The 72,089-nt window shown below is 37.3% G+C and overlaps 1 protein-coding gene across 1 annotated transcript; it reads left to right on the forward strand.

Annotated features, from left to right (window-relative positions):
• Window positions 1-3,993: 3,993 nt before the first annotated feature.
• LOC109104203 (adenylate cyclase type 1-like) lies at window positions 3,994-50,218 on the forward strand. Its single transcript, XM_042746732.1, has 20 exons — window positions 3,994-5,187; window positions 10,137-10,286; window positions 18,797-18,915; window positions 20,843-20,954; window positions 23,424-23,551; window positions 25,631-25,789; window positions 25,892-26,033; window positions 27,251-27,406; window positions 29,141-29,335; window positions 33,000-33,097; window positions 33,265-33,349; window positions 36,117-36,206; window positions 36,416-36,669; window positions 36,925-37,051; window positions 38,649-38,765; window positions 40,460-40,606; window positions 40,732-40,830; window positions 42,972-43,086; window positions 47,140-47,264; window positions 47,345-50,218. The coding sequence occupies exons 1-20, from the start codon at window positions 4,570-4,572 to the stop codon at window positions 47,651-47,653; spliced, it is 3,345 nt and encodes a 1,114-aa protein (XP_042602666.1). The 5' UTR covers window positions 3,994-4,569; the 3' UTR covers window positions 47,654-50,218.
• Window positions 50,219-72,089: the final 21,871 nt, after the last annotated feature.

Genomic DNA, 72,089 nt, shown 5'->3' on the forward strand with positions numbered 1-72,089 from the left:
TGGTGCGTGTAAAGCTGTCTGTTCTCATTTCTCTGCTGTCTCTCTTACTCCGAGACGCGCGCACACACAAACACGTGCGGCAGAACTCCTTTGGAAGCAGACGTTCTGAGGTGTTCATCTGATTGACTGCTATTCTTAGAGTCTCTCTACTCACAAAGGGCCTGGCAGAGAGGAATACACACAGATGAAAAGGAAAAATGTGTTAGCATACGTGTGTGTGAGCGCATGTAGATGTTAAAAATGCAGGGCCGCTGCCACCACTAGGTAGCTGTGCTCAAAGAGAGCATGTTCGGGAGAAATTGAGAGAGGGAGCAGGTGAGAGGTAGATCAATAAAAAGCTAATCTGTGAAAACAGGATGGTGTAGAAGCAGGGGACCTCTCTCCCGCTTCTCTTTTTTTGCTGCGTCTTTCCCCACCCCCTTGCTTATCTGTCCATTTTTAGCTCCTGCTGCGTCTAAGACTGGCACGGTGACATGAGCATTAGCTGAGTCTTACTCTCTCGTACAAGAGGGGCGAAGTGGTGTAACATCACCAACAAAGGTTTCGCAAATATGCAGTGTCTTTTGTCTAGTCAGGGACAATAAATATGACAAATGTGATGGAGAAAATTTCATATGGCCATGGAAACCATGGCCCTGAAACATCTGTTCTGCAAAACGGGTAATTGTTGTCTAATATAAAATGTCATCTATCATATGTTCTATTTTATGGACTGTCTCTTTGCGGTAATTCCTTAGTTAATTGTTCAAATGCAATCTGCATTCAATCAAGCCACATTGAGAGCAGTGTTCAAAAGTCATATTTTTTTGCCTTTTGACAAGAGCACATCTTAATTTTACAAAATTAGCATATCACATGATAAAAATTGCAAATTGAAATAGGATATTCAAAATTTTTATTAATTTAAACATGTATCAATAAAAACTACTGTTCTGATAACCTGAAATAACATTACATTACTAAAGTACAACTAAAAATTACAAAAGCTTGGAGCTAAGATATTTTAATGTTTTATTTTTTTTTAAAGATTTAAAAAATATATTTTTTTATGCTTGCCAAGGCTGCATTTATTTGATTAAAAATACAGGTTAAACAGTAATATTGTTAAATATTCTTAAAATTTTAAATGTTTTATATTTTAATATATTTTAAAATATAATTTATTCCTGTAAAAGCTGAATTTTCAGCAGTCATTACTCTGGTCTTCAGTGTCGCATGATCCTTCAGAAATCATTCCAATAGAATATTCCGGATTTTTGGATAAATAGAAAGTTCAAAACAACTTTTATTTGAAATAGAAATGTTTTGTAACATTATTAATGTTTTTACTTTCATGTTTGAGCAATTTAATGCATGCATCTGAATAAAAAAAACAGCAACTTTGAACTGTGAACTGTGTTTGAGTACACTACATTGCAACAGTAAAGCAACAACATTGTGAAACCTAATTCTGTTTTAGATACATGCAAAAGATTTTACAGTGTCTGACACAGTCGCACAGGCCCCAGAATAATTTCAATTGTAAGGTTGAACCCCTTATGTAAAACCATGTTTTTGGACCCCCCTCAAGACAATGTTTCTGATTATCCCCCATGTCAACAAACTTGGACTGATGAGTAAATCAATGGATAAAAAACAGAAAGAGCCAAATGTGACTGACCTGTTGCCCCCCAAAAATAGCTATTTTATCATATGCATGTTTTATGATAATTTCATTGTACGTTAGAGAGTACTTTGAAAATTTAAATGCTGGTTCCTTCTGTTGGTTCACTTTAATTACACTATTCACATTTAGTTGGAAATATTTTTCATCAGATAAATATGTGTGAGACATGGACAGAGAATCAATAAATCTTTCAAAAAATCAATCACTCAAACAAAGTAAAGCAAAAAGCGAACAAAAAATACACAAGCGTAAAAGGTGCAATATAGTGAACAAAATAAATCAGTCACAAGTACAGATCAATATATAGATTCCATTAAATTAACAAGTTTAAAAGTAGCAGGTAAAAATAAACTGAAAGATAGTTTTTGCAACAGTAAATGAAAGCAGTCTAAAATAGATTAGATGAACAAATCAGCGATACCTGATAAGCTGAAAAGGCACAGTAGGGGTTTAGATTTAATTCATAATGTTGACAGAATTTTCATGAGGATAAACGCTTGGACAACTCTAGCAGCCATCAAGGGCATCTGCTGCATGCTGTGCGATCAAAAGCAGGCCATACAAGCAAGATACTCCAAAAATACACATGAACTGAAAGCGCTTTTGAGTAAGTGACTAAAATAACTTCTAACCGCCCCGTCAGTCTGCAAGTCAATGCCAATGAAGGAGGCCTCATGTCATAAATTGTAAGTGTACTTCACTTGCAAGTCTCTCGAAAGCTTGATTTGATGTCAGCCTTTAATTATCGCATTTATGAGATTCATGGATCCCTCAGAGGTGCTAACGGTTATGTATTGTGATAGTTATGACAGTTACCGCTCTGTTGAGTGCCAGCTCGGCTTATGTGAAATGTATTTACTGAGCATAAACAGCTTCTTCACAATAAATCTGGAGAGCAGCCAGATGGATATAAAGTTACAGATCATACTCACTATAGCACAAGCTGCAGTCGTGTTTAATCAAGTGCTCATAAATAATACAAGCATGCTCCCTTGCCACACAACCCACACACAATTCAGTATTTTAACGCATCTAACCTCCTCTTTGGTGTCAGGGTTTGATTGAATGATGTCTTTTTGATGCCTACTGATCCTGAGCTACTAAAACAAGATGATTCTGGGTTATTTGTCTGCTTCAGGGGATTCTGATGATTTGGGACACATTTAAGGGCCCTGAATAGACAGCGGAACCACTGACTTTTTGCATGATTTAACTTGGCCTTTTGGAAATCTTATACAAAGTAAACCACATTCCTGTGATTTTAAAATTGTGAAACTTTTCTCCAGTTTTAACCACAAGACCACTATTTAAGCTGTGATCTTATGTGTTTATGGGCCATAATCGGTATCAGTATATATTTGTGCATTTAAACACACAAATACTGTATGTATGTATGTACAGTATGTGTGTGTGTGTGTGTGTGTGTGTGTGTGTGTGTGTGTGTATATGTATATATATATATATATATATATATATATATATATATATACATATATATATATACAATTGTTAAATTCTAAAATAAACAAAAATACAAAAGTTTTGACAAAAAACAATGACAGAGAGAGTGAATGTGAATGAAGTGCAAATTTGCCAAAAATATTTGTTGAGAAAACTCTATGAAAGTTCAAATGTTATTTCACATCAAATGTAACAAATTTATAGAATGAACTTGGAGTTGGGTTTGTCCTGAGAAGCGAGAAATGGAACATCCACACCAACGGGAGACAACGTTATTATTATTTTAACAGTGCACACTTTAAATTGGGATGTATTTCGATTGGCTGTCAATGTGTTAACCTTCCATCAGCCTGAAAAAATCTCTCTGAAAGTGTTTCCATCACTTTTCGGTATTGTTATTAGCTGTGGCGTGAATGCGCAATTTTCTTAGACTGAAATTTGTTGTTTTTTTGTGTGACCAATCCTAGCAATAAGATAAATGAAACGAACTAAATGGCAATAACTTTATGTTTATGTGTTTTGAAAGTTGTCAGGGGCCCTAACAGCGCCCAGAGTCTGCTTCTATTCTGGGTTTAGGGTCCGAGGGGACTCGAGCGCTCTCTTGACGGGCCATTTAACAGCAGCCAAGTGAACACAAGAAGCTCATCATGAATGGAGGAGCGGGCACACCTCCTCAACCCCATTGTCCCAACGTAAAAATCCACTTAGGCACCCGGCGGTAATCAATTTAGCTGCAGATGCGCGAGAATAAAAGATGAATGCGATCTGTAATCCGCAACACCTGCTCCGCCGCCGGATCGGTAACGGCACTCCAAACAAAGGCTCGAGCTTGAATTAAAGTGCTTAATTAAAAGGCCACTGATCAGTGCGCTATTTATAGGCGCACGGCGAAGAGACTCTCCTGGGTTATTTCGGCTTTAGCGAGTCGAAAGGAAAACATCGTTCGCTCGTTTCATAAACACGGAGGCTGCCCTACTGCTCGCCGTTTTCCCATTTTAGACGAGCCCTGTCAGAGCTGCGATGCTGTCTTGTCTTATCTTTTTTGAGGACTGGGAGACGTGCCTGGGTTCTCAATCTCGCGCTGACATTGCGCATGCGTGATCGGCCGCGGCGCCGAGATGCAGCTGTGGGATGCGGAGAGGGGAGTCCCGACTCTGCGCGGTCGATGTTAACCTCTTTCAGGGGCCGAGCAAACGCAGCGGGTGGTCTGTTCCCCGGAGACCGCCCTGAGGAGGGAGGAGAGAGAGCGAGGAAGAGAAAAGAGGAGGCGCTCGTTACAACAGTCACCAACCTGTGGATGGTGGCGGCGTGTGCTGCGGATTAGAGACAGTCTCGCGCTGGGGTCGGTGCGCGCGAGCTCGTCTTGAGGCGCGACGGTTCCCGCCAGGACCGCGACCACAAGTGCCAGACATGCGCTGCTTGTGAAGAAGAGCTCTGGCTGTATGAATGGCCCCGCTATGGACGAAGTTCCGTTTCCCAGAGTCCGCACGCGGCGGAGGAAAAGTCGCTGCCTGGCCGGCGCGTGCGAGCGCGAGTTTGATTGCAAGGAGCTCGAGACTCTCTTCCAGAAGTACAACCTGAAGCTCGAGCAGACCGCGACGCTCAAAGCGCTGGCCATCCTCATCCTCGCCGCGTCCGCGCTGGCGCTCGTGGAGCTGCTCTCCGCCGGCTCGCGCTTCACCGTGTCCAAGGGCTCGCACCCGGTCCACTGCGTCATCTTCACCTCACTCTTCATCGTCACCAACGTCAAATATCTGCAGGTCACGCAGCTGCAGCAGATCGCGCGACTCGCGCTGCTTTTCAGCTTCACGTTCGCGTTGCTCTGTTGCCCATTTCCTCTCGTGCTGGGTCACGGGACGCAGGGCGCGCAGGGGCCTGACGCACCGAGCGCAACACCTGAGCAAGGGGTCTGGCAGCTGATGCTCGTTACTTTCGTTGCCTACTCTCTGCTACCGGTCAGGACGCTCTTGGCGGTTTTGTTCGGCATCCTTGTGGCTGCGTCGCATTTCATCGTGACGGCGACATCGCTAACGGCGCGTAGACCTCGCGTGTGGACACCGGTAAGTTGTGTCATTGCACGTTCCATCCCTAAAAAAAAAAATATTTATTGCTTTTGGCACGTCATATAAGGTGATGCACTAGCGATTAGCGCGCTCGGTGGAGCATGAGGGCTGTGGGCGCACGCACTGCACGTGCACACAGGTGGCGTGAAGAGCGCGCAAAGGCCAGTCTGACTTCAGCACTACTGAGGATGGACAGCTCCTAGAGAGAGCGGTCAGTCAGAAACCTATCAGAGCTTATTTTATGAAAAATAAACCACACAAATCAAACAGAAAGTCAGTTAGTGGTTAATTCAAAAATAGGTGTACGTTTACAATTAAATCATTGTAGTTTAGCCAACATAATTCTGAATTGTGTACATTTTAAAAGCCCATTTTAAATCAATTCCAACATTAATTTACCCCCCCACACACACAAAAAAATGAAATAAAAATAAATTTAATTTTATTGCTTCTGTGCCAAAATTAGCGTAATAAAACTATAAACTAAAATGTGTTCATCATCAGCTTTAGCTGTCAGAATTTTACTGTGAGATGACATGCAATTTTATTTTCTGTCCTGACACAAAAAATGACTCTAATACCAAATAGTGGAATAACCTTTGAATTATTTATTTATCTATTAATTACATGCTTGGCCAGTTGGAGATTTATGAAAATGTGTACAAAATTATATTCAGAATTAATAGATAGCTTCAGTGATAAAGCTGTAAATTGTTTTCATTTAAAGTTTTCCTCTAACTGGGACTATATATAAATTTTCCCCTTAAATTCATTTTCTTCCAGCCAGTGTAATAGTAATACAATTAAGAAGAATCACATGTGCAAGAGTTTTATACAGTTCAGTATGTTCCAGACAAAAATTGGTCAGGAACAGCATGCATGAGTGTAGCTACAGAGATTTACCTTTACCACAAAATTATTAACAAGCCATTGTAATACTTCTAAACATTTTAAATGTTGTTTCACATTTAACATTTAATATACTATTTGGGGTTTAACTTCTTCATGCAGACCTTTCAGACAGATCTTTCTAGGTCATTTTCATAGCTCAAAAAATACCCCACATTTAAGCATCAGGCTGATACTTAAAGAGAAAATTCACAAAAAAATATAAATAAATACACATCTGTCATCATCCATCCATACTGTATGTCATTCCAAAACATTGCTTTTTTTTCTTCTATGGAAGATAAAATACATTCTGGAAAATGTCTGTACAATGGAAGTCAGTGGTAACAAAATATTTGATTATCTACATTCTTTAAAATACTGTATCTTCTTTTGTGTTCCACAGAACAAATAAAGTGCACATGTTTAAAATAACATGAGAGAGTAAATAATGACAGAACCTCAATTTTTGAAAGCTGTTTATGTTTGCTATGTGTTTTTGCTGAAGTCAAATTGATTCAAAACAGAAACAACATTACAGAAAAAGATACAGTCACAGAGGGATAAGGCTCCACTAACAAAAGTGAGTTTTGATTAGGTTAGAGAAACATAATTAAAGAAATTAACATGAAAATAAGAGGCTAATTTCAATATCACTACTGTTATTGTTATACATACATCAGTGGTGTTTCTGAGATATTAAACAGCGTAAATTTAAACAGAACAAGAAAGATCAAATGAAAGGAGTGAGGCTGTAAACAGAGCAAGATATTAATCTTAATATGGAGAGTATTTGTATGCACTGACCTTTCATTTAATCTGTCAGACTGACAAAATGACACATTTCAGTTCAGCTTATAACCTCTACTCTTCTGATTTACCGAATGCTGTGACAGTTTCACAAGTCTCACTACATCTTTGCTGGATGCTAAATGATGTTTGTGACAAATGCTCACACAGGAATTGCAGCTTCCATCATCAAAAACCAAACCTGTGAGAACAGGGACTAGATTTGGTAACCTACTAACTTGTACTAAGCCTTGGTTTCATCGAAAAGACTGGTAGAGTGCCTAAAATCCAATCAAAATGCTCCAAAGAGGATCAACATAAACTCATTAAAAACACCTGATCTAAAAATATCAGCACACCACTTCACATTAAAACAACAGCATCGCACAGCACACAGCATATACAGTATTTCATTATTGCTCTCCAAACTTCAAGAGCACTTCACATCTAGACACAAGTGTCACCGTTCACATGCTGAGTTAATGAGGTTTTTTTTCACAACCTCTCACTCAGACTGTCACAATGTAACCTTGATGGACATCAAGCATTAAAATACAGGACGGTCAGCCGTCTATAAGCCAATAACATGACTTTAAATCCTTGATTAGTGATAACCAATCAATAGCTAAAACCAATTATTAAACCCGCCACTATGGAAGATTGTTTCTACCACTGGATAAAAAATAAATAAATAAAATGATATTCTTTCTAGACTTTTTAGCTCACAGTTCTGTTTTTTCTGGATAAAAAATAAATAAATTCTGAGGAGAATTGTGAGATATAAACTTAGAATTGCAAGATATAAATGCAGAATTGCAAGATATAAACAAAATTGTCAGATATAAACAGAATTGTGAGATATAGGCTCTAAACTCAGAATTGTAAGGTATAATAAACAGAATTGTGAGAAATAAACTCAGAATTTCAAGATATAAATGCAGAATTGTGAGATATAAACTTAGAATTGCAAGAAATAAAAACAGAAAGGTGAGATATAAACTCAGAATTGCAAGATATAAATGCAGAATTGTGAGATATAAACTCAATTGCAAGATATAAACTGTGAGATATAATCTCAGAATTGCAAGATATAAATAAAATTGTGATTTATAATCTCAGAATTGCACGATATAAATGCAGAAATGTGAAATATAAACTCAGAATTGTGAGATAAAAACTTTGAATTGCAAGATATAATTGCAGAAATACAAGGTATAAACTCAGAATTCTCAATTTTAAGAAAAAAATTCTGCATTTTAAGATATAAATTCGCAATTGTCAGGATTATGAGATAAAATATTTGCAATTACCTTTTTTTAAACCAACAACAGCACTGAGGGTACGTTTACACTAGTGCGTTTTCTTTTTAAAACATACATTTTGCTACGGTTACGCCTGTCGTTTACACTACTCTGGTGTTTTCGAACCTCGAAAACGGAGATTTTTTAAGAAACGCTGCAGACACTGTTTTAGTTTGAGAACTTTGGGGTTGTGTTTCACTGTAAACTGACCAAAACTGAGAATTTTGAAAACCAATGGCATGGTTACCGACATTCACTTTGCATATCCTTGACGACCGTGTAAACAATAACATCATGCTCATTGTTTTACTGGCACGAATGGTCATGTGACATGTGTTTTCGGTTGTGTAGTGTGGACGGAGACAGTTTCTGAAAAGAAGTCAAAACGCCAGTGTAGACGAGGATCTTTTTCATTTTAAAACGCTGTTTTGAAACAAAACACTAGTGGAAACAGGGCCTGAATTACGAAATGTAAGCTCAGAATTCTGAGGGGAAAAAAAGAAAGTAAGTTTAAATTCTGAGTTTATATTTTTCATATTTCATCTCATATTTCTTATTTCTTTTTTGCTTATTAGACTTGTTAGCTAATTTGTAAACCTCATAACCTTGCTAAGGACTTGTAATAATGTCACTGCTTTGTGCTTTTTAGCAAATGGCCTTCATTTTCATTTACAAAGGGCCTTTCCCTTTGAAGTGTTATAAGCTGTTTGAGAATAGATAAGATCCCTAAAGTTGCAAAGACTAAAGGCTCAAACCCAAAGAGATATTCTTTATAAAAGTTAAGACTCGTCCACGCCCTCCTAAAACTGCTCGTTCTAACACACCCCTACATTTATACATCACTGTTTGGGAAGATTTGCATAACACCGCCCAAATGTTCATGCAAAGAAAGAAGGCATAACTTTTATTCTTGCTGTAGTATTGTTGTAGCCGCCGCCATGTCATGGAGATGCTGTGTATTTCGTTGTGAAAGCGAAACTACTTTGTTTTGCCTTCCAAAAGAGGACACAACTAAATCAGTGGTTAAGTTGTATTTATAACACTGTTCCAGAACAGTTCAAACTAATTATTCAGATATGTGCAGCACATTTTACTGAGGACAAGGTCTGTTTCCTGGGAGAGTAGCCTAAAATACCAGTGTTCTGATAAATAATGCTGACTCACAGCCTGTAAGTACGTTTTCATATTTAAAGGATTTGCATTCGGCTAATCACAACGCACTGGATAGCTGGCCAATCAGAGCACACCTTGCTTTTCAGAACAATGAGCTTTGTAAAAATCGGTTCAGAAAGGCGGGGCATAGAGGAGAAACAATAATGTACAGTATGTGGAAAATAATTAGTTTTTCAACCTTAAACCGCATAAACACATTTTATTACACCAAATACACCAAATAATGTTATTTTTAGCAATGTCATATGAGCCCTTTAAAAGAATGCATAGACCAATTGAAGGGATTCTAGGTGATCTAATTTTCTGTTGCTCTATGAATGAACAATACAAAGCCTTTAATAAGCACCCGTTTGAAGTGATGTGTCTCAAAAGCCAGGCAATTGCTGATTCTTTTGGTCACAGAAGCTAATCTGTAGAGATTCTCAGGCTATCTAGCGTGGGGGGTTTGTGTCCGTCTCCGCACTCGAGTTTATCATCTCAGGATAGATTGAAAAAAAAGAACCTGCTGCCCTCGTTCTCGGCGTCTGTTTCTGTCTCTCCTTCAAGCTAGTTTCGCTCTTTGCCCCCATTTTTCACACACACACACACACACACACACACACACACACACACACACACACACACACACACACACACACACACACACACACACACTTACCAGTACGCCACTCCTAATCACTTAAAGTTCATATTCAGTTGCTGAATGTTGTTTAAATGTCAGAATCCTTCAGCATGGTCAGATAAACAGAGATGGTCACACAAACCCTGTTATTTTTTCTCTCTCTGTGTTCGTAGCTGGTAGCAAATGCAGTGTTGCTGGTCAGCGTGAATCTGTCGGGTGTGTTTGTGCGAGTCCTTACTGAGCGTGCCCAGAGGAAGGCCTTCCTACAAGCCAGAAACTGCATCCAACAGCGCCTGCAACTAGAGGATGAGAATGAGAAACAGGTCAGACTTTCACGACACATGCGCTGACATACACGCAAACGAACAGCTGCATGTTTTCAATGAAATGATCAGCTGTTTTATTTTCTCCCACAAGTTAAAGTTGCAGGTTTGACAGGTAATTTACCTTGCAAGATTGCTTTCATTCCCCACCCCCACTACTACACGCACACACAGATGCATGTATGTTAAGACACACAAAACAGTTGTGAGATCGGATCTAAGGTCAGGTGCTTGACTTAGTTGGTATTCAGGCTGTATGCAACTTTAATGCCATTACAGCCCACCAAAAGCCCCTCAGAACAAGCTCTCAACGCTACTGAGTGTGAGTAATGGCTTAGCATTTTTATTTGGCTTACTAGCTGCAAATGTAAACTTCTAAGTCAACGTGAAATCATTATATATCCTTTTTAGTTTCTCACTGTATGCTTTATTGTGTATAATTTAACAGTACATGTTTTTGCAAAAGAAAAATACAGCTTGATTCAAAGTTGAATTAGAATTTAAGTTGGAATGACAGGAACTGGAATTCAATGAATTGCAATTAAACATTTAATGGCTTTCTAGAAATCATGTATTTATTTAAAGGAGGCATATGCGTGCGTCTTTACAGAAGCAGCAGAGAGCTGTTTCAGAAATGTGTGTGGTGTGGTTGGAATAAACACAAGCATTGACTAGAGTGACCGCAGTCAGCTTCAGTTGCTGTATCAGAGCCACACTGCACCGCAGACGTGTGTAGTGTAAATTGTCTAAGCATTAATGGTAGGGAAAGCCCCTTATACTGGAGAGCGGCCACGTATGAAGTGTTTATTGGAGGTCATAGTACATTGAAGAATGATCATATGACTTTTTACATACACCATGTGACCTGTAAATGCGAGAAAAAAAATGTTTCCAATGCAGTTTTGCGAATTATTCCTTTTTCACATTGCTTGAAAAACCACCTCATGCGAGCGTAAAAACTTTTTTGTGATATATGGTCGTTTTTTGCGAAATTGACACTTTACCATTAGGTGTATTTTCAGTTTGCAATTTCAGTTTGCACAATTTGAAGGGTAATGGAAATGCTCCAACTGATACAAAAAAAAAAAAAAAGAATAAATGTTTTTGAACTCTCTAGCAACTGTTTTCAATGTTTCTTGAGCAGTAATTCAGCATACTAGAATGATTTCTGAAGGATCATATGACACTGCCTTACATAAAAGAAAAACATGCATTTTGAAATACTGTATATTAGAAAATATTTATTTAAAATTGTAATAATATTTTACAATATTACTGTTTTTACTATGTTTTTATTAAAATAAATGCAGCTTTGTTGAGCATATGAGACCATTAAAAAAAATCTTACCGACCCCAAACATTTTAATGCTAGAGTATAAAAAAAAAAAATGAACAACTTTCAAACAAGGCTGTCATGATACGTTGCCAGAAGAAACGAAGGAGCCATGGATAAACGAAACTGTCATTTATAAAATCCAACACACAGGGTACATCTACACTAGGAAGTGAAGGAAGACACATGTACACAAGTGGTAGACCCGACAAAGGAGGAACGCACAGACTGGAACTAAATACATGACTTAACCAGGCAACTGGGAGGAACACAGGTGAGAAGAATGACTAATTAACCCTTTGAGCGGTACGGTATCACATATGGGATTTTTATTTCTGTGCCCCTGGGAGTATGGTCACACATATGGGATTTCGAACGTTCGGTGACGTGACATAACTGCCAAATTTAAACTGTGCTTTCGCGCTTTAGCTGGCACTGAGCCAGAGAGAGCACTGCGATTGTCATATTATCACAACTATGCAGTGTTCTTAACCACATAATGCATATTACAAAATACACATAAGTACTAGTAAAAAAATACATTTAGAGTTTGAAAAAACACACATGTGTCTATAGAAGCAACAATAACAATCCATTCAAATTTAATTTGCTGATTTATTTTATTCATATCAGATACACATAGTGTAAGTAATTATAAAGTTCCTTCTATTCTTCACCCAGTTCACCAGCCACTTATTACTTGTATTTCGTGAGAAATTGATGAATTCATGTGCTGTAAATCCGACTGACAGGACTCTCTGAACTGTAACGCGAACAAACATGGCGGCGCCCAACTCACATTACAGATGAAAAACAAAATCATTTAGAAAGGTTTTTAAACGACAAAACACTCATTTACAAATATTTGTTATCGGAATATCAGATTGTTCATGACATGGTATGCAAGTTTGTGAATATTTTAAATAAAAAAGGAAAAACTAAATAAAAGCGATCCATTTGTCCTACTGTGTTATTGTGGCCACGGTGTGTCACATGACAAGCCTGATGTGTTTCCATGGAAACAGTACGGGGAAACGTTCTAAAATAACAGTCGCCTGGAAAAAACTCACTCTGGTGGGACTGCTAGAATATTTTAAACTCACCACTGAAAAGGTTAAGAGACAACGAGGACAGGAACAGGAACGTCCAAATAATGGCACATGAGGAATAAACACATCAAAGACAGTCCAATCCTGACATTTCGCCCCCCTCCCAGAAGGCACGTCCTTGTGCTGTAGAACCAACAGAGGCAGGGACGGGTGGGAACTGGGAGGAGGCTCAGGAGGAGGAGGGACACATGGGAGGGGGCCGGCAGACAGAGTTGATGATAGAGGGAGGCGCCAAGGAGGAAACAGGAGGAGCCAGGGCAGATCAGATGGAGGAATGAGCAAGGGAGATGACAGCAGGGACTTGGAGCATGTGGCGCCAGGTGGGACCCAGGCCACAGTCATAATGGGGATGCACGGTGGAGCAGACGGAGGGAGGAGCCGACGGAGGAGGAATGGCTGACGACTCCAGGGGGCCAACCGACTGTGGCGGAACAGGTGGCGGAGGTGCCCGAGGCGAGACGGAGAGCCGATGAGCCAGGGCGGTGGGGAGGATCCGGAGTGCCGAGGCGGAGTGTATGGCTCCAGCGACTGAGGTGGAGGCAGGGATCCAGAAGGCTGTGGTAGAGCCGGAGCAACAGAGGATCGAGGAGGAGCCAAAGGGATGGTGGAGCCTGACAGAGCCGTAGGGATGAGGCGCAGCCAGAGGAGTGGAGTCCCAAGGTGACGGATGGTCTACGACGGAAGAAGGCAGAGCCGGAGGGATGAGAGAGCCCAGTGGAGCCAGTGGACTGATGGGCCACGGCGGAGAGGAGGGAGCTAGGAGCCATGGTGGAGACATTTGTGAGCCTCCGGGCTTAACTTGGGACCAAGAGCCATCTCAGGGCTGGACGTGGGAACAGGAGCTTTCTCTGGGCTAGACAGGGGAACAGGAGGAACAGAGTTCACCAACGGAGGAGGAAGGAAAGGGAGCAGGTCGGTAAACAAGTCAATTAATTTTTCCTCCGCTTTGTATTCTCCCAAATCCCTTTTCAGCTCTCCCTCAGCCAAGGTGCAGGGGGCGGAGCTCCTCTCCACGCTCTTTCTGTCCACGGCTTTCTCCCTCATGGTGGGCATTGTAGCCAGCTCTCACACCTGGTCTGATGATCCGTGAGGCTCTTGCTCCGTGGCGATCCTCAGCTCTGTTGCACTCCTATGTGATGTCTCATCGGTTGCGATGGGCTCTGGCTCTCCGTCAGCGGTGGGCTCGGACTTGAGCTCCACGCAGTGGGGAGATGGTGGGTTGGGCTCTGAGTCTGGCTCATCGGTTGCGATGGGCTCTGGCTCTCCGTCAGCGGTGGGTTGTTTGGGGGATAGGTGGGTGAGATTTGCACTAATGGGAGGGTTATTTGCAGGCAAGGTAGAATTAACTGTTTTGGGTCGGGTCTTGGCATAAATAAACTTTACTTATTAAATCCAATTACACATGGTAAATCCACACTTGGTCAGACTGGTGACTAAATACGAGTGGCAATTAACAGGACACAGTGTTAATTCAGAGACAAGACAGGGGTGAGTAAATTCCTATTAGTTCTTGCTATCTCAGTTAAAAATTAAATTTTTTTATTTATTATTTCTGAATGATGCAGAACATTGTTTTTCACAATCTACAACAAACCAGTTTGATTCGATTCCCACCCTACATTTAATTTTTTGGATATTTGTTTGACAGTAAGATAAGTTGCGAATGAAATTTATGTTGATTTTAAAGCCAAACAGATGTTTTCTTCCTTTCCTTTCCTTTCCTTTCCTTTCCTTTCCTTTCCTTTCCTTTCCTTTCCTTTCCTTTCCTTTCCTTTCCTTTCCTTTCCTTAATTTATAAAACTGGTTAAAAATACTGGTATTTGTTTTTCTGGCAGCATAAATTTTAGGGCAGTATAACAAACAGTTAAGCCAAAGCCTGAATATATTAAACAACTTCCATCCCTCTGTCTACCTCTACTGTATAAGCCCAATCCTGAATGAAATAGGACTTTCTATACTTAGAGCAAACTCTTTGCCATATCTGTTGGTGTATTTGCGGGATGGACATTTATGAAAAAAAAATGCACACACAGCAGATTGTGGTGCACTTATTCAAAGATTCTTTTGCAGCAGCAACCTACCGGCACAAGCCAGATCCACCATCCCACATTATTTCTCAGTAAGACTGCTTCATTTTTTGCTGTCATTGTGGATTACATCAATGATAAAGAATGTGAATCAAATAGCAACATTAGCATAACTTATCTCCCTTCGCCGAGCTCTGGGTAGATTGCAGTGGATAATTACTGCATGATTTATAAATGAAGTGGAGAGGGGCATAAGATGGAAAGATGCAAAACACACTCATACAAACTAAAGTGGAGAGGACACTTTCCCCTTGTTCCTTAGCGACTGAAAATTGGTTATAATTGTTTGTACATGACTCATCCACCTCCTACCCAACAAACTCCCTGAATAGAAGGTAACACCACCCACTCTATACATCACACCAAGCTGTACCGCACAACTCTCTCTCTGACACACAAACTCTCACACACACGTGTGCACCTGCTGCAGAGATATGGACTGGTCTGTCATCTTTCCATTTGGACATACAGATGATCTGTCATTTATGTGCACTAAAGTGCACATTCAGCAAGAATGGCTCTTGTACTGATATCAAAAGTTTGAGAGTTTCTTGCAAAGATGAATTAAATCACAAGGAGGGAGAATATTTGCGCAAAATTTTTTTTGATTAAATGCGTGTCTCATTATTAGTTCATCCTCCTCTCCTGTCTGCCCCTCATTATCTACCCTATTTAAGTTCTAGCTTGTGCCATTCTCCCTTGCTGGTATTGAATGTTCGTCTTGTGCTACATGTGTTCCTGTCAGCCCTGTGTATCCCGTGTTGGAAGGATTAAAGACTGTGTTTACTGCGAAATCTCCTGCGTCTCCTCAATCCTCATTCCACGCTCCTCAGCGTAGTACAATCGTGACAGAATACCATACCGACAACAGTTTAAATTGCGTGTTTCCCCTCCGTTCAGCCATGGCTGGAGTTTCCCTTGACTCCGCTTCCAGCCTCTGAAGCCTGGACTCTGCCTCAGCTCGTTGACCCGTCGGCTCCACCATGGCTCCTAGATCCCTCCTGTCCGCCATGGCCTGGCACTCCACTAGCTCCGCCAGGCTCCCTTGTTCCTCCGGCTCCGCCTTGGTCTGGCATCGACCATTCTGCGCCTCGGGACTTCACTCCTCTGGCTTTGCCTCGTCCTTTCATCCCTTCATCAGGCTCCTTCATCCCCTTGGCTCCACCTCTGTACTCTGTCGCTTTGGCTCCACCATGGGCTCCCAGACCCACACCCTTGTGTCGGTTGCTGGCACCATCGGCTCTGCCTAGGATCTCCAGATCCTCCCCGTCACCCTTGCTCACCGTCTCTGCCTCCGCCTCGGGCTCCTCCACCACCTACTTCTCCTCCATGGCTCCTTCCTCCGTTGGCTCCACCCTAGGTCGACATTATGGCTGTGGCCTGGGTCCAGCTGGGCTCCTCCTGCTCTAAGTCCCTCCTGTCTCCTCCCTGGATCCTCCCTCCTTCGTCACCTCGATGGACTCTGTCTGCTGGCCCCTTCCCTTGTGTCCGTCCTCCTCCGGAACCTCCTCCTTAGTCCCCCCTTCCCCCCACCCCATTGTTCTATGGTGCGAGGACACACCTTCCGGGTGGGGGGGTATGTCAGGATTCTGGACTGTCTGTGTTGTGTTTTTGTGACCTGTGTGTTTGATTGTTCATTGTTTTCAGGTGTGTCTCATTATTAGTTCATCCTCCTCTCCTGTCTGCCCCTCATTATCGGCCCTATTTAAGTTCTATCCTGTGCCATTCTCCCTTGTCTACATGTTTTCCTGTCAGCCCTTTGTATCCCGTGTTGGAAGGATTAAAGACTGTGCCATTCTCCCTTGTCTACATGTTTTCCTGTCAGCCCTGTGTATCCCGCGTTTACTGTCTTCTGCATTTCCTTATTCCTCGTTCCACGCTCCCCAGTGTAGTACAATCGTGACAATGATTTGGTCAGCAAAGAAAAAACATCTAATGTATATGAAACAGACGCTAATGATTTTAAGCTTAAAAATTTTTAGACAATTATAGTCATGCTGCTACAAACTCTCAACCCAACTCTCAGTTCAACTTTTGAGTGCAGGCAATTGACAAAGCAACCTGTTGGGTTTCTAACACAGGTGGCATGGCTCGCTGGGATTTGCTCATCGAGAAGGCATGTATCACCTGTTTTTAGTAACGCATGGTTTGGCAATGAACTATATGCGTTTCCACGGAAACTTACCTTTGCCATGCCAACCAACTCCAACGCTTAGAACTGTGATCTCTCACAGAGATTGGCCACTTTACAGTTATCAGTGAGTTCATTAGATAAAATGCATACAGATAACAGAAGTGGCTGGTTTTAAACTAACAGTAACCATAATACAATTGCCATCACAATCATTTGACTGAGGTTTTTATGGAGCTGTTCAGTCGTGACGTCAATTTGAAGACCAACCAGAAGCCCACGGCTTCCCTTGGAAATTTCCATGTCTGTGGTGAACATTACTTAAAGAGACTTTCACATTTGTTATGTAACATAAATTACATATTTGCATGTTTACATAAACAACAGTTTTCTGATTTGTCTTATAATATATAAGAGAGAGTTGATTTGTTGGTAATTTTTGTTCACTGCAGAATTCTCCTAATCCCATTTGTGTTATTTCATAGTTTGGCAACTCTTTAATATAGGGACCAATTCTCACTATTAACTGCTTATTAGCATGCATATTATTAACATATTGCCTGTTTATTAGTACTTATAAAACACATATTCTGCATGACCATATTCTACATCCCTAATCCTACCCAATACCTAAATTTAACAACTACCTTACTAACTATTAATAAGCAGAAAATTAGGAGTTTATTAAGGCAAAAATCATAGTTAATAGTTTGTTAATAGCAAGAATAGGACCTTATAATAAATTGTGAACCATATTTTTTAACGACTTTATATTGTTTTAAATTATGTGGAAATAATCATGTTAAAGAATGAGTAAATTAATTCTGCAGAGTTCTAGAATAATTTATTATTTTAATCATTAGTTTAATTTAACTCTTTTCCATCATTGACATATTGTGGGAAGCTATTAGACATCTTCTGAAAGAGTACTGAATCTCCGGATCAAAACACAGATGAAGAAGAAGCAGAAACATGTGATTACATATGTAAGCAAATGCATATGTAAAATAACGTATGCGCAAAAAACTGCCCAGCATTACCAATTGAAATGTTGACCCAGTAAGTGGTGTAGCTTTGGGGGTGTTTCTGGAAGTGATCTACTCCATCTATGCTTTGATGTTTGTTCTGAATCCCTTTCGGACTTAGTCTGAAAAATTCTAATTTCTTTTTTTAATGAATCTTACCCACAACTTACCAAATGCATTAAAGGGATAATTTTTCACCCAAAAATGAAAATTCTGTCATTAACTCACACTCATACTGTTCCAAACCCGTAAGACCAAGATATTTTGATTAAATCTGAGATCTTTCTGACTCTAAATAGACAGCAACACAACTGCCCAGGCCCAGAAAGCTCCATGTGACATCGAAGACTTCCCACAAGAGAAATCATTAAATAAAGTTATTTTTGATTTCTTTGCACACAAAAAGTATTCTCGTAGCTTCATAAGATTAAGGTTGAACCACTAATGTCACGTGGACTATTTTAACGATGTCCTAACTACCTTTTTGGGCCTTAAGCATGGTAGTTGTGTTGCTGTCTATGGAGGGTCAGAAAGCTCTCGGATTTCAACGTAAATATCTTAACTTGTGTTCCGAAGATGAACGAAGTGTCTTATGGGTTTGGAACGAGCGTTTTGGAACTTTTTTTTTTGTTTCTGTTGACATTGGTTGTTCAGATATTAATACAGCAAAATATTATGGGAGCCATGAAAATTTTGTGAAAATGATCAAAAATGTTGGTGGTGGCTGGCAACATTTTTAAAAATGCTGGCGGGGAAAGAGTTAAACTTGACTGAAGATATTCAGAAACTTGCTGTTTATCCTAAAATGTAATGGAAACATTACAGGAACGCCTTCTCATGAGCCTGCTGCCCAGAAATGTTGCCATGGAGATGAAGGAGGACTTCCTGAAGCCACCAGAAAGAATCTTCCATAAGATATACATCCAACGACATGAGAACGTCAGGTACAGAAAGAACGAGAGAGAGTGTGTTTCAACAATCAAGCCATTCATGTTAAAAACCCACACTTATTCCATGAATGAAAGATGAGAGCACTACACATAGTTTTCTTTCAGACTAGACAGAAAGTGTCAATTCCATTGTACTTAAATTGTGATTGCGAATACTGAATCAGTGAGTCAATAAGAGTCAACAACTCTCCTCTCACGCGCAGTCGTCTAAGTTCCTGAGTCTGGCTGCCAACCAAAGCTCGCACAGCATGTACAGCGCCCACAGCGCTAGTGCTATCAACTCAAGAGCTGCTCAATTAACCCACACTGCCCACACATGTGGAGAGACGGAGAGCGAGAGATGGAACAAGGCAGTGCTGGGGGGCAAATTCACACAATAGCACATACACACATATACACACATATGCCATCTCAAAGACCCGTTCCAGCCAAGAGATTGGTGAGCGAAAGATGATGCATGCAAGTAACTTTTTTCATGACTAACTGACTGTCTAAAAGATGAGGTTAATGCAGGCCCAGCTCCAGATCAAAGATGAAGAGTGGGCTTTATCTCTGAGCGCTATAAAAGCTATATGTTTGTACTGTCATTCATATCTTGCTGCCATGTTTGCTTAGTTTTGAGATATAGGTTTTATTGAGCTCATAACCTGAGCCAGAAATGCCATTTAACTAAAGACTCTGGAGCCATTCATGTATTACTGTAGTTTTGAATTTAGATTTAGCTTTTTAGATTAGCTTTAGCCTTCAATTTAGCTGATATTAGTGATTGTTGGTTTTAGTTTTTTAGAGTTTAGTTTTATATTTAGATGTTACTTAAATCACAGCATTGCATTTTTATGTAAATTTGAAAAAATTTAAATCTTTATATTCAGTAATACATAATCTAAGACTAAAACAAAAAATAATTTGTGATCATTTAAAATTTATTTAACTGAAGTCAGCATAAAATGAGAATGCACTATATTTTCAAAATTTATGTAATCAATCTGTCTTTTATTTTTTATTTTTGACCTTGTAATTTTTAATCAAAATGTCATAATTTAATCTTCTGGTGAAACAATACTTCTCTCTGGTGGCATACACACACACACACACACACACACACACACACACACACACACACACACACACACACACACACACACACACACACACACACACACAAAAATAAAAAAATAAAAAAATAAAAAAATAAATGAATAGTGTAGACACTATTTTCACCCAGAAACTGCAAGTAAATTGCATAAATAACTACAAGGAAATGACAAATAACACACTCAAGTAAACAAAATTTTAAAAGACTGAAATAGTATTTTCTTCTAAAGACTCTTCCAATAATCTTTGTTTTATTTTACAGTTTAGAATTTTTTTTTTTACAGTATATACCATCTTCTATAATTACTTGTCCGCTTAAACTCCACACTTTTCTTAAAGTCGACTGGAAACTCGCATTCAGATCTGCCTTCATTTAATCAACCAACTCGTCACCCTCTGTACTTTTTTTAAAGAATCTGTTTCACTCAAAGAATCAAGTTCCCCACAATACAGTTATACAAGATCTGTCACTATTTCTGTGTCATTGCATTTTTATTTAGTTTTTGTTAACAATAATAACACTACCATCATGATAATTGAATAATACAATGCTGAGTGGTAAATACACTAACCAGTCAAACCTTGACCCCTCAGTTGGGTCAAACTCACAACTGAGTGAGCTATGTACCCCGTGGACTGAATCTGAACGACTGTAATGTTTTCATGTAAAAGAAAGACCCTATATACTGTATGCTTATTCACAAGCATGTTTCTGATAAAACAGTTTTTTGTGAGTCGTCCACATGCCCTTAAAGAACAGTGTAGGTGTAACACTGTAAGCTCTCGTGTGAATCACCATAATCTGTTGTCCTCTTGTTCTGTGCAGCATCCTGTTTGCAGACATTGTGGGCTTTACCAGTCTAGCTTCACAGTGCACAGCCCAGGAACTGGTCAAACTTCTGAACGAGCTCTTCGGCAAGTTTGATGAACTTGCTACAGTAAGTAATTTTATTGACATATGTGTGGAGAGAATCTTAAAATAGTGGGCATATGTGGTAACTTATATGATTGCTCACAGTCTGACTGCAATATGCAAATCAGCATTGTAATTATAATCCCCATTAGTGGCCACAGCTTCTCATAGAGAGCACTGCAAGAGAGAGGAAGTGCTTGAGTTGGAAAGAGTATTTTGCTATAGCATCATAAAAATCACAGTGGACTCAAGACCTCTGGATGGTGGAATCTAGACATGTGTTTTGATGAAATATTGTTATTAATTTACATTCAATACTTTTAATGTGTGATGTTACAAAAGATTTCTATTTCATAGTTAAATGCTCATCTTTTAAACTTTCTGTTCATCACAGAATCCTAATTTTTTTTTTTTAAATCCACATGAATATTAAGCACCACAACTGTTTTCTACATTGATAATAATACATTTCTTGAGCAGCAAATCAGCATAAAGTATTAGAATGATTTATGAAGGATCATGTGATGTGAGAATAAAGTCTGAAGAATTACCGCAAATTTCTGGACTGTAGTATATAATGTAAAGTGATTTAGTAGAAATTACTCTACACCAATCCAGAGTGTGCAGTTGCTCAGATTAGAATTCCTCAAAAACAATTTAACAACTACAAAACAGAACATTATACACACACGCATACATTATATAATATATACATACATACAGTCCCTCATTCATTTAATTGTCCGCCACATAAAAATCATAGGTTTGATCGCTTAGAAAAATGTTAGCACACCTTATCCTGAACAAACAGCTTTATTTGAAGTGATATCTTGTGTCTTTAATGTTCACAGAACAAACTGTGCAAGAGAGGTTATTTACAGAAGTTTAATAAAAGCTTAAGGGTTTGTTCTGATCCTTAACAATAGTAACAGATACTTGTCTTAGCAAACACTAGTAAATATTTCAGCAGCCCCTGACAGTCAATGCTAAATTGCTGTCCTGACAGCTATGATTGTGTTTACACTTTTCAAAGGTGCTGTCTGAGATCCTACATGAGTGTCTTTGATGTTGAATAACTGCAAATTACAACTGCAGCTTTTACTAGAGGCTTTTGCATTATTTTGATCTTTGTCATGCATTGTAATGATCAATCATCCAATAAGTAATACTGTGGTTTCTTGTGTGTTAGAAAGAGATTAAAGCAGTTTAGCTTCACATTTTCGCCTTCGTAATTTTCCTTTCTTCTATCAATTTCATGGCTCACTTTGTCTTTCTGTATCCCCAAATCAGCAAGTGTAAATCACTGGCTAAATACAGTCTTTTCCAGAGAAAAGTAAAGCTTTTTGTGTAATGCAGCTCTCTGTCACAAAAAGCTAAAACTTTTTTCAAGTTTGACATTAGTTTGAAATTCAGATAACAGTTGGAAATGACTGGCACAGATGGTGTGTGTGTGTGTGTGTGTGTGTGTGCTGTGACAGGGGGTTTCCCACAGTCTCCTCCTGCCCTGTGGTGCCAGATGGTGCATTTCTAATGAAATAGAGCAATCGATCTGAAGAGTTTCTTCTTTTCTATCTTTCTGTTTGTCTTGCTCTCTTTAGTCTAAAGTGTTTTATTGTTCTGTTTAATCAATCTGGAGGGTCTAATCCTGATGATATATTTGCAAAAGGTTATGTATCAGCATCTAGGTACTTAACTATATTTTAGGGAAGAAATGTGTAAATCTGAAAAAGTGTCTCTTTGGGTACCTTTGGTCACATGATCCTAAAGAGATCAGTCTAACATGCTGATTCGGTGCTCAAGAAGCATTTCTTATTATTATCAATATTGAATAAATTTGTGCTGCTTTGATATTTGTGTGGATTATTATTTTTTTCAGGATTCTTTGATGAATGGAACATTTAAAATAACTGCTTTAGATCTTTTGTAACATTATAAATGTCTTCACTGTCACTTTTGATTAATTTAATGCATTCTTGATGAATAAAAGTATTTCATTTAAAAAAATAAAATCTTACTGAGCACAAACATTTTTTATTTTACAAGTGTAGAAAATTTAGTTTGGTTTTAATATTAAGTTGTTGTTTTTTTTTCCCTTAAAAGAGAACACATTGAAAATTCACTATAAACCGATTTATCAATACATAATTTTGCTATAGGCATTTTGTGACTTGGAATGCAAGTTCAAAATAAAGTGACAAGCACAAAAACATAGAAGTGTATAAAATATTTCTTCATTTTGATAGATAAGTAAACTCTCATCTGCTCATTTATTAACTGTCAAAATAGGGAAAATCCTAATATTTGTTTTAGCAGTACTATAATCATTCTTTCATTGACTCATAAATTGAGTACATATGTAAGAAATAAGATTCTGTATAACCTGGAGAATAAGTGACATTAATCATCAAACTTACTTTCAACTAGACATCCAATTTATTGACTTTGTGTGTCTCTTAAAAAACTCCCATCATGCTTCTATGCGTCTGATTGGCAGGAAAACCATTGCAGGAGGATTAAGATCTTAGGAGACTGTTATTACTGTGTGTCCGGCCTCACCCAGCCCAAAGCGGACCACGCTCACTGCTGTGTGGAGATGGGTCTGGACATGATCGACACCATCACGTGAGTGTTTGTGGCCAAATCTCATTTTGTTTTAACAGCAGTCATTGTTTTAACAGTAGCAGCAGCACCAGCTATACGATCATCTGACAGACTGTATTTAAAAGCTATAGTGATTTTATTTGTGTGTGAGAGACCTGCTCCACTATATTCATTTCTCTACTCTGAATTTTAAGGTGGCTTTCACTGCTGCAGTCTCTTATCACCTCACACAGGTGTTAGAATATGCACACACACACACACACGCACGCATGCATATGCGGACCAGAACTCACACCTCTCACACAGAAAGACCTCTCTCTCTCTCTCTCTCTCTCTCTCTCTCTCTCACACACACACACACTTTCCGTCTCACATTAGTGTAGATCTCCTGCTTTGTGCTGGTAGCAAACAGAGAAGAAATTCCTCCTGCCAAAGCTCTCTCTCTCTTCAATCATCAGATCCGGCATTATAGTGAGGGATGAGGAGAGAATAAAGAGCTTTTGAAAAAGAGGCAAAAAACCTGACTATAGTTTTCTAGATGGGAAAATATAGTGTTCAGGCTTCCCACAGGTTCTTACCAATGAATTTTTCTAGGACCTTTCTTATTTTTGTGATTGTTTTCTAGATGGGAAAATATAGTGTTCAGGCTTCCCACAGGTTCTTACCAATGAATTTTTAATACATTTAAGATCTATTTGCTATAGAACTTATTGTATATGATTCATCCATGCACATGTTTCATTATTTATTTATTTATTTTATTTTTGACCTTAATTTTTTTTTTTATTTTATTTTTGATCTTATTTTTTTTTATCTTATTGTTAATGATAATGTTTTTTTATTGTTTTAGTTTTATTTTTAGTTATAATAACCCTCATCCAAATTGATGAATAAAACCAAGTCAAAGCCATTTTTTTTTTTCACTCAAATTTATGCCATAGTATAGTGAATGATTTACAATGGTTTGTGAACAGGATTAACCAATTAATAATAATAATAATAATAATTGTAATGGTATTATTATTATTATTAATAATAATAAAACAATCTTAAAAAAAACTTAAACTTAAAAAAGGGAACAGTTTGTTCACAGCTTGGACATCACTATAGTTTACAAGCAAATTTTATTTTCAAGTAAAATTTAGATATTGTACAGCAGATTATAACTATAATTATAACCATAGACTGTAAAAAACATGGACGTAGTGTCCGTGACGTCACCCGTAGGATTCCAAAGAGCGTTTTTGAAGCCTAAAGTAGGCGGCGCCGACCATCGCCATCTTGGCAGCGCGTCACCGTGCATCACTCTCGGATAATCAAAAATGGGCGAAAATGCGGGAGCTGGTTGCTGAAACCACGCCCACCTATCTCGACGGTGGTGACAGCAGCGGCAATCCACCTGTCACTCAAGTGGCCACTCCCTTAATTATGCAGAACTTTAAGGCTTAATTTAGGGCAAAATTAGTTATGTAGACCAAAATAATTTTTTGAACCAGTCTGTAAACGTTTTTTTTTTTTTTTTTTTTTCTGCTGTAAAGTTGGGCATTTTAACACTGGGAGTCTATGGGATTGCCTCCCTCTAGCGGCCAGTTGATGAATTACAGTTTAAGTCACTTCTGTGTTGGCCTCAGGAGAGAGAGTGCGAGGTTGCTGCTTGATTATGACTGACATTTTAAGGACCTTTCCAGTTCCCAGGTTTGGAATTACAATTTCCTGATATTTGCACATTTTCTTTTAAGTCAGTTAATTTACTTAAACGTTTATTTATTTATTTATTTAGCACTCAAATAAATTGTACTTTGGATGAATGTTTGAAATTATGTGCACTCACATGGAATAAAGGTTCCAGACAAAGGTTATCAGTGGCTTATAAAAAGCTCTATTGGTTGCCAGCATTTTGAGATCACCTAAATTTGTGAAAAAATATATTACCTAAATTAGTAAATTAGTGTCAAATGTTTGGAGAACCCCTTTCTACTAACCAAATCTGAACTTTTTAAATGCTTCATCCACACCAGTAGGTGTCAGTATAAAGATCACTCATATATATCATCGGAAATGGAAAGTTGACCTTTTTTGTGAATATATGTATATAATCAGGTCTGTTGTGGAAGCGACTGAGGTGGACCTGAACATGCGTGTGGGTTTGCACACGGGCCGTGTGCTCTGCGGGGTTCTGGGGCTCCGCAAGTGGCAGTATGACGTCTGGTCCAATGATGTGACACTGGCCAACATGATGGAGGCAGGAGGATTGCCTGGGTCAGTAACAAACCACATTTAAAAACATCTTCAGATTTTATGCCATTTCTTCCTATATGAGCAGAAAGGTGAGAGTGTGATTGTTTGCCCCTCACCCAACAGGAAGGTTCATATCACCAGGGCAACGCTGGAATGTCTGAATGGAGATTACGAGGTGGAGCCGGGATTTGGCCACGAGAGACATGCTTTCCTTAGCAAACATGCCATCGAGACGTTCTTCATCGTGCCCTCACACAGACGCAAGGTACAAACACATCATCATCACACCATACACAACATGAAACCACACTATAGTAAAGCCTTTCACTTCTGGAATGTGGTGTTTTTATTTTTAATTAAATTAAACTGTAAATAGAGTGTGAAAAGTGGGCATATCTTAGGCAGTAATATTACTGGGTAGTATTATGTTTCTCTTCCTACATGACTTTGGCAGTAAAGATTTGGTAATTTTACTGGTTGAGAAAATGACTGCATTTGGTTAACAATTATTGACAACAAAAAACAGAGCCATTTACCTTATTTTGGCTTTTTTAAAGCATGTCTGAAACCAGATTGATGAGCAGCTGTCTTTCCTTTGTTGACATTTTTCCTTTTGAAATAGGAAGTGGGACATTTAAATAGACTATATTTACATTGCAGCCATGAACTATTTGCTACTTGTTATTGCTATTTTTATAGCAATTGTATTCATTCTTAAAGAGGTTCTCAGCGTGCAACAGGGCCGACATTTGTTGTGAACTTTGAAATTTGTATTCATCAAACAATCCTGAAAAAAATATATCATAGTTTTTACAAAAATATTAAGCAGCACAACTATATTCCACACTGATGGTAATAATAATTGTAAACAGACCTTGAATAGCAAATCAGCATATTAGAATGATTTCTGAAGGATCATGTGACACTGAAGACTGAAATAATGATGCTTCAGCGTTGATATCACAGAAATAAACTGCATTTTTAAATATATTAAAATAGAGAAACATTTATTTAAAATTGTAATAATATTTTAAAAATTAGGGTTGTGATGCTTTTTTTATCAAATAAATGAAAAGAGACACAAATAACAATCTTACCAACCTCAAATGTTTAAATGCTTGTTTATACACAAGTCTCTCTAAGGTCTGATAACCTTAACACCCATAAGATGTCTATTTCTGTTAAAGGTTTGAGTTTCTGTCTTAACTGTATCTTCCAGATCTGAGAGATGATGAGTGCAATGCAATAAAATGATCCACACATGCACAATCAAACGCCGTACAAACATCCTGGTACATCCGGTGTTCTTTACAAATGGATTAGAAGTGTCTTCTTTATGTCACTTTTTTAAGTCACTATTTCTTCTTCTTTTTTTCTTCCAGCCAGCAGTTACCACAGCCATTTTCTCACATTCAGTTAATCTCTTCTCTTTCCTCATTCCACATTTCTTCCCACCCCCTCTTTTTTTCTCTCTCTCTGCAGATTTTTCCTGGGCTGATCCTATCAGACATAAAGCCAGCGAAAAGGATGAAGTTTAAAACAGTCTGTTACCTGCTGGTGCAGCTCATGCACTGCAGAAAGATGTTCAAGGCTGAGATCCCTTTCTCCAACGTCATGACCTGTGAGGATGATGACAAGGTGCGTGATTATTAACAAGGAGGACCAGTGTAGGCAGTGGCCTGCGAATTTTTTCACATCAAGTAAACATAGTTGACGAAATTAAATAGCTTTCAAGTTGGTTAAAATTGTTTTAACATCCGGAATATCAGGAATACACTACACAACCTTTACCCAAATTTTTTGCCTTGATTTGCAGTCTGGACAAGCCAGCCTGCAGAATTTGGACAGTTGGAATTGACAGATTTCACAGAAATTGCATAGTGTATGATAGTCACAGACTCAGGATATTAAACATGTTTGATATTTTGAGACAATTTTAGAACACATTGGTTTCATTTGTCATGTGTCTCTCAGCAACAAGGCGTACGTTTCTGTGTGAGTTTATTATGTTCAGAACAACAGAAGTGTATGATGCCTTGTGTTTTAAATTCTTTTTAAGTCATGTAATGTATTCCAGCCTTACAGTTGTAACATCAGATATTATTTCAAAGAGTTAACTATTAAAAAAAAGAAAATAAGACAGATATCTGAACCAAACATCTACCCACTGACCCACAAAATCCCTGCATCGACACCAGCAAAATGAATGAAAATAATAGTTTAGTCATACAAATGACTGTGATTGGCTGAACTCATTCTGTATTTACTTATACAGTATAACAAAACGCTAATGAATATTAAGAAATATTTTTATTTAAGTGTATATTAAATCTGGCTATGAAAGTCATTGGGTTTTATTTTGTCCAAACATAAACAGATTTAAGCATAAAACCACTCCTGTTACAGTTTAAGATTACTGAGTTTATGATTTAAAATAAATTGTGGTCTGATGTTCAATTAAAGTTGCATATGAGAACAGTCTGCCCTAATGTAGTCAAGTGTATCTGCACAACAACTAAATTGACAAAGGTTTGGCTCATGAGTATTGATAACTCTATTAATATTTATGAGGTAAGACATCACCATGTCATGATGTCACAACCAGTCATTGAAAAGTTCCATTACTGCTGATATATTGTGATTGCTGTTTTTTTTTTAATTATCCTACAGTTATTAATCCAAGATCCCCAAATCACCCAAAGTCACCTTTCACACCCACACAAATCACATTCACTGTGTTAATCCAGTGCACTCTCTCTAATGCCACTCCTTCAGATGAGTGGATGATTGCACACAGATCTAATCACTACTGCAGATTTACTGTTCTCATCATGTCTGAACTCTCTCTCTCTGTGTGTGGGTGTGTGTGTGTGTGTGTGTGTGTTTTGACTTGTATCAGTGCATAATTAAAGATCTTATCACCATTGCATGTGTGAGAAAATATGCTGAGATGTGTTGAACACCCATCTGTCACCATGTACTGTTGATGTGTGTGTAGATGAGTTTAAAAGTACATGTGAGTATGTTTTTCTTTCTTTTAACCTAATTGTAATGACCATGTACTTGAAATGATCATAACCTAATTGTAATGATCTTATGTCATTGTAAACCTGTATACACACAAATAAAGTCATTTTGTAATGTTAACGCTGTCAAACTCAAAAAAGCACCATAAAAGAGGTCCATATGACTCCTGGCAATATATTTGAAATCTTTTGAAGTCATAACATAGCTTTGCATTTAGAACAAACCAAAATTTATGACACTGCAGTATTTACTGAAAATCTTCATTTCAGTTGAACTTGGAAGTTATTTGTATCTAAACTTGAATTTTCAAATTTGGAATCTGAGATACTGTAATTGTGTTTCCAGAGACGAGCTCTGCGAACAGCTTCTGAGAAGCTGCGCAGTCGGACGTCATTTTCAGCAGGCATGGTGCAGAACTCTCCTGGGACCAGAGTGAACCGTTACATCGGCCGTCTGATAGAAGCACGACAGACAGAGTCAGAGACGACAGACCTCAACTTCATTACCCTCACATACAGGAGCAGAGAGAGAGAGCAGAGAGTGAGTACACACAGATGCATGATGGGTAAACATGTAAGTGAGAGCAGGACTAGTTGTCACATGGGGACAGTTGTCACAGAGAGGGTTTGAACCTTTTAAAATAGAATGAATTCTTGCTAAAGCTGCTGGGTAAATGAATAATCACCATAAAACCACAAAGTCATACATTTCACCCCTTAAATTTTAATGTATTTTTTTTAAAATAAATGTCTGTTTTTAAATGTTATACATATACATTTATTGAAATTATTTTTAACTGAAATGTTTGTTGGCCCAAAACAAAGGTTTGATAAAGTTTCATTTTACATTATTGCTGTGCCATGAATTTTTTTTTCTGTTTTTATTTATATATTTTACTGTTTAAATACAGCTAAAAAGTCAACAATACAGTGTTTAATGGCAAGTTGAACTGTGACAACTTAACCCATATAGTGTGACATCATGCCCTGCTATTGGTCAACTGTATCAAAATGAACAGTTTTAAAAGCCAAGACTTTACAGGAAGCTACCACTGAAAATTCTGTCTTCTTTTATGTGTTTTAAAGAAGTCTCTCATGCACTGCGTTTATTTGATAAAAATACAATAAAAACTGCAATATTGTGAATTATTGTAATTTTAACAATATTAAATAAAACAACAACAACAACAAAAAACATTTATTATTAACTATGTTGAATACAGTTGTGCTGCTTCATATTTTTTATGTAAACTGTGACACATTTTTTAGGATTCTTTGCTGAACGAACAGCATTTGAGTTAGAAATCTTTTGTAACACTATAAATGTCTTAATGTCACTAAAGATCCACTTAAGACTCCTTTCAGACTAAAACTATCGATTTCTTTAAAAAAAATCATACTGACCCCAAACTTTTGAATGGTGGTGTATGGCTATGCAGAAACGTCAACAAAATAAACCTACTCTAGGAAATATTCGCCAAAGTGAAAAGTGTGACAACCTGCCCCGGTGTCCCATATACAGCAGTTACCAATCCAGGGCATTGGCAGGAGTGACTTGGCGAAATGTGAGAGAGATGGATTGAAGAATTTCCTCAGACACACACGCCGCATCCCCCGCATTGTTCTGTTGAGCTTCGTGACTCCCCGTCTCCTCTCACTTTCAACATCCTCTCTCCCCCTCATCTCTTAGCGCTCTCCTTTCTCACTAGCTCTCTCCATTGCTCTGTTCTCTATTTCTTTGCCTATATTCAGTCCTCTCCAATCCCTCCCATCTTCGATTCATGTAAGACGTCCGCCCACCCTAACAGAATGGGGGCAACAGTAATGATTTGGGAAAATCTGTCAGACTCACGACATATATTCCTCTCTCTCTCTCTCTCTCTCTCTCTCTCACACACACACACACACACACACACACACACACTCGTGCATGCGGGAGTGCAGTGGCTTTCCCTGCTCTCTCTGTGGGAGTATAATGACATTGCATCTGGTTCTTATAAAGAGGGGATGCATGGTTTTTATTCTCTAATGAAGCTGACGCACAAAGCAGCGTGTTGCATTGATATCCTGCAGGCTGCTACTTGTGCTACATGTTACTTGTCACACTTACAAGAGATACAACAAAGCATATGCTTACATGAACACACATACAGTAGGTCTCTTTCTTCAACTTTGGGCACTTTTACATATAGATTTTGATCAGAATTGAACTATTCAAATGTTTTAATACATTTTTACAATTTCTTAGAAACTGTACCATGTCTCATTGTTTATCTTTGCTACTTTTTAAAATGCCTGTAGATATAAAGGGGTGGGGGGGGGGGGGGGGGTGTAGTCCAACATGTGTTAATGGTTCGTTTTGTAAAAAAAAAAAAAAAAAAAAAAAAAAAAAAAATACATTGGGCGTGCACATTGGGCTCAGATTGGTTAGCTGGTGTGTTGTGATTGGCTAAACCACCTCTAGTGCACGTCTAAATGTCCCACCCCTCACCTCAGCGGCATGTGCTTTGGTTGATTTCGTAAACAATGACATTGTCAGTATTGCTTATCAATTTGAGCCCGATTGAGACGCAGAGGATATTAGTTAAGAGGATCGGGCAGAACATGTGCAAGCACTCGGCTCTAAATGGCATGTTTTTTGTTTGTTGTTGCCTCATACTTTTAGATACGCTGTTATTAGATACTTTTAGGCTGTTAATTGTAAATGCTACTGCTTCTGTTAGCTTCTAGATAGCTTTAATACAGTACAGCAACCACATGTATAACCTTTCTCATAGCTATGTGAAAATAAGTGTATAAATGAAACCGTTCATTAGAGAGAGATATGCAGAGCATGTGCAGAGCAGGGCGATGCGAGGAACAGTATTAAAGGGTTAGTTCACCCCAAATGAAAATTCTATCATTAATCACTCACCCTCATGTCGTTCCAAACCTGTAAGACTTTCGTTCATCTTCGGAACACAAATTAAGATCTTTTTGATGACAGAATGCTGTCAGATTTCCTTCCATAGACTGCCTTTGTAACTTTGTAACTTTGTGCCTGTGTACAGTGTTGGGAAGGTTACTTTGGAAAAGTATTAGGTTACAGATTACAATTAAGTAGCGTAACTATTTCAATTACTTTATTAAAGCAATGTAACTGATTACTTTGATTACTTTTGATTACTTTTCTAAATTGTTAATGTGTTTTCAACTGTTTAACCATTTTCAAACACTTAAACCAGGCAACTTTATAGGAGTATTCAAACACTGATTACTGTTACTTTTGAAGTCCTTCTTCACTTGAATTAAGTAATTTAATTTTAAACCACAAACACCACAAAATCAGACTTTAGGACCTCTTTTTACTTTGAGATCAGTTTAGTTTAGTGGCTATGATACTGTTTTTGAAATCACATCTTTGCATAACTATGACAGAAAACATTGGCATCTTGAGAAAAAAATAAAGAGGAAAAAAAAAACATAAAAAAAACAAACAGTTAATCTTCAAAAATAAAGCATATACATAAATCCAAATAGGAAACAAAATAATTATCAAATAAGCATGTGTCCTATTATGTCCTTAACTCCTAAAACATTGGTGTTTCATATTTTAAAGCAGTCACTGCAATTTATCAAAGAAATCAATAATATATATTTAACAATTCTATTATTATTATTTTTACTCAAACTGTCCATCAGTTGTGGCATCATTTTCATCACAGCCAACAGTTTTGCACTTCATGAAGTTTGTTAAAGTGTTATTTGTTACCAAGGAGACAACAGGGTGGTGAATAGCACAGATGTAATAAGAGATGTAAAGAACACAAATAAAAAAGCATAAATATCATTTGACCAGAACAGAATGTTTTATTTTCAATCAAGCTGTAATTTTATCAAGTTTTCTAAAAAATATGTAATTGTCTGGAAATTGTATATAATTGTGTGTATTAAGGATTAAATGCTAGTTGTTAAAATTTGCCACAACAAGACAAAAGAATCACACTTAAAAAAAAAAGTGACAAATAAATAAATAAATACATTTTGGAATAAATATGGTGGAAATTACATTTGTGCATGATGGTGCAGGGAAAATCTGTTTTAGGAGACCCAAACGCACCCATACAGTAGTTGAACAAACACATTTACACACATGGACTGTAGAAAAACTGATTACATAATTGCTACAACCTATCAAATTGTCTCTGTCTCTCTTTGTCACACAGTATCAGCAAGTGTATGACGATGCCTTCATCAGTGCGGTGGTTATCTCTCTTGTCATCACTTCATTTTTTGCAGTGGTCTATTTTCTCATCATTCCTCAGTATGTAAATCACACACACAATACCTGATACATTAACATAACACACCTTTTCTTTATTTGCCAGACACACTAAATTGATCACAAATTTTACATGCTCAGGTCACTGCATCACACAACACATATTCATATAACATCCTCTCTTTTTCTCTTTCTTTCTCTTGCTGCAGAGGTCTTCTGGTTGTGATTCTGCTGGTTCTGTGTTTGTGTTTCCACATGGCAAGTGTGATGTACCTTCACATCACTCATATGCAGGTAACACTGGTCTCCAGTTTGGGGACTCTCCATAGTCATAATGATTTTTATACTGTACAAACTGTATTTTCTATCCCCTATCCCTAAACCTATCCCTCATTCAAAACTTTCTGCATTTTTAGATTTACAAAAAATATAACTCATTCCCACTTTATATTAGGTGGCCTTAAAGGGTTAGCTCACCCAAAAATCAAAAATGGCCTGTGATTTACTCACCCTAAAGGCATTCTAGGTGTATATGACTTTATTCTTCCACCGGAACAGCTTCCGCATACAACAGATACCCGAATTGAGAGAAAAGAGTTTCTTACGTTTGAAATATGGATATTTTTCTTACAAAAATGCATGGATTCGCTACAGGAGGCCTTTATTCACCCCCCGGAGCAGTGTGAGGCACATTTTATTATGGATGTGTACACTTTATTTAACGTTTCTTGGACTGTTGAACAAGGGTCAGTATCATTGTAGGGTGCCTTTTGGTGTCCTGTATGTCCTGTATGTATAATGTCTGATAATGTAACATAAAAATGACTGTGAAAGGGCATGTTGTATTAGGCTAAATTTTTATATTCATAACAAAAGCAAAACTTGGCTTTTTAGATACATTTTCTAGATTTTTTAAGTTTTGTGTAAGGATGTGTGTTATTTTGCTATGCCCCATGCACTGCTCATTAAATTTGAATGATAGTAGAATGCTGTCAAATCATAAAATTAAAAAAAAAATAATAATAATTAACAAAAATCTATTAACTTTTAGGTAAATAAGAGATTACTCAATTTGAGTGTATTGATCATTTGGTAATAAAAACTTTTTTTATAAAAATAATAAAAAAATGTATAAAAAAAAAAATTTTGAGTTTGTCCATGTCCCTTGAATGGTTGCCACACTGTCGTATTGGGGAATAATTACATTCTCAATGTGACTGAGAATGTAATTATATTATTTATTATTATTATTTTCTTTTTTTTTACAACCCCATTTAGGAAAGGTACATCATCTTTTAGAAAATATAATTTGCATCTTAATTTTGCAATGAAAACTTATTTAACAGTAATATGTCCATGAAAGAGTGGACATATCTTATGGATTATGCTTCAAATACTGGCCCATAATTTTCTAAAAAATGTGTGGGAGCTCAACTAATATGTTTCTATAGTACTTGAGTGTCTACTATTTATGATATGACAAAGCGAATGGGAAATTAAAACCAAAATTTTTGAGTATTTTGAGCATTGAAAGGCACTTAATCTATCCTGATATTGACCCATAACTCTGATTGGATTCGCCTGAAAGAAAGAAAGTCATATACACTTAGGATGCATCGAGGGTGAGTAAAAAACACAAGCTAATTTTCCTTTTTGGGTGGTACAAGTACAATGTAAAAGCATATGTGGACATGAATGACACCTAATAAAATAACAATAATAAAAAAAAAAAATTATAATAATAGCAACTTGGACCAGTAAGCAACCACCTAGCAGCCACCCAGAATACAACAGCAACCACATAGCAACCACATATAACCACTTAGCAACACCCTAGTATTCCCTAGTACTCCCCTTGCCATCACTTAAGTTTGGTGTCCCTTACAAAAAATAAGTTTATTCAAGTGTGCTATTAGTATACTTCTTTTAAACTAAAAAATAGGAAAGTATGCTTTTAGTTTACTTTTTATGTACTTCTCAGAAATGGGATTTATGTACTCCTCAGAAATATACTTAAAATGACATTTAAGTATACTTGACTTATACTTACAAAAAGTCTAAATATATTTGAAATATACTTGTGCTCCTAGAATCCGTTTTTCATTGTTATACGGTAGAGGGCACTAGTACACATCTTCTGTACAGAATTTCCAAGAAAACCCAAGTGAAGAAGAAAAAGAACCAACAGATACTAACACATGTAATCTAACACAATCATCTGACATGAAACAGCATCAAAACTGTAACGTTATGGAATAAAATGTCAACTGATGAAGAGGTAATAATTACAGTCAAGCTTTGGGGTGTTGATCGAATCCATCTACGTTTTGATTATCATTCTGAATCCAATTTATAGTCTTTTTTCAGCTTTTTGTTCAAAATGTTATTTCTTTATTTTTTTTTTTTATGAAACTTACCCACATTAAAGTGTTTTAAAAAAAGAATGCATGAAGCTAGAATAAAATGTTTTTAAAAGCAGATACCATGTGCTTTCTTTGGATGTTTTGTATGTTCAGATATCCATATAACAAAATATATACAAATTAAAACCTAAATAGGGACATAGTAGTATACTTAAAGTATGATGTAAAGTTCACTTAAAGAAAAGTATACTTAAAATATACTTGAACTTTACTTAAGTATACTTAATAAAATAAACTTGAAGTATACTACTTTTTGGTAAGGGGTGCCATCACTTATAGTAACATAGCACCTTAACAAACATCCAGAACACTATAGCGCCACATAGTAGACACATAGCAACACTTTAACAACCACCCAGAGCAACCTAGCACCAGCTAGCAGCCACATAGCACCTTAACAACCACCCAGAGCAACCTAGCACCACCTAACAACCACACAGAACACCGTAACACCACCTAGCAGCCACATAGCACCTTAACAACCATACAGAACTGCATACAGTAGCTCCACCTAGCAACCACCCACAGCACCCTAGCATCATGGAAGTAATTTTTTTTTTTTTTCAGGAAATGTCAAACTCTAGTTGTTTGTGTGCATTTGGTTTTCTGATTGCTCTTTCCTATCTTGTTGTTCTCAGTGCTCTCCTGACTGTCTGACCCTGCAGATCAGAACGGTTCTGTGTGGGTTTCTGGTGCTGCTGATGTACTCAGTGACCCAGGGGTGTGTGGTGAGTGTGTGTGTACAGTAGAAGAGAGTGACGACAACTGTATGTCTGAGGGTCTTGCTTATAGAATGTACACTGATAAAAACATATGTAATATATATATGTAATGTATGTATATATATATATAATTCCATTATTTTACTTCCAAATATGTGTTCATCTATTAGTTTCTTTCTGATGTTGAATGTGTTTGTGTTGCTGTACCTATACAGGTGGAATGTGTACCGTGGTCACTGGAGGGGAATTCCAATGTCTCCATGGTGACAGTTGTCACAGTCAATGGGACCAGCGTGGGCTCCGGGGTGTGCAAATACACTCCGTACGTATTTTTATCATGTGTGATGGCGTCGCTATCTGTGGCTCTGTACCTCCGTGTGTCATCACTACCCAAGATTCTCCTGCTTCTCCTTCTCAACATCCTCCACACTGTCGTCATGGAGACTAGCAGCTATCGGAAGGCCATAGGGTGAGTTGAGCTAAATGCAAAGGTTATAGGAGTGTTTGTAGTTCATGTTTGTTTAATTATCTCAGGGTTACCCAAACTGGGATTTATGAGAAATATATTGTTTACCTGCAAGTAATATCACCATTAACTGACAGCCGAGAACATGTAAATGTGTTGTTAAATTATTGAAATGTTAATTTAATAACTCAGCAGCAAATTTAAAAGTAAATGTTTTCAGTCAAAAGGCTGAATCCCTGTTTTATCTGATGTGTGTAGAGGTGGATTCTTTCACACGCACAGCTATGACCCTATTCTGGCAATGCTGCTGTTTTCTGGAGCTTTGGTGTTTCACTGCAGACAGCTGGATCTCAAACTCAGACTGGACTACCTCTGGGCCACCCAGGTGAGTGCACCTGTGTGTATGCAAACATTAAGGTTTGTGTGTGTGTGTGTGTGTGTGTGTGTGTGTGTGTTTATGTGTACATGCATCACTTAGTAAAAAGTAATATATTTAAAATACATTTATTTTATACCAAGTATAGTTCAAATCTGTTAAAATTTTTCCTGACATTTTGTTTGAGATTTACTGACATAAAAATTATTATTACATTTAATTTGGAGTACTTTCTGTGCACAATGCACATTTCTTCATATTAAGCCTAAAATGTGTTTTAAAGTCACTATTGATGAGGATTGCATGATTTTTTTTGAATAATATCAGTCTTTAAATGCACAGTTACTTAAAGTGTAGTATACTCCTTTTTGGGGAAGGATTGCAATGATTTTTTTTTGAATAATGCAGTCTTGTAGTTGCCAGTGTACTTGCAATAGTCCCACTTTAGCACAATCAAATATACTTCAGTATATCTTTAGTTGGACTTCAGCACAATTAAAGTGCATTAAGTACAAAATTAAGTTGTTCCAAATTAGCAGACTTGAAGTATACAGTATCTGTTTAGTATAATAAAAGTACACTATTGCAGGGTACTGTTTAAGTACATAAATATGTAAATGTATTTGTAGTATACCTAGCATAAAATAAATGTATTCCAAATACATTTTAGTATATTTATTTTTCACTTAGGTCATACAATATGAACAAGCATGCACAGAATCTACATGAGCAAAACTTGACATGGATTTCATACAGTTCTTTGCAAACTTTTAAGTACATTTGACAGAATTGTTCCCCAAAATTCAGTTATATGAACATGCAAAAGGTCCACAGATTGTGCCTGTATATAAGTATGAAAAAAATGGCTGAAATGATTGGGACCAGAAATAGAGAGAGAGAGAGAGAGAGAGAGAGAGAGAGAGAGACTACTGTTCAAAAGTTAGAGGTCGGTAAGAATTTTAATGTTTTTGATTGAAGCCTCTTCTGCTCACCAAGGCTGAATTTATTTATTCAAAAATAGTTGCAACAGTATTAAAGTTTTTAAATACTTTTAAATGTATATTTAATTCAATTTCTATTTGAATATGTTATGTAAAATGTAACATGGTCCTTCAGAAATCATTCTAATATGCTGATTTGGTGTTCAAGAGATATTTCTTATTATTATCAATGTTGAAAACAGTTCTGCTGATGATTTTTTTGTGGAAACTGGTACAATTTTTTCCAAGATTCTTAGGAAGTTCAAAAGAAAAGCATTTGTCTGATATAGAAATCTTTTGTGACATACTGTGAATTTAATGTGCTGAATTTACCATGCTGAATAAAAGATTAATTTCTTTTATAAAAAGTCCCCAAACTTCTGAACAGTAGTGTATATTTTCAACAGAAAACACTAAATAGTGGAATATCTTAAGCATCATCAGCACTGTGATAGCAAGCTATTTCAAGAGTCACAGTGCCCTCTAGTGGATGATTTATTTTCAGATTATAATTCCATATAAAACAACAAATATTTTATAACCTTTAAAATGTCCAGTGACAGGTGACATCTAGTATGAGTATGCAGTTAATTGTTAATATGTCAGTTTGTGTGTTTTGTATGCAGGCTGAGGAGGAGAGAGATGACATGGAGAGAGTGAAGCTGGACAATAAGAGGATTCTGTTCAACCTTCTGCCTGCACATGTAGCTCAACACTTCCTGCTGTCCAATCCACGAAACATGGTCAGATTCCATGTACAGATCACAAAGAATAACCTTAAAGACAACATGAGATACCAATTAACTTCTAATAATGTGACACATTTCTAAGCCAAATAGCATATTCAGATGAAGTGAAGTGGGGATTGTTGTGGTTTGTCAGATGTTGTAGTTCCCAAAGTCACCACTTCATAGCAATGTTGTTACAATCCAGCTGCTAATTAGGTGAGAGGTCAGTGCAGATGCTTTGATGATAGATTGTGTTTTGATCATGCAAATGAGATAAGATTGTGATTGTGTGTAGTGTAAATGCTCAGCCGTTCCATCTGGCTTTGTGATCTCACTGCCAGGCTTCATTGTGAGGCCTCATGAGCACAATGAATGTGTGATTACACTCCCGTTATGCGTTTTTTTTTTGTTTTTGTTTTTTTTAGTTTGCTTTCTTCTCAACAGATGCTTTTCGTGTCTTTTCCTTCCTTCAAGGTAATTGATTGATGTAGTGAGATATGTTGAAGTATGTTTCTGAGGAGATCTTTCTCGTCTTTTGCTGTTCGAGATCCTTCACAGGAATTGATGCAGTCAGACATCCTAAAGTATTTAAAATTTTGGAAACATATGTGGAATTTTTTCTTGATGATTTTTCTTTTTATTATTGGAATGTTTTCTTGATGAATCTTCTTTTTATTATAATGATAGCTTGGAAAAAGTGTACAACTGTTTTGTCAAGTATAAGGAAACTTTACCATTCAAAAGTTTGGGATCAGTATTTTTGTTTTGTTTTTTCAAGAAATTTATTTATATTCAAATTTTTGAAATTAGTTTATGATATAAATTAAGTTTTGCCACCACAAAAATATATTTTTTATTAATTATATAAAAACAGAAAACGGTTTACATTTTACATGTTATTTTAAATTGTAATATTTCACAATAATATTGTTTTGTACCAAATTTTTGATTACATTTTGACTTAATTTAAAAGTGACTTTTCAAAAATCCTACCGACCCCGAACCTTTGAATGGTAGTGTAAAATGACTAACCTCTGTATATGATTTCAGCCAGACGAAAGCATTTATGTGACACTTAAAAAGACAGATTATTGCTTTTTTATTGACAAATTAATCTGTCAAATCAAACATGCATGTAAACACTAATATTAGTTTGGTAAACAAAACTACACCATTATATTAATCTTTTGGTGCCATGTTACTTGTTTACAGCCATAGGACACCAAATTGTTGCTAAGTTTATGTCCAAAATCATAATTTTGGGAGTGACTCCTGTACTCCATACATATACTGTAGAATGATAATTAAAGGGAGTCACTTCTGTATTTAAATGCGGTTGTCACTCCCAAAACTTTGCAGTGTATACGTGGCCGATATGTCTACATAGTAAATCAAATCCTTCTATTTCAGAAGAGCAAGAAACCCCCTTTTTTAAGTGCATAAACCACTGTGATGCGGTTGAATCTTTGATTTGAGATTGATGGGTTTTTTTGATGGGTTATTCTTTTGCACTCTACCTTTTAATATCAAAAGCAAGTTTTGCTTTGACCAAAATCAACTTGTCCAATTCATGCATGTCATGTGTCGTGACTAATTACCATAGACTTAACTTCTCTAACCGCTGTTATATTCCAGCTCAGCCTGGATCAGTGGTATCGTCCCCTGAGGGTCTCATGGCTCTTTGCTTTCCCGCTCTTTCACTGTTCCAGGACTTGTATTATCAGTCTTACTCTCAGGTGGGCGTCCTGTTCGCTTCCATCCCCAACTTTAATGACTTCTACATTGAGCTGGATGGAAACAACATGGGTGTGGAATGCCTCCGGCTGCTAAATGAGATCATTGCTGACTTTGATGCGGTGAGAATTTCTTGTCTCCCAGCCTGTGATATGTATGTTTTGGCTCAGTGTGCGAGTTACCTTAATCCCACTCTAGAGTTCATTTATTTCTCCATCACATCATCTTTCTCGTTCTCTGTCTGTAGCTGATGGATAAGGAATGCTACAGAGACATTGAGAAGATCAAAACTATTGGCAGTACTTACATGGCTGCGGTCGGACTCGTTCCCACTGCGGGATCCAAGGTACACAGAGTGTGTATGTGTGCAAACACAATAAAAATCATTTTCTCAATCAGATTTTTTGCCTTGTTTTCCAGTAAAATGATCTTAAATTTAAAACAATATACATTATTTGAGAAGCAAAAAGACTGAGAATGCACTGTTCTAAAGTTTGGGGTTTTTAAGATTAAAAAAATAAAATAAAAAATTATGTCTACCAGAGCAGCATTTCTTTGATAAAAAAATAAATAAAAAAAATAAAAACTGTAGTATGTGAAATATTATTAAAATTTAAAATAACTGCTTTCTTTTGGAATATATTTTAAAATGTATATAATTCCTGTGATGCAAAGCTAAATTTTCTGCAGTCATTTAGTGTCACATGATCCTGCAGAAATCATTCTAATATTTTTTTATTCCAATTTTTGCTGCTCAAGAAACATTTATATGTTGTTGAAAATAGTTTTTATTTTTATTTTATTTTTTGTGGAAACTGTGATCTATTTTTTTAGGACTCTTTGATGAAAAGAAATTTAAAAGAACAGGTTTTTTCTTTTTCTTTTTTTGTAAGATTATAAATGAATTTAATTTTACTGTTTTTTTTTATTTTTTTGTTTTGTTGTTGTGAAAAAAAATTATTGTTTGATTGTTGCTGAAAAAAAAAACTTTTGAATGGCGGTGTCTTCAATTAAGTTTGATTTTTTTTTTTTTTGTATGTTTTAAGTATAAATCTAACCAAATTTAGTGAGGTTTACACACACACAAAAAAAATATTGTTATGCAACTGTGTTTTTCAAATTAATTTACTTTAAAGGTGTTTAGATATTTTAAAAGTAAACAGTACAAATTAATCAAATTAATCTGAGCCCTTGTGTGTGTATGCGCAATTGTGCTTGTGAGGAGTGAGATAAAATGAGAGCATTAAGAGAGAGCTTTTGTGTATGTGTGTGTGTGTGCGTGTGCGGGCGTGTGTGCTAATCTCAGTTTGGGTGTATTTGCATTTAGCCTTGAAAAATGAAAATCATGTCATGGCACTACTCAAACCTGCCACTGCTTTGAAAGCAAAATTAATATCAAATGCAAATGCATGTGCATGTGCATGTTTTTTTTTTTTTTTTTTTTGTCATAGAAGAGACTTTCCATAGACTTCAGTTATTTTTATACCGAGCTAATGATATTTTCTCCTAACCCTAAAGCTAACATAAACAAAGCCCACGGCTTAATTAAAGGGACAGTTAACATGAAAATGAAAATTCTGTTTTACTCACCCTCATGTTGGTCTGAATCTGTTTGCATTTCTTTCTTCTGTGGAAGAAAGAGGGTACATTAAAGAATGTTGGAAAACAAACCATTTCAGAGCAAATTGACTTCCATTGTATGGACAAAAAAAAAAAAAAAGAAAAAAAAGAAAACAGAGACATTTCTCAAAATATCGTCTTTTAAGTTCCACAGAATATACAGGCTTGGAACAACATGAGGGTAAGTATATGATGACAATTTTTAGATGACCTATCCCTTAGATTAGTGGTATGAAAATTATGAATGTGTTAGTGATATGAAATTATGATCTCTCATAATGTATTTTCCCCTCATGTCACTCTAAACCTGTAAAATTCCTCCATTGAACACACACACACACACACACACACACACACACACACACAGACACACACACACACACACACACAAACAAATATCCAGAATGTTCAAGCTTCCATTTTCCATGCACCAAAAGCAAGTGAAACTGAAATCATATTTAAACTTCTTCATATTTACACACATGATAACCAGATTGACATAATTTATGGCATAGGTCAAGATTTTGAGAGAGTAACTTAACAGCTCCAGGTCACTATGATACGTTGTTTGAAGGGAAAAAAGAGCTGCATGAACATTCTTCAAATTATCTTCTTATTTGTTTCACAAAAACTTCAAACGGTTAATAACATAACTTTTTTGTTTGTTTGTTAGTTTTTATATATATATATATATATATATATATAATATATATATATATATATATATATATATATATATAGGCAGAAATCCTCCCATATTCTCATCATAAAATCATCCAAGAATTACTCTGTTTATTATCGTCATCTCAGAACAAGTGTAGAGGTAGTAGTATATGAATAATGTATTTCTGTTTTCTCTCTGAATAGGTAAAGAAGTCCATTTCTGAGCACCTGTGCACAGTGGCTGATTTCGCCATCGAGATGTTTGATGTACTGGATGCGATCAACTACCAGTCCTACAATGACTTTGTGCTTCGAGTTGGTTAGTGACCTTGTTAAAGCAAGGTGTCAACTGTGTGTGTGTTTGTGTGTGTTAGTGTGTGTAAATGAGTGTGTGTGCTTTTGCATAAGTGGAGGAAATACCTCAGTAAGTGTGGACATTGTGCCGGACATCCCGCATCCAGTAGGATTTCCTGAGTGTAACATGTTTTGTAAGGAACAGATTACATATAACAAACACACAGTTACACACATGCACGAACAAGCTATACTACATACACACTTCTTAACAAAATGTCATGAATTTAAACACCTCACTATTAAAGCATTATTGGTATCCTGCTGTTAACACAATATCCATCCAGCTCTGACGGCCTCTAGTTGCTGAGTAGATCTATTTTTTTTCTCAAGCAGACAGGCAGCTGAAAGTGAAGGTTTAGCACAGGGAGCTGCTCAGAAAAACATACCTGCTACAAATCATTTTTAATGAGAAGGGCAGACAGAATGGAGAACTGGCGCAATCCTGTAAAACTGTCCCAAATGAGCAATCTGTAATTACATTTTTAAGCCACTTGACAAGTCGCATTTGCAAAATTTAAAATTGCAGTTATAAGAAGGAATTTTTCAATATACTAATGAGAAAATGTAATAGCTTTCTCCACCTCTGAAACACATTTTTCTGCTGATGTAATCAAGGCTACATTCTGCAATTTATATTAGTATTTCTTTCTTTTTTTAACAACTACTGGCCTCTTTCAAGGCCACACTACCTGTTTTTATTGAATTAAATAACTGTTACCACTAAAATACTGAGCAGTTGAAAAAAATATATTTACATTTTTTTAACTGTTTCAACATTGATATGAATTGAATCTTTACCAGCAAATCATCATAGAATGATTTCTAAAGGATCATGCGACACTGAAGCTTTACCATTACAGTATTACAGTATATTACATTTGAAAATATAAATTAAAATTATTGTTATAAATTGTACAAATATTTCACAATATTACTGTTTATTCTGTATTTATTAGTGTAGTGTGTGTGTGTGTGTGTGTGTGTGTGCATGTGTGTGTGTGTTTATATACAGCATATGTGTGTGATACTTTATATACAGTCATGACCAAAGTTTTGGCAGTGACATGAATTTTGTGTTTTGCAAAGTTTGCTGCTTCAGTATTTGTAGATTTTTTCCCCACATGTTTCTATGGTATACTGAAAAACAATGATAAGCATATTATAAGTTGTAAAGGCTTTTATTGGCAAAAAAATATAATGAGTCAATATTTACAGTGTTGACCCTTGTTCTTCATAACCTCTGCAATTCGCTCTGGCTTGCTGGATATTAGCTTCTGGGCCAGATCCTGACTGATGGCGACCCATTCTTGCCTTATTAGTTCTCGAAGTTGATCACAGTTTGTGGGCTTCTGCTTGTCCACTCACCTTTTGAGGACTGACCACAGGTTCTCTATGGGACTGAGATTCAGGGAGTTGCCTGGCCACGGATCCAAAATTTCAATGTAATGATCTTCGAGCCACTTCTTTATCACTCATGCTTTGTGACATGTTGCTCCATCATGCTGGAAAATGCAAGGATCATCACCAAATTGCTCATGGATCTTTGAAAAATGTCGCTCTTAAAGGACATTTTGATACCATTCTTTATTAATGGCAGTGTTTTCCCTACCTGGTCTCATGGCATTAATGTACCTGGCTGCACTTTTCAGCGAGACGCGAAATAAGTAATAATAAGTACATATCACTGCAGCTTCCAAAATAAATGAACACTAGAGGTAGTAAAACTCAGACATCTTTTATAGCTTTTTACACAAATTTACAGAGTTTTGATTAATAAAACGGAATTTTTGCACAATTACTTGAAGAATACTGTTATCACTTCAAAACAATATTAATATGCTGGGAGATTTGAAGACTGATGCTTTTGAATGTTAGCATCCATAGGTTTAGCCTTTCTCCTTATCCCGCTCTTTTGAAGCCACAAGGAAGTCACACTAAAACTGTAATTCATCACTGGCCGCTTGAGGCTGGCTGCAAAAGGGAGTGAGTCCCATAGACTCCCCATGTTAAAATGCCCATTTTACAGCAGAAAAAACAATGTTTACAGCCTAGAAAAATATAATTTTGGTCTATATAGCTAATTTTGCCCTTCATGACAACTGTGAGGGGGATGATTTTTTTTAAAAGTCATCCGTTTAAATTATATTAAGCCTTAAAGTTCTGCATAATTAAGGGAGTGGCCACTTGAGTGACAGGTGGATTGTCTCTGCTGACACTGCCGTCGAGATAGATGGGCGTGGCTTAAGCAAACAGGTCCCGCCTTTTTGCCCATTTTTGATTATTTGTTAGGGTCGTGGAGTGTTGAGTTGCAGATGTGGCGATGGCCCGCTCTGCACACTTTTTGGACAATGGCCTGTTGTCCTGCACATTCTTTGGTTTTCCAGCATCTTCTACATATTTGAACCTTTTCCCAAAGTGTCTGTATGATTTTGAGATCCATCTTTTCACACTGAGGAGAACTGAGGGACTCATATGCAACTATTAAAGAAGGTTCAAATGCTCACCGATGCCCCAGAAGGAAAAAAAGAGCTGGGGGGGCAGTGGTTGGTGGGGGAAGTACTATATTTAGAAAATATTATATTTAGAAATATTTTGATATTTTTTTTTGTTATTTGTTTCTGTTTTGGGTTTGGAAAGGCACTATATAAATAAAAATTATTATTATTATTATTATTATTATTATAAATTCAGTTATTATTATTATTTTAACCATATAAAATATTGTATATTTAAACATCTGTTATGTGAAATAGCTTATTCAGGACAGTACTAAATATAAAAATAACATGCAATTTTCATGAGCTCTCTTATTTCGTTAAAATTATTAACATATTTGCATAATCTGCAAAGGGTATGTAAACTTATGAGCACAACTGTGTGTGTATGTATATATATATATATATATATATATATATATATATATACATATACATATACATATACATATATATATATATACATATACATATACATATACATATACACACACACACACACACACACACCCACAATCAAACCAAAAATGATTCAGTCACCAGATATAATTTTTTATATATTTTTACTAGTGGGTACAGGACACTATAATTCATTTATGCAAGTGAGGATAGCAAAATAAAGTAAACTGTGACATAATATACCCAAAAATTATTCATACAGTGAAATACAAGTAAAATTAAAAAAAATTTGGGACCAAAAATTATTCAGACACGTTGTCCTGACCATGTTTTGCTCAAGTGTTTTTTTTTAATTGCTAATGATACCTTTTTACACCACAGACTAAACCAAATTAAGCATTGCTTAGCAATCTAACTGTGTACTTAAAGGGACAGTTCACCCAAAAATTAAAATTCTGTCATTAATTACTCACCCTTGTGTTGTTCCAAACCCGTAAGACCTTTTTTCATCTTTGGAACAAAATTTAAGATATTTTTGATGAAATTTGAGGGCTCTCTGACCCTCCCATAGACAGCAAGGGAACTACTATGGTCAAGGAACAGAAAAGTACCAGGATGGTTGACAAAGTAGTCCATGTGACATCAGTGGTAACTGTAATGTTATGAAGCTATGAGAATACATGATGACTTTGAACACATGTGCCGTGCCTTGTGCCTTGTGTTCAACGTCATCACGCTGGATCTGGGTCAGCTCCGGCACCGCCACATGCTTTGGTACATGGTACTGTTGTGAACGCGCGTCAACAAGTGAGTGAGTCATTATTTTTGTTTTCTTTGTGCAAAAAAGTATTCTCGTAGCTTTGTATTATTACGGTTGAACCATCTGTCGATCATCCTGGTACTTTTCTGTTCCTTGACCGTAGTAGTTCTCTTGCTGTCTACGGGAGGGTCAGAGAGCCCTCAGATTTCATCAAAAATATCTTAAATTGTGTTCCGAAGTAAATTTTGGTTTGACTGTGTTTTTGACACACACACACACACACACACACACACACACACACACACACATTATATAGCATAAGAAACAATTAAATTAAACATATTTGTTGATCATTGATCAGGTATCAACGTGGGTCCAGTAGTTGCTGGTGTAATCGGGGCTCGCAGGCCTCAGTACGACATCTGGGGAAACACAGTCAACGTTGCCAGCAGAATGGATAGCACTGGAGTTCAGGGAAAAATACAGGTAAAACAAAACACACCATCATATATACAAACATCAAACTACTCCAAACAAATCTGTCTTCATCGGCCTCTTCATCCCAGGTGACCGAGGACGTCTTCCGCCTACTCTCCGGTTATTATCACTTCCAGTGTCGCGGGCAGGTCAGCGTGAAGGGCAAAGGTCAAATGCTTACCTATTTTCTGGAAGGCCGAACCACGCAAGGCACGCAGCACACGCGATCCAAGAGCCATGAGTGTGGGCCAAGCCCCTGCATCCGGACCAAACTGGGATCAGCGCCTGCTGTCAGCAGCTACGGGGTGAAAAGTCACACCGTAGGGCACGTTAGTACCCCAAACAACAGCATTCTGTACCTGCCCTCTGTATCCGTCGACATGGAGATGGAGGTGTGATCGCCAAGAAGACGGGTTCTACGGTGATCAATCGATGCATTAGTAAATCAGAGGCAGGGAGGGAAACCGAGCACAAGGTAGGAGCGAGATGAAAAAGGAGGAGAGACGAGACAGTCTTTGCACATTCAAACGTGCCAAACCGAGAAAGGCCCTCCCCCTTCACGCAAGTACATAATAAGCATGTATGTCTTTCCGCGTCCACGTATGCGTGTGTTTTAATGAGTCTTCCCCGACCAACAGGATATCAGGGTCTCCTAAATGGGAGCATGCGATCTACTGCAAAAGGCAGCTTCACACCAGCCGAGGAGACACGTACCCACCGTGTGTGAGTGTGTGTGTGTGTGTGTGTGTGTGTGTGCGTCTGTGTTATCTTTTACTGAAAATGTCAAGAGATGCCACGGCAATGAATATTTTGAACATGTGAGTGGTGAGGACCAAACATTTAGTTTAAAACAGCGCTGTATTTTATACGAGACTGAGTCAGGGCAGTTTCTGAGATGATGGAACACGTGTCGGGTTTTTCCCACCAAGACAAAGGAAAAGCTGGTTGCTCATATTGAGATTTGCTTCGGATAAATTGTTTACATGAAGAAGACGTCACGGGTTTACTGACCTGATAGCAAAGTTATTCCCAGCTCTTCGGGTTTCAAGCTCTCGTCTGCGGTTGCAGAGAGAGAGGCAGGCAGAAATACTAAACAACCGCAGTGAATCAGAGACTGCAATGATTTACTAGCGAATGCTAACGCTATCCTGTTTTGTAATCATTTACAGAAAGTCGGTCAAGTCTGTGACGTGGGTAAATGTTTAACTTTGCGTGGGTTGAATCAGCACAGTTTTCCTGTATGTGATGTGTGTACGCACTTGGTGCTTGGACAAAACATCTGTATGCACTTGCTGCTGCCCTTTGCCCTCTGGGATATCCTTTCCAGTAATAACATGACAAGTGATCCCATTGCGTTTAATAAGCATCAAGGATGTGAAATACTGATACAATAGAGAAGCCAGCACAATCGAGGCTGTCACTGATAATACTATTCACAAAATGCAACCAAATTGGCTTCCAGTATGCAATCAAATGGCTTAATATACATTTATTCCACATCTATTTTGTCGGCTTTCTGATTCTCCTATCAAAGGTAGCATCTCTCACTGTGCTTGCAGAACGATCTTTACCACGTGGTTGAACATGCATGATATTTTAGTGCTGGATATGTCATGTGCTCTCTAGATCTTAGGTTAAACATCTGGATTTTAGTGCATCTGTTTCAGAGCATGCGAGCGTCTCAAACCTGCTCTTGGTTTGGAAAGCCTCACGAGCCTCATTTCGGATTTCAGAACGATCTTTTGGTTTTCTTTTTGTGCTGTTACTGTATCTTTGATAGATTTCCCATGATGCCTAGCGAAAGAAGTTTGGCTTCAAGCATGCCGTTCTGCATGTCCCTCTCAGCATGCCGTAATTCTGTCACGTCGCTCTTTTTGATAACTGATTTGTGTCTCTGATGCATGCCTACTGCAAAAACACAACTGAGGGTGAAAAGTGTCGAAGATATGTTGCGAAACATGCTTTAGTAGCACTGCATGAGCCCAGAGTAATGGCCTTGATGAAACGAACCATCTTTTTTTTCATTATCCGATGGCGTATCTGCTTACCTGGTCTGTGCGTGGTGCTGTGGGCAAAGCTTTCTGGGAGTTTTGTAGCATTGGCGCCTTGTCAAGCTCTTGAAGTGACTGCCTTTTTATCCAGGGTCTGTTGGAGAAAGTGTATTTCTTTGAATATGTGCCAACACATACGGTTACCAACATATCAAACTGTGTTCTTTTCTTGCTCAACTTTGCAACATTGTGTGCATTCGGTTCTGTTTCGAACTTAACTCTCATATAGACTGATCAAACCACGTGGGGCTCAATACCGACTCGCAAATGGGCTATTCCTTTATATTTTTCAACGTTTAATTCATGTTAAGCTACGTATTCAGGAATGCTCTCTCTGATTCTATTTTCCGCTGCATTTAGCTTCATTTGCCATGTACGGAATTTCGCATATTTATTAATGTAAAGTAAGGAGCTGTTCATTCAAGTTTCATTTATGTAGATTTTTGGTTTTCCTTTAATGAATATGAATGCCAAATGCCAAAATGCTTATCGTATCACTGAATATTTCAGATTCTATGATCCAACAAATGTAGCCAAACAGCTAAATGGTTCTATTTGATATGGCTTAATATGATCTATTTTGACTACAGTGGCCTAACTTACTGCTGTTATGAACATTAATGATATATTAACTTTATTAATGCATAAAGTGTGCACAGTAAAATCATAGAATAGATTTTCATGTTGATTAGATATTTTCATATTTGATACGGGTCTAAATTATTGTACGTATTAAATATATTGTAGAGTAAACGAAAAGAGTATTTTATTGATGATTTGTAATATTTGTGCTATTTTTGGGGTTGCAATGTATTTATTGAGATGGTTCTATGTGAATGTAAATTTCATATTGAGATCTTTTATACTTGTGTTTGCACTGTTCGGGAATAAAATAAAAACAATGAGAGATGACGTGGGGCTTCTGTGTGATGTTTGCAATGGTTGTGTTTTTGTGGCCTTGACCTTGAATAAGGAGACATCAATCTATGGACTGATTATGAGAGTGAATGACCTTGGAGTTCTGACATTGTATAACTCGAGAAAAACAAATGAGGCAAACAAAGAAGATTCAGACCCTCTCATGTGATTATTTATTTATTTATTTTTTTTATTTTATTTTAGACTTGAGACGAGACGAGACTGCTTGAAAACCAGTTTCCTCTCCCACAAAAAAAAACCAAACAAAAAAAAACATGTCTTTTATTAATTTAAATTTAATTGAATAATATTTCATTTTATTTTTCATTTACTTTATTTTACAGAAACTGATGGAAATGTTTCCTCTTCCACATAAGTCAATGTCTTCATATTTAATAATTTTATTTTGTTTTCTTGAGTTGAGTTGAGTTAAGTTTATGAAGACCTGATGAAAAACCAGTTTCCTCTCCCACAAAAGACTGTGTGTTCCTGCCTGGGTATTTGCATTAGATTAATGTGTGAAATAAACAGAAGTGCTCCAGAACATCGAGGTTTTAGGAATTGCCGTAGATCCGGCCTATTGTCCCACTACTCTTTTCTGCATACTTCCAGGTCTTCCCGACCGGGAGCTGCGTTTTTTCATATACAGGATGTGCCCGTTCCAAAGCATTTTGGGGAACGGGGAAAACAAAGAAGTCTTATCAGGCTGGCATGTGTAAGCAGCAAATAGACAGGATGTGACACATCGTACTGCCGGATACAACTTGCAAATTGTTATTTATGAGAGAAAACATACATATGCACAGTTACATCAGTGTCAGGATGGATGGACCTTTCAGCATGACCCACGCTCATGACCATAGTTACTATTATGGCCTGCTGGGGTCAAATGTCACTCTTAACTTTTTACATAGTATCAAATTGACATTACCCTGCAATGTAGGGCCTGCATCTTGTAGTATAAACCATCCTTCCCTACCCAACAACACAGGAAAAGGAGTTTAAATAGACATCATATGACTGCAAAATGAATTTAGCCCACTAGACTATCACAATGCATGCTTGTTGTACTGCTGACGCAGGAGCCAGCATTCTGACATGGATTTTTTAAAATTGTTTTTGACACAAAAAGTATTCTCGTAGCTTCATAACATTACGGTTGAACTAGTGATATCACTTACATTATTTTAACGATGTCCTTACTAACTTTCTGGGCTTTTAACATGGTAATGACATTGCTGTCTACGCAGGGTCATATTTGACCCATATATTCATCAAAAATATCTTAATTTGTGTTCCGAAGACGAACAAAGGTCTTATGGGTTTGGAACAACATTAGGGTGAGAAATTAATGACAGTATTTTAATTTTTGGGTGAACTATTCCTTTATAAATGATAGTTTTGTAAATATTTACTCAACCTCATGTTGTTCTAAACCAAAAAGAAGAGTTAATGCAAATCTAATGCAGTCTTGACATGCTATATTTTAATGAACTTGAATGAGATTTGAAAGTTAAATCTGAAAGATTTACAGCAATAAATTACTTTTTGGTCTGTTTGTCGCATAAATGTTCATATGGATACAGTCACAGAACACTTGTTCGGTTGTAAATAAATGAAAAGTTTAGTCATTATCAATGTCTAAGAGGCTCTTTTTCATACAATAAATTTGCATGATGCTCACGGCTGTCAAGTTTCACATTTTGCATGATTCAAAAGTTTGGGTTTGGTAAAATTGTTTTTGAAAGAAGTCTCATGCTCACCATGCAAGTCTGCATTTATTTGATTAAAAATATTGTTAAAACAAATATTATAACAATGCAAAATAACCGTTTTGTTTATTAATATATTTATGGTGATTTACTATATTAATATTGAAATGAAATTGAATCCTGTGATGGCTGAATTTTAAGCAGCCATTACACCATGAAAACAGTTGTGCTGCTTAAAAGATTTCAATTTTAATACACTATAAAATGTAATATTATTCCTGTTGTGCAAAGCAGAATTTTCTTCATCGCTACTCCAGTTTTCAGTGTCACATGATCTTTTAGAAATCATTACAATTTATTTGACTCTCAAGAAACATTTCTGATTATTATCAATGTTGAAAACAATTTTGCTGCTTCATATTTTGTGTGGAAATGAAGATGCACTTTATTTTTCAGGATATTTTGATAATTCTAAAGTTTAATGAACAGCATTTATTTGCATTTATCAAATATATTAATTAAATTTGTTAAAGCATTTATTAAATAGAAATCATTTTAAATGTCTTCACTCACTTTTGTCACTTTCATGCATAATGAATAAAATTATTAATTTCTCTCTCTTTTTTAAATCTTATACAAATGTTCGAGTGGTATCATTGTTTCCACAAAAAATATTAAGCAGCAAAAATGAGAAATGTTTCTTGAGCAGCAAATCAGCATATTAGAATAATTTCTGAAGGATTATGTGACACTGAAACTTCTTTGTAAAAAACAACAGATTTATAAATGTTTTCTAATGACGAATGTACATTAGATTCTGTGTACAAACAAAAGTTTTCAGATTTATAAAACCATTTGTACGCCAGAACCTGCGCAAAAATCCTTTTATAAATCCCAGTCAGAGAAAGATTGTGTACATGCATTTCCACCCCGTCTCCTCCCCGAAATCACCATATATGGAGTCTACAATGCCTAGTTTTTCTATGCATAACCTCATCTGCATATCATTTCCATGCATATTCCCATCCATGTGACACCATGTTTAACTCCATCAAAGGTACAAGACATTAAGGATATAATATAGTGCATCCACTACAAATATGTGACCAATCACGGAAAGTAGGGACACAAGTCGGTTCTGGGGCATTTTGAGTTATTCACATAAAGTGTAAGTGTAGTCTCCAAGCTTTTCAACGATGTGTAACACATGGAAATCTGATCATATTTGGAGAAGTTATGGCCATTTGAAGGTAGGCACTCAAAAAAGCTCAAAAGGGAGAAAATGGGCTCTAAGATTGTGGAGTTCTCACCTGTTCTCACCTGCTGGGAGTGACAATAGGGCTCATTTACATCTCATTTAGATAAGCCATACCCCCTGTAAAGCTGCATGGTTGCATAACAACGACAGACGCAATGGGAAAAATCGGGCCGCATACTATTAATAATAAAGGATAATGTGCATTGTAAAATGTCAGTAATTTATCTTTTTTGACTTTTATAAAAATGATTTCGAGGCTGAAATATGTGAGTTTTATCTTTTTATAAAACCTTTTTTGTCAAAACTCTATTTGAACTTGTGCATTGTAGATAACGTTGCAAGACACTCCTTTAAAATCTGGCCATCATTTTTAATTTTTTAACACAAAACGACAAATTTTGATGTTTGTGGAGACTCACCCCATAAGAAACAGAAAAGTATTCTTGCAGATGTCGTTGCCTCCAATGAAATAAGTCGTTCGGGCACACTTTCTCTTTGTCGGGGTCTTCTTTGTGGATGTTACCATCTCCGAAGTTTGCACTGTGCGTCTGTTTGCCTCTAAATGTCCAATAATTCGCATGTCCTGCCACTCCGCAGCTAAAGAATCCAGCCGTATGTTGTACATAATGTCTGGAGAAAGCTTCTGGCTACAGGACTGTCTCCCATGCAGAGAGTTCTCTTTTCTCCTTGTGTAGCATTTACAGTCAAAGTTACGGATTTTCCCCATTTGTCTGTCTTTATCCCCATCAAATGTTACTATCGATATAGCCTCTGATATCTTACGGTCCAACTCGTCTGATGCCAGTCCGATACATGCTTCGTCTTTATCTTCGCTCAGTTGTAGATTAGGGATATTATTCAGTCTTATTATGCCGCTTTCATCGTCGCTCAGATCGTCTTCAGAATCAGTGAGTGCTTGTTCATAAGCATCCGGCTTGTTGAAGAAGTACTTCAAAACATTTTCGCCGGCCAGAGCGCTGCATAATAATTAGCCACGCTTCCCTTGGAGGGCGGGGGCAATAACAAAAGAAACAAAAGCCGGTTTATCCAGTATGGAAATACACACAGACAATGACACCCCCCTACTGCGTGCTAGAATCTCCGAAAAACAAGCCGATTTCAACCTCAAAATGTACGCTTTTAAATATACCAATACTGCTATCTTAAACACGGAGAGGCTTCTTCGTGATCTCAACTAAGATTCTGCAAAAAAACGAAAATCACCAATTTAAAAAAAAAAACGCTTCTTTCTCATTTTGCTCGAAAGTTGTGCTGCCGACTTGTGTCACTGGTTTCCGTGACGGGTCAAATATGTCTATTCATATAATCTTTAACTTCTGCATAATCACTTTACAAGTGTGCCAGTATATCACAGACATTTCACAGACATCCAGCCCTGCCAGCTCACCAGGACCACCTGGAAACCCAGCAGAGCACTGTGATAGACATCTTTCAGCCCAAAGCAGCCAACGACCTGCAATGGCAGAGAAAGGAACAGCGAGACTCCGACACAAGTGGACACCTGACACCCAGCCTGAACAACCAGGAGCTGACCAGCATCATCATCTCCATGGCCCACACCCTCAAGAGCCTCAGACAGGAAGTAAATGAGCTGAAACTGCAAGTCACAGAGTTCTACAGGGAACTGACACCCGCTCAACAAGAGAAGGTACAGAACAGATGCAAAGAACCTTACAGAATGGTGCAACAGACGGAAATCACCAGTCTTCAGGATGCCCTAACAGCTGCTGGACACCAAGCGCAGCTGGAAAAAAGCCATCAGACAGGACTTGGAAAGAGAACTGTTTCACTCAAAGTCACTCTTAAAAACAGCATATGTGTAACTTAATGAGAGAGACACCAGAGCTGAGGCCTTAGAAGGCCATTTGCATGCAGCCAGAGCTTAAGTCCAAACCCTGACTCAGCAATTCTGCAACATTAAAGAGGAGCTTGACATGGCTAAGAGAGAACTGAAACAGTCCTGCCAACTGCGCATGGACTCACGTAAAAGACTGCCTGTTGAACATCACACTGCCAGCAGAAAGTGCTCCTTGAACAAAACTCAACCAAGTAGTACTGGGAAGGACAAACTTCTGACTCCTCGACTGACGCAACACAGAATCAGACCCCTCCAAAGGAGGAGTATCCCTTAAAACTAGTCAACACCCCAGAAGCTGCCAGACAACACTGGATGGAGCAATGGGCCGACATACCCAACAGCAAAACCTCTATCAACACAACTCAGGCAAGCTCAAGGCGGTGCCACCACAAGAGCAAAGCGACACCGCAAACATCAGATTTCTAGTGATGTTCGAGCAAATCATAGGGCTAACAACCACCTGCTGCCCTCCTGCCATTTTCACTAGGTCAGTCTGAAATTCTCTGCACACTACACCATCTCAAATAACAATTCCCTGCAATCCCTGGATCCACCTGCACTCTCACTTCTGAGATTCTAACCTGACTGTTCCACATCGCGGGTACCATGGATAGCCTACTGGCTAACAACATGGACAAACAAGCATCAAACAAATAATATCCACCCCCCCCCCCCAATCTAACCAAAGGGTCTATGGACTCTTCCTCCAAAATGCAACTAACACCTCAAAAAGGCAGAACAGGATTCTGGTTCAATAGCAACCAAAGACAAACTATCTGATAACACTAGTTTTATGGCTCAAAGGAATGCGGGCAAAGCAACTCTTAACACAAGTCTCTCTAAAATAGACACATAATGCCCATAAAAAGGGACTTTTCTCTTATAAGTTCATAAGAAAACCTCTCTTTAAGTGATCACACACATACTTCAGGTCATTGTGTATATTATTGCTGTTCTTGTATATTGTCTGTTGAATTTGTCTGTTTTATGCATGGTTATGATAGAACCACTCGTTCTTGTAATCTTACCTATATGTAATCTTACCGTGTTTAGTATCTATGAATTCGTCTTCTGATGATCTAAATGAAAGTGTATAGGTTGATACCTATGCAGCATATTAGTGTTCTAAGAATATTTACTAGTTTGTATATCAAAAACTCCTCAGTATTTCTAACCTCAAGCTTGAAATTTCAGCCTTTCTCATTGGACAAGCCCATCCTGAGAGGCGTGAATCTTCTAAGACTTTAAAAGGCTCACGCACAGTTCCGCCCAGGTTCTTCTTCTTCTGCTAAGTCTTCTGTGTCCGTTTGGAGAGCCTGAGCTGGTGCGGGCATACCCTGGAGGGCCCAAAAACATAACTCAGGCAGTCTGTAGGTCGGTTAGATTCTGAGAAGTGCGGATGTGAGCTAGAACGCATCTAAGGACACCTTAAGTCTGCGCCAGGCCTTCTGCCTTGACTTTTCATTCACCAAAGATCCTCGGACTCAAAATGGTTCTCTCTCATCACCTAACTTCAGCCAACATACTGGATCCACAAAGTGCATCAGGACTCTCTTTCAAACAGGCGAGACGTGCAAGTTTCAAACTTAGTCTTATTAATTGATACTTTAAGGTGTGTTTAAACTAAGAAACTGATGTGTCCTCCAAGCTGTAGATCTGCTGAATATCAAATGATACCATAGCTTCATGTTTTTTTCTCTTCTCTTTACTGCTTAAGCTTTAACCCCTCTTCCTATGCCAACTGTATGCATGTGTGTGTGTGTATGTTAGACTAGTGTAAGTGTTTATGTAGTTAATAAAGTCTTATTTGTATCACACTTGAGGTTGTTCATTGTTTGTTCATAACTGGAGTCTCTAATCATGCAGATTTTTGCTACATGCTCTGAGTAATATTGTACAGTAAGAAAGTTATTTTCCTAAACCAGGAAAATAACATTCTTAGAATTGACAGATAGTTGACACTAAGATGTCAAGTAAATACTTTCAGCAGATCTAAATATTTATAATTAATTATAACTAGTTAAGATTAATTATTCATATTCCCCCTTTAAGCTGATTCACTACAGCTGCTCAAAAAGAAGACACACCCTGACCAACATCCCATCACACAAATTCAAGAGATCCTAGAAAATCTAGGAGGGAACTCCTGGTTCACAGTGCTGGACTAGGGTAAAGCCTATCATCAGAGTTTCACGAGTAAAGATAGTAGGGCATGCACAGCATTCATAACACCCTGAGGGCTCTATGAGAGGCATCACGAATGCTCCCGCTGCCTTTCAGAAGTACATTGAAGAATGTCTAGGAGAGTTGAGAGATGATATCTGTGTACCCTACATTGACAATGTGTTAGTCTTCATCAAGGATTTTGACCAGCACCTGGAGGACTTGAGGAGTGTGCTACAGCGACAGGAGCAGTGTGGTATCAAGCTAAGGCCAAGGAAATTGACTTTTTCAAGCGGAAAGTCTGCTATGTGGGCCGCATAATTTCTGAACATGGGTACAGTATGAACCCCAAAGAAATAGAGGCAGTGCAAGCACTCAAGTGGGAAACACCCAGCACTGTTCACAAAGTGAGGAAGCTCATGGGTTTCCTGGGTTACTACAGATCATACATTGCTGACTTTACCAGAATGGCCAAGCCCTTATATGAACTGTTGACAAAACCCAGTATCTGCAAAATGAAAGGCTCAGGAAAGAAAGTAAGTCCTTCGTGGGAAGTTGTGGCCTAATGGTTAGAGAGTATGACTCCTAACCCTAAGGTTGTGGGTTCGAGTCTCGGGCCGGCAATACCACGACTGAGGTGCCCTTGAGCAAGGCACTGAGCCCCCAACTGCTCCCAGGCCACTGCAGCATAAATGGCTGCCCACTGCTCCGGGTATGTGTTCACGGTGTATGTCTGTTCACTGCTGTGTGTGTGCACTTTGGATGGGTTAAATGCAGAGCACGAATTCTGAGTATGTGTCATGTATGTCACGTCACTTTTTCACTTTCACTTTCCTCATAAGCACCTCCTTCACAGCCAGTAGAGTGAACAGGAAAACATCAGGAAGCACTGGAGAAGCTGATTGCAGAGTTGTCAAGCCCACCCATTATGGTGTACCTAGACTTCGAGAAGCCATTTGTTCTTTACGTGGATGCGTCAGAAGAAGGTTTAGGAGCCGTATTGTACCAATGACAGGGAGGCAAACTCTAAGTAGTGGGTTATGGGTCTCTGACTCTGACCCCTGCTCAAAGGAACTACAGGCTGCACTCTGGGAAGTTGGAGTTCCTGGGGCTCAAATGGGCGATCACAGAGAATTTCCATAACTACCTGTTTCATGCGCCACATTTCACTGTCTACAGTGATAACAACCCATTGACATATGTCATGAAAACTGCAAAGCTCAATGCAGCAGGGCAACGGTGGGTTTCAGAGCTCACAGACTACCATTTCACTTTGAAGTATAGACCAGGAATAGCAAATTGGGATGCAGACTTGTCACAGAGACCAGTGCCCATTGAAGTCAGAGAGTGTACTCAGGAATGTGAGCCAGAAGTTCTGGGATCAATCGGGGAAGCCCTAAAATCATAACGATGGGGAGAAGTGGATTGGATATCTGCAATCACCTGCAACATAGATGTCTTACCTGAGGAGTTGAAGGGTGGATCACAGACCAGTCGACGGCTAAAATGTCAGGATATCAGGAATGCCCAGCTGTGTGATCCAGTCATCAGCTGAGTACTTGAACTGAAAAAGAAACAACTCTACCTCAAACACAAAGACAAACTAAAGGAACCGGAAGCTTTGAAACAACTCTTACTCTTACATTGTGTCAATGCCTTAGACCGAAGAAGCCAAACCGGATCACCAGAACCCCAATCCAGAGCATTGAGACAACAGCCCAATTTGAGATGATCTCGATTGATTACCTGCACCTGGAGAAAAGTAGAGGGGGAGCAAAGTATATCCTCGTGGTCATAGACCATTTAGCCCAAGCATACGCCACCAAAAACAAGTCTGGAAAGACAGCAGTCCAGAAGATCTTTTTAAGATTTCCTCATGCGCTTTGGTTTTTCAGCATAGATCCACCATGACCAGGGGAGGGAGTTGGAGAACAGCCTGTTCCAAAAGCTACAGAGTTACTGTGAGATAAGGCATTCATGTACAACTCCCTACCATCCCCAAACTAACCGGCAGAGAGGTTCAATAGGATACTGTTAGGGATGTTGAGGACCCTAGAGGAGACAGAGAAGTCGAATTGGGCAGACCACCTTAACAAAGTTGTCCATGCCTATAATTCTACGGTGCATGAGTCAACTGGATTTTCTCTGTTCTTTCTCCTCTTTGGTCGAGAGCCAGTCCTCGCCATTGATCTGGTGCTCCCCACAAAGCAAGTTAAGAACACATTTAGCATCATGCTGAATATGCTGAAAGATGGAAAAGGTCTATGCGAGAAGCATATGAGATTGCAACAAAGAACATGAAGAAGGCTGCTTCAAGGGGGCAGAGGAATTACAACTGGAAGGCATGGAGTTCTGTCTTGGAGCCAGGTGATCATGTGTTGGTGAGGAATCTGTCAGAAAGAAGCGGCCCAGGAAAGCTGTGAGTGTACTGTGAAAAGCAAACATATATGGTGAAAGGAAGGAGAGGAGAGGATGGCCCAGTGTATGTAGTAGTACCACTGGATAGGACTGGAAAGGAAAGAGTGCTACACCGAAACCTTCTATTACCTTGTCCTTACCTGGTTGATGAGCGGAGGACAGCCGATGTTCCTTTGGAAAGAAAAAGAGGGGTCAGAGGAACAGGTCAAAACACGAAGCACAACCACAATGGAATACTCACCATGACTGCACCGACAGTTCCAGAGATGAGGAGTTTGACTTGTAGGTTCCAACGCAGAGAACAGGAACAGATCTGTATCCACGTGCAGCAGAAATCCAACCTAGAAGAGAGGAGAGAAACAGAAAACCTGAGAAGGAACCTGACATCAAAGAAATCGCTGACAAATCTGTAAACCTACCTGACCTACCTACCTTGTGGTGGAAATACTGATGTGGTAACCTGCTGTTTACGACCTCAGCTGAGCATTGATCGCCTGAATCTGTATCCTTTATACTAAGTATTTATACTAAGTATACTTAGTTTTTTTTTTAGAGTTGAAATAGTTAACTTCAAAGTGATATTTTTTTTAAGTGGGTTATAAACAGTCGTATTGTATTGTATTGTATTGTATTGTAAGTCTACAGTCGTAATAATGGTATACAGCATAATTATAGTTTTTGCCAGCTCAAGAGATATTTGAAAGGCTGGATGAAATGCTCAGAGATTAATGTAGTGCTAAAGTGACATTGAAAATGTGTTAATACATTGTTGAGGTGTATGCGGTTGTGTCCACTTGTCATTACAGGATGTTTTGTGGGGTCCACCAGCGGGCCTAAAGACAAGACACCTCTCAACACACATCAAGTCAAAAAGTTTAGATGGTTGTAGTAATGTCACAATTGTATGGAAGTAGAAGACATTAAATGTATTGTTAAGCTGTGAGAAAGCATGTACATTACACTGTAAATGGAACTTACGTTTTAAATATTTTCCCAGAAATATTTTTTTTTTAGTGGGGGAGGGTGTAATGACCTCAAAGAATTATTTAATTGGTTTCATTTCTTTTTTTATTGTAGATAATTTGCACTAATAATATTTAAGAAAAAAATATGTATACGCTGTAAAAAAAAAAAGAGAGTGAATAAGGGCAGTTAACGCATGTTGGTCGTGTTAAAGCTTCCAGCCCAAATCTGATGCAGAAAACAAAAAGAAGAAAAAAAACAACAACCGGGCGAATAAATCTACAGAAAAGCAAAGGTTGTCATCATTATTGTCCAAGTGGGCAACACTTTCATAGTATTTTCTTCCACAACATGTAAAGCAAAGGCTACCGTCAACTTTTCCATTTTTGATTATTCTTCAAAATATCTTTCATTCTCAAGAGAAGAAAGAAACTCATACAGGTTTGGAACAACTTGAAGATGAGTAAATCATACGTATATGGCATATGACAGAATTTTAATTTTTGGCTGAACTATCCCTTTAAGTACTAGAGACTAACACATTTTACACTCTTATAAACAATTCTATTATTAGAATGTGTTTATTTTCCTTTCAGTCATGTCTTCTCTTGCTCAAAAAAAAAAAAAAAAGATAAGAATCTCGATGAGTGTTCCATGGAAGAAAGAATGTGATACGGGTCTGAAACAGCATGAGGGTGAGAAAATGATGACAGAATATCTTTTTTTATGTGTGCAATCTATCGCTGCTAAGTGAACGCAGGAGTGAATGCAATGGAATAATCAGCCCAGCCTACTGAACCCATTGTGAGTTAACAAGGAGCTTTGCTTTTGGAAAATCTCCAGTTTGTCCTGTAGCTAACATACTGTAGCGGTGTCAGATCAGGCCTGGGCTTGCTTTTCCAGTTCTTAACCAAGCCCATTCCTTTCCTCATCTCTCAAATAATAATCTCTGCCCTCCAGCACATCAGTGCTCACAATGACTTTCATACGAAGATGCTCTCGCTCACTCCCATTTTTTCTCCCAACCGAACGCCTTGCCAGAACTTGTCTTTTCCCCCTTTTTAACTGTTGGTCCCCTCTTACTGGAAACTGTAAACGTTTCCTGCAAAATGAAGATGTGTGCGTATTCTGTGTAAATGCTGATGAGTAAGGCGTAGGAGTGTTTATTACCTGCAGGGAGGAAATGACTCATGACTTTTTTTTTATGGCTGACATACCAACATAAACAGCAGTGCTAACAGGTCATCAGCTTGTACACTTCAAACCCATCTGCTGTTGAGATCACAACGACGCAGCTACTTGATTGGATAAGATGGCATCAGATCAGCATGGGGCTAATGATCAATTTCCACTTTAAGTTAGACTACTGAACAATCATGACAAAACATTTTCATAACAGCTTTCAGGCATATAGTACAAGGCTATTCAGTGCAGACAGCATATCTGATAAGAGGATCCAGCGGTGGACTCAAAGACTGGATTTGTGTGCACTGATGAAAGCGTGTTGTATTTTGATTTTACGCAAGACACGGCGTGCTCTATTTTAAGATCATAAAACACACAAATAAAACTGTCAAACACCGATTGTGTAATTAGTGTTCAGATAAGGCACTGTTGAAATGCTGAACATGTTCTTTGCTTTATACATGAGTTTCATATGTTGCTATTTGCCATGCTGATAAATTAACCCAGCCATGAAAAGAAGCCAGTTTTAAAAGATTTAAAACTCTTCAACACTTCAACCCTGCTAGAAAAGTTACTGATATTCAAACTTTTTTTTTTTCTTAAATGTATGGAAAACTTTAAGTTTGTCGATAAAAAAGAACATAAGTTCAAATGTCCAAAGCTCAATTTAGGTTAAATTTTGCAAACCTGTTACCAATCTATCATAGTTTTTGGGTTATATTTTCATCAACTTGGAATTATAAGGTTCTGTCTGACATTTTTGTCAAAACTGAGTTAATCACATATTCTTATTCTGTGACTTATTTACATTATGTGGTGTTTTTACTAAAGTTGTGTACACTTTGGGACTTTTTATTAAAAAAAATAAACAGGTTCTATGTAAAAAAATATATGGAAAGAAGCTCAATATCTCTAAACCACTTTATTTTATTTATTTATTTTGAAAAAAAAAAAAAAACACACAAAACAGAACTTTGACTCAGAGTAACTCAGAATTTTTGACATTCTGGAAAGGTTCTCTGAAAGTAATTAACAGCCCTTCTTTCATAGTAACATCAATAGAAAGTTTATAAAAGGTTATCTGGTCTAATAAAGTTTTCAAAATATGAACATTCATAGAACCTTTTTTCCCCCTTTAAATGTTAGATGGATGTTTGTCTTGTTTGTCTAGGTTACTCCTTGTTTTAGAATGTTCAGATAAAAGTAAAAGTAATAATTAAAGTAACATTTCCATAATGTTTGCAAAATAATACAATTGATTGTTCCCTTAATATTTGAACCAAGAAAAAAAATGAAATAAAACTCTCTCTCTCTCTCACACACACACACACACACACACACACACACACACACACACACACACACCTACCTCTTTTCACAGACCATTTGTTAAAAAAAAGACCTTTTTCTTTTTATGAGTTTCAGTCTTGTACTGTTTTTGTGAAATGTGCAACACGTTCCAGTTTGCCCTCAAAAATACAATGAAGGCTTTCAGTGATGTCTCCTTGTTAGAAAGTGCAATCTGCATCATCAATCACACTCTCAAACAATGAAACTCAGGTGCATGGATTAACAAGCTCAAACTTGGCAACATGAAAGACACCAAAATAGCAGCAAAACAGACTCCACCATTCATTTCAGAATACGATGAGTATTCTGTATTCTGTATTTAGCAATGTAATGGGCTTTTGGCAGATCATCAATCCACTTTATTGCCACCAAAAAAAAAAAAAAAAGCATGACTCACCAGCATAATAGTTACATTTAAGTATTAGCTATAAGACTTTTAGTTGTAAGATTTTACTGAGGCAGGTGATCAGGAATAATCAGAGAACTGTGTGGCACAAAAGGTCATTGTCATAAAAATGGAATGTTTTATGAGGATCATGGCAGTAAATGTGAAGAAATGGCATTCTTTATGCTGTAGTCAGAGCTTGCTATTAGGAGGGAGGTATTTTTATAATTGGTTAAATTAGTGTCAGAAATTACTTTTTTGAAATGTTAATGTTCTTTTTAATTTAATTTAATTGGCCTTTTTAAGCCTTTTAACAAAAACAATAATAGAGAAAGACTGTAAAAAGTGGGAAAGATATGCAATACAATTAGCAGACTGACATGATATCTAGACCTGCAAAATTTCAATAAACACCAAAGATTTCAAAAAAAAAAAGAAAGAAATGAATATTTTGGCTAATTTAATAATGTCACTGTTGTTGAGAACATGCATTAAATTATTTATTTATTTATTTGAAGCTTTGGTTTGCTAACTTTTTCTTTTTGTTAATAATAATTAATTTAATAATGTCCCAGAAATCCACAGATTTTCTCAACAAAAAATAAAAAAAAATAAAAAAAAATAAAGCAGAAATGCTAAAAAATGTTCAAAAAACTGAAGATTTTTTTTATTTTTGAAAGAATATGCAATGATGCATTAAATTCAAAAGTGGCAGTAAACACATTTATAAAAAATTCTATAGCAGCACAACTATTTTCAACAGTGTGTTTGTTCATTAGAGACTTCTTTCATAAACATAAAAAAAAAAAAATCTTACCAACCCCAAACTGTATATATGCAGATTACATTCGGCCTGCGTCATGAAACTTGCATCCTACAGGAGTGGCTCGACTCTGACGTGCCAACATCATTGTACTGTACTGCAGGTTACTTAAATTCTGTCAGGTTTAACAAGTGATCTGTAACAGACGGAAAAGAAGTCAGAAGTTAAGCTAGCATTACAACATCTGCCAAAAATCTGTCCATCTCTGGTGTTAAAGGTGAAGACATAATCACGTTTGCTAAATCCAAGAAATGTGGGATTGCCCAGCCTGAATTGACACAGATGAAGAGACTGTGTGTGTGATTCTATGTATATAAATGAGTGTTAGATATGCCTGGACTTTACCATTGACCAAATAAACTCCACTCGTTTGGCCATTTCCATGCTGGCTATAGAGACACAAGCCAGAGGAAGCCACACACAATGGAGGCCTGCGCATGAGAGCGCATATGTGAAAGTTTTCCCACACACACACACACACACACACACAAAACCATTTTGACACTTTGAGTTCTATGCATTATGCACACATAACCACAAACACAAATCCAAGCTGATTATAGAGTCAAACTGCCGTTAACTTACAGACGATTTCCTGAAGTAGGCTACATGGTGTACGTAACATTAACCACCAAGAAAGAAAGAAAATTCTTTGGGTCCAGCAAAGCAAGAGTCATCCTATATGTGTGTGTACATCTCGGGAATAAAGGCTTTCATGAGAATTGATGGAAATGCACGCTGTGACAGGAGATCTGGCACCGGAGCAGCTGCTTCTTTAAACAACAAACGTGTGGTCACACCCACAATCATCTATGATATTTCTGATCCAAAGTCATGTATTCATAACCAGCGAACATTTCATTCAACTCTTGGTGGACAATACGACGGGTGAAAGGTGGTGAGTGTGTGACGGACTGTGTGTGTGTACACGTCAGCTTGTGTATTTGTGTCACTTCTTTCATCTCACATTTCAGTTCGGCTGGTATGTACAGTCCTAGATCTCTGCATATGTGTGCTGCGCAGACATCTGGAAGGATTTAAGATGCACTAAGCACTAGATTATCATCCTTAGCCATGCCTGACCCTTAAGAACATTCCACAATCATGCTTTTAAGGAGCAGGAATGGGAAAAATGTTTTCACTCGCATTACCTTACTTAACCTCTCCGGTAGAGTGAACATGGAAGACTATATATAGAACAGATCAGATAGAGGTGCAGTTTATCATGTCACACAATCATGTGAAACAGAATTGTTGATTCTCAATATGCAGTATCATCTTTCTTTCCTTTTTAAAGAGATAAACACATTATATGCTCATTGGAAAAAGTGCCTCTACTTACAATTTTGCAAACCTCCAAAAATACAAATACTGTACATAAAATTCACTACAGTTTCCAACTGAAATGAGCACTGGTTGTTGTAAACAACCACTTTTATTCCTTTTTACAAAAATTATGATGATGGGGCAGAGTGCTAATGAATTCAAACTTATTTTCACTCCGCTCCTTGCACATTACTATGTGCACATTACTTATCATAGTGCAAACTGTGATTTGAAAAACTAATGCATTTTAAAGTTGGAATCACATAATCGACAAGAGCAAGAACCAGGTGAGCTCCTAAGCAAGTTTAGTATTTAAAAAAAAAAAAAAACATATATGCCATATACGTATGATTTACTCATCTTCAAGTTGTTCCAAACCTGTATGATTTTCTTTTGTTCTGCTGAACACAAAAGATATTTGGTATGTTGGTAACCAAGCAGTTTCTGATAGCCATTGACCATAGTAGGGGAAAAAAATCCTATTGAAAGTAACAGCTACTGACAACTTTTTTTGTGTTCAGCAGAAAAAAGTAACTCATACAGGTTTGGAACAACATGATGGTGAGTAAATGATAATGGAACTGAAATACCCTTGTGCTATTCCTTTAAGTAAATAGGTTTTGATCTCACATTTACTTTTGTTTACACTATCGGTTAAGTTAAGGGTTTAGTGTTGGTGGTACCTTATTTTCAAACACCATAGAGCATTACGATTTTAGCAGTGCTCACTGGACATTTAATTTCCAGACTGCCATTATATGTACAACAAACAATGTAATAAAATGTTGCCAGATTCATCTTCATCTGCTTTGGATAAAACTGAACACACCATTAGCACCACTCACTGGACATTAACTTTGAAAACCATATGCAAGAATATATTTAGCAGAAATATCACCACAGGAACATTTTTCCAACAAGCCTTGGTTGGACAAATAAGTCTATACAAGGAGAAAGCTGTCCATTTACATTCATCTCAATGGACATTTTACTAGTCCAGGACCTCCGGGAAGTATGCAGTTTGATTTTTGGGAACTTTTTAAGCCAGTCACACAAGCCATACATTTCATGTGCCTACAATGGCATGATGTCATGACAACATTTAATGGCTGATAGAAATCAGACAATCCCAAGCCCTTAACTAGCACTATCCTGAGCTATGATGTGGGTCAACAAATATGGAAAAATGTCTAATTTATGCTTTTAAAGGCCTCCAAAAACAAATCGACTACCAATAAATATCTACTATACTATACAATATATATGAAATGTAAGCAATATATACTAAATGTTTTGTGGCTCAAGATGCTGTAATTACAACATCTACCAGTAGGGTAGCTAAACTTTCACCCCTTGATCAAAAAGAGAGAATTATAGCCATTACAAGGCAAAGACTAAAAAAAGTCAGTGCTGCATCCAGCATCATAATTTAGGTCCTCTGTGCAAAATTAAGCTTTTAACATTTGGTCACACTAAACTTTTGTTACACCGACTTCCATTTACATGTATGTGAAAGCGGGAGACTCAAATACAAGATCATGTGAATTTCTCTGCATTCACGTTGTGACATATTGTTCAACTGTTGGTCGTATTACAAATTCACAGGTCAGAGTTCACTAAACCTAAACTCTGACCTGTGAATTTGTAATACGACCAACAGTTGAACAATATGTCACAACATGAGAAACTCTAATGCTGCAAGTCTATACAGCATAATTTGTTATGTGCTGATTTTTTAAAATGTAAATTCAGAGAGTGGTCATGATTTAAAAGTGAATACTTGTCCATTTTTGTTTATGCGAGTAATCCGCACTTCTGTTATTTAACCAGCAATTCTCCATGTTTTTGTCCTCTCTGATGGCTCTTTGGGAGTTAAACATGAGAGCTTTTGCAACGCACATGACCTTTTATGTCCTGCTCGTTATGTTGGATCTGCTGATGTCATTGTGGGCGTGCATGTTGTTTCTCCCTCTTTCAAAGTGGGTCTGGCCCTGACACTATTTTGATAACTTTTTTTGTTTTTGTTTTTTCAGACTCTTTGATGTCAAAGTTATGAAAACATTAGTGACAGCAGCCTCCCAAGATTCTTGAGACAACATGTCTAAATGGATCTCTTTAACAACAGATTTACTTCATTAAGCTTGTCATGGAAAACCAGATTCAAGAGTCTGAGGATATTCTGTCAGTACTTGCACTCCCACAAGGCTTAACACACTTCCACATTCTTTTATTGAGAAAAACAAGGTCATTTGAGTGGGCTGTTAATAAAGGTGGGCTTGTCGGGGGTGGAGTGGGGGTACTCCATGCTGATGGTTATTTAAGGACACTGACCTGATGTTTTCATGATTTTATTGCCTCAAGAGGGTTACATTTTTTGAAGCTAAATGTCTGTCTGGTTTGTTTTGTCTCATCTGAGCTGAAAACACAAACATAGAAGCCCTACTGTGAATGGAAACATAGATGTACATGGCTTCTGCCGGACAATAAAACTAACACCTGTCATACTACAGCAGAAACACCACTTGCTATTTAGTGGCATGCACAAGTGCACTCTTGTTTAAGTTACACGCACTGTAAACATAACCCCAGCTCTTTCCAGCGGCTGGAAATGTATTTTTCTTAAAGATTTAGGAACGTCAGCAAACAAAAACTTTTGTTTGGTGGTGACATGTGGATTAATAAAGTATGAATAATCTTAAACTAAACAAGGGGTGTAAATATTTGTAACTCATATGGAAGCTCTAAGGTCTTGCATTGAAATTTTTAACACATGTTGCTGTTTTTTTTTTTTTTTTTTTTTTTTTAGATATTTTTTTTTTTTAAAATTAATTTTCTTAAGATCTCAGATTTAAAGTTTTTTTCTTGGTCTGGTATTATCAAAAATCATTAAATGCATTAAACTGTCAAAAATGACAGTAAAGACATTTTAAACTGTTACATGAGATTTCTATTTCAAATGAATGCGGTTCATTTAACTTTCTATCAGCTTTCTGTTTTTGTTTCCACAAGAATATTAAGCAGGGACGACTGTTTTCAACATTGATAATAATAAGAAATGTTTCTTGAGCATTAAATCAGCATATCAGAATGATTTGTGAAGGATCATGGGTAACACTTTAAAATTCTGTTTCTTACTTACTGCATAACTAATAAGGAATTATTGAAGAACTAACAGGTGATTATTCATATTAAGACTTAACTCACTACTGTTAACTACTAAGGAAGATGTGTTAACCAATCAGTATTTAATATAATTTTATGGTTGTGTTAAGTAACAGTTAGCTGATCAGTAACTAATATATTCTGTCATACCTCCTGAAGAACTACTATTAATTATCTACTAGTTAAGGTTCAAGAAAAATAACTATGAAATAACTATTACTGAACAGTTATCAGTAATCAGGCTGTGGCCCACAAATCAAGTACTTGAGTAAAAGTACAGATACCCCATTAAAATATTACTCCAGTAAAATTATAAGTAGGCCAAATTACTTGAGTAACAGTATACATGTTAAAAAGGAATAAAATATGCTGTATTAAGAAATGTTCTCATCTGAAATAAAGATCGTAAACCAGTTGTGTCGTGTATTTTACAAAGTTTATGATTATTTTTATATTATTTTAGAGTGTAAGTTTGATTTGAGTCAAAATGATGTAGTAATTATTATTTACTAATAGGTTCACTTTAGAATACTGTTTCAGATTCTAAGTAATTCCTGCAGAATTATCTGATAATTCTTTATTAATTACTAAAGGGTTCACTATAATTTCACTTTAGAATATGCCTACTGTTTCATGTTTGAAATAGGTCCTGCAGAATTATTTGATAATTATTAATTAATTACTAATGGGTTCCCTATATTTTCACTTTAGAATAAGCCTAATGTTTCAGGTTCGAAATAAGTCCTGCAGAATTATTTGATTATTCTTTATTAATTACTAATTGGTTACCTGTATTTTCACTTTTCCTCAGGCTTTGCCTTACATACAGAAATTGAATTAATGGTAATGTGGTTTATGCTGATGAGGCATAATGATTAGCTAACTGTTACTTAACACATTCATAAAATTGTATTACATACTGATTAATTAACATATCTTCCTTACTAGTTAACAGTAGTGAGTTAAGTGTTAATGAACAATTACCTGTTAGTTCTTCAATAATTCCTTATTAGTTATATAGTAAGTAAGAAACTTTATTCTAAAGTGTTACCGGATCATGTGACACTGATGACTGGAGTAATGATGCTGAAAAATCAGCTTTGCATCGCAGGAATGAATTATATTTTAAAATGCATATTTATTAATAATTGAGCACCAAAAATTGTTGCATCACTATGGAAGCCCATTTCCACCACGTAAAAAAAAAAAAATTAATGACTTAAAAAGTCAAAATTATACACACACACACACGCACGCACGCACACACACACACACACACACACACACACACGTTTTTTTAAGTGGATTTTTAATTCATTATATTATAGGGGAAGATGTGTTTTTGATAATACCATCCTCATGTTACATAATTTTCTTTCTTTATCATGCAATAACCATGCAAATGTCTAAGTTTCTCATGTTGGTGGTCACTAATGTCTATGATGATAATTTTGCAGCCTACTTCTCAACGGTCAGACTCTGATTTGGAAGTGCTTTATTACTGAGGACACAGAGATATTTTTGCTTAAGTGAGTTCGAGATAAAAGAAAAAAACACATTTGCTCACCCGTGATGTATGGAAGCCCATTTCTGCCATGTAAGAAAAAAAATGCCTTAAAAAGTCAAAATTATGATATACTTTAGTCATAATTACGAGATAAAAATTATAACTTAAAATTGTAACTTTCCAGCGGCTGGAAAAAGTTACAAAAACAAAATTGTAAATTTAAAAAGTCAAAATTGACTTAATGACTTTATAAAAACACATTGGTCACAGGATAGTGGTCTTCCTAATGATAAACGGGACATTCTGAAACGAGTTCATTTGGCAGTTTGGGGGACCAAGTTCAATACAAACCTTATTAATAAAGCATATACCATTTACAGACAAGCAAAATATAGCCCAGAATATGAATGCAACGCGCTGAGTTGCACGTTAAGCATTTTCTTGGGGTAGAATGTGAAATAAATAAATAAATAAATAAATAAATAAATAATATGTGTGTGTGTGTGTGTGTGTGTGTGTGTGTGTGTGTGTGTGCCTGAAGAGTTCAGAAATTAGAGTTCAGTTCTAAAATTAGCATTTTTATCAGGCTACTATGTGTAGGTTCAGTAATTTTCACTTTAATTTTTTATTGCCATTAAAGTGAAATAAATAAACATAAACATTTGGAGCCTGATAAAAAATGCTAAAGAAAATTTCAAATGGCATTTGCATCTGAACTCTTCATGTGATTAGGAGTATTTTTAGTTTTATATATATATATATATAAATCCAGACATAAAGAATCCAGACATTGTGTGTGTGAGAGAGAGAGAGAGAGAGAGAGAGAGAGAGAAGGAGATGCTATATGTGTTTATTTGTTATTCATTTATAGGTATTATTTTTATATGGCTTAATAACAACTGCAGGCTTTGTAGAAAACTATTTTTACACACTAAAAATCTCCTATATAGTCTGACAACATTCTAAATGAATCCTTGGCATTCATACCTGAGGTTTTTGTTAAAGGAGTAGAGTAGGTACTGTTACCGGTATGACGCGCGTACCTCTTTATCTCCGTCAGCAGATACGCGAGCTTTCACACGCGCGTGAACGGACAACTCTATCACATGACACGCAGAGAAACCATAGACGAGAGAAACTCCACGCGCTGAGGAAACAAACAAAAAAAAAAAACCCAATGCAACTCCGCAAGACAATTGCGTGGATCATATGATCTCACAAAACTCCCCTCAGAGACATTTGAGAGGCCCGCGGTTGACACATTATTAAAGCACCCTTCCCCAGCTGAGTGCTACATCCTGTATCCCATTCATAAACTCCGTGGCGAAAGCGCGACAAAAGACTCGCGACGCGCGTCGAGGAGAGGAGGAGACGTGTAGCTGGCCATGTCTTTTTTTCCCGCGCGGCTATTATTGTCTTAAGGAAAGGGGCAATGACAATAGAGGTAGTCTCGAGCTGTCCAAAACGGGGTCCCGTCCTGACCTGAGTGAGGTCACGTACCACAATGCGAGTGCACGCGGTGCCACAGAGATGTAGGAGCGCGCGGTGTCATCTCGTTACTGCGCCGAATAAACGCGTCAAAATGAATCCCAGACCAAAGAAATGGGACGCGACAGTTTGGCATTAGAAATTGGTTGTATAAGAGTTTCCAAGAGGGAAATTAATGAGTGATGAGCTTGGTTCGCCCTGTCCTAAAATTAATCACAAATTGCATTACTCAATTCTTCAGCTTCA

Source organism: Cyprinus carpio, chromosome B20 (assembly GCF_018340385.1).
Source record: "Cyprinus carpio isolate SPL01 chromosome B20, ASM1834038v1, whole genome shotgun sequence".
NCBI classification, from domain to species: Eukaryota; Metazoa; Chordata; class Actinopteri; order Cypriniformes; family Cyprinidae; genus Cyprinus; species Cyprinus carpio.

Coding starts and splice junctions, on each gene's coding strand:
- LOC109104203 (XM_042746732.1), top strand. CDS start 4,570: ATGAATGGCCCCGCTATGGACGAAGTTCCGTTTCCCAGAGTCCGCACG. Junction 18,916..20,842: donor CAACGACATGAGAACGTCAG/GTACAGAAAGAA, acceptor TGTTCTGTGCAG/CATCCTGTTTGCAGACATTG. Junction 25,790..25,891: donor GAGGCAGGAGGATTGCCTGG/GTCAGTAACAAA, acceptor CTCACCCAACAG/GAAGGTTCATATCACCAGGG.